The sequence below is a fragment of the Stenella coeruleoalba genome (assembly GCF_951394435.1).
Source record: "Stenella coeruleoalba genome assembly, chromosome: 4".
Taxonomy (NCBI): Eukaryota; Metazoa; Chordata; class Mammalia; order Artiodactyla; family Delphinidae; genus Stenella; species Stenella coeruleoalba.
Window position 1 is genome coordinate 67,809,982 of NC_137149.1, and position 72,089 is coordinate 67,882,070.

The 72,089-nt window shown below is 35.2% G+C and overlaps 2 protein-coding genes across 4 annotated transcripts; one reads left to right on the forward strand and one right to left on the reverse strand.

Annotated features, from left to right (window-relative positions):
* The first annotated feature begins 3,494 nt into the window (after positions 1–3,494).
* GUF1 (GTP binding elongation factor GUF1) lies at positions 3,495–27,231 on the forward strand. Of its 3 annotated transcripts, XM_079919660.1 has the most exons (17): positions 3,495–3,868; positions 5,920–6,031; positions 6,180–6,328; positions 6,611–6,691; positions 7,597–7,674; positions 9,309–9,392; positions 12,750–12,814; positions 13,324–13,527; positions 15,005–15,144; positions 16,262–16,385; positions 16,736–16,868; positions 17,685–17,828; positions 18,764–18,897; positions 21,666–21,767; positions 22,457–22,576; positions 23,879–23,915; positions 24,746–27,231. In XM_079919660.1, the coding sequence occupies exons 1-17, from the start codon at positions 3,704–3,706 to the stop codon at positions 24,881–24,883; spliced, it is 2,010 nt and encodes a 669-aa protein (XP_079775786.1). In that variant the 5' UTR covers positions 3,495–3,703; the 3' UTR covers positions 24,884–27,231. The 3 variants fall into 3 exon arrangements, with proteins under 3 accessions (XP_079775786.1, XP_079775787.1, XP_079775788.1); XM_079919661.1 differs by lacking the exon at positions 23,879–23,915; XM_079919662.1 differs by lacking the exons at positions 22,457–22,576; positions 23,879–23,915; positions 24,746–27,231 and having other exon boundaries at positions 19,184–21,712.
* Positions 27,232–27,364: 133 nt separating this feature from the next.
* On the reverse strand, positions 27,365–52,205 carry GNPDA2 (glucosamine-6-phosphate deaminase 2). Its single transcript, XM_079920583.1, is given in 7 exon segments — positions 27,365–28,299; positions 28,301–28,359; positions 34,750–34,924; positions 40,593–40,777; positions 46,590–46,772; positions 47,832–47,933; positions 52,047–52,205. Coding segments are annotated over 7 exon segments (861 nt in total). The 5' UTR covers positions 52,171–52,205; the 3' UTR covers positions 27,365–28,266.
* Positions 52,206–72,089: the final 19,884 nt, after the last annotated feature.

A 72,089-nucleotide genomic window follows, 5' to 3' on the forward strand; every position in this document is an offset into this window, starting at 1 on the left:
CTTGGATACATAAGGAAATTCCTGAACAATGTCAACACACACCATACAAGCTATTCTGTGACTGCAAAGCTTGTTTTTCTCATTTCACAAAAGGATACCCTAAGATATGGCAAGTGCTTTTCTCAACTATTTTATTTTCTACTCTCTGACCTCAAAAACTCACTCAATACCACTGTTTTTGTTTTATTACCTTTTTATATATGGTTCCAAAACTCTAGCCCTGAACTTTTTCCCAAGCTCCATTTACAACTACCTGTGAGATATTTAATATTTATGCTTCACATTTTGGTAAACAGCAATTACATTCTCCAATCTAGCAGAGTTAGAAAATTTGGATGCCTCCCTCTCTCTCTACATCAAATGAACTCAGTTAATTCTATCTCAAAATGTCCACCAATCACTCCTTCATCCTTATTCGCTCCAGTGACTCCTTCAGGCCCTTACTGTGTCTCACCTAGATTATAACATGGAAGACTCTCCTCTCTCTGCCTCTGTTTCTCTCTCATTACTTCATCCACTTTCCTCTTCAATTCATTTACACACCATTGTCATAGTAGGCTTCCTAAGGAAAACCTGTGTTATTTCCTTACACTCACTTCTGCACGGAATGATAGTGAAACGGTAAGTAGCAAAGACCCTATCCAAGGTCCTTCGGAAACTTGGCTGAAATTGTTCTTTCCATATATAACACCAGCCAATTTTTCTCCTCCTTTCCCCAGATACTTGCTATTTTCTGATATAAAATATTTATAAAGCCTTAATTTATGTGCACAATTTGAAAAACAATATGAAAATCAAAAAAAATAAGTCACAGAAGACTTAAAAAACTAACTGAAACGTGAATTCCAAGCTGTATTTTCCACTGTAGACATGTTGGGGCACCATTTTAGCTGATTAATAGCAACTCTGGAGATCCAGATCCTTTGTTAACATCATGTTAAGTTGCTCTAAGTTTGTGTGTGAACCTGTGATAACTATTGAACTGATATTAAATATTTATTAATGGTATTACTGTTAAAAATGCTCCAACATATCAGTAACTTTGAAACAGAATTTAGAGGTCATAAAAATTATTGTTTATATATATAATTTTTAAATTTATGATTCCCTTTCTTATGGGCTGAATTGATATTTAAAGTTCACATGTTGAAGTCTTAACCCTGAGTACACCTCAAAATGTGAACATATTTAAAGATAAAGTCTTTAAAGAGGTAATTAAGTTAAAGACAGGTCATTAGAGTGGGCCCAAATCCAATATGACTGGTGTCCTTATCAGAAGAGGAGATTAGGACACAGACAGGTATTGAGAGAAGACCATATGGAGACACAGGGAGAAGATGGTCATCTATAAGCCAAGGAGGAAGGCCTCAGAAAAAACCAACACAGCTGACACCTTGATCTCGGACTTCTAGACTCCAGAACGGTGAGAAAAAAAATTTCTGTTTATGCCACCCCCTCTACTGTACTTTGTTCTTGCAGCCCTAGCAAATCAATAGACTCTTCAAATATGTTTAAAAACATAAATACAATAGTTGCAGATTACTGTACTATGCAAGAATGTAACTTCCCTATTATACATTCCCTTGTATGGGGAAATGAGCCTCCATTTATATGTTTTTAATTATATGTGCTCTTCAGAAACCCTTGCCTCAAGTAAAACGCCGAGGTTCTAATCTTGGCCATTTTCCTCTTCTGAGCATTAACTAAATGTCATACCTTTTTACTCATTCACCCTCGCTCAGCAGAGTTTAATGGAGTGGTTAAGGGTGTAGACTCTGGAGCCAGTCCACCTGGGCTCACAGCCCACTTCATCACTAACTCTGTGACTTTAGGCAGTTACTTAAAAAGCCTGGGCCACATTTTTCTCAGATATGTGTACAGTAGAAACAATCATAAGAGTACTTGCATTAGAGGGCTCTGTAAGAATTGAGTTGATATATACAAAGTGTGTAGAATAGTATTGGGAATATAGTAAGTACAATTATGCTAGCAATGATCCCTCTGCTTGATTAGGCTCCAGTTATCTCTTTCAGAAAACCTTTTTATCCTTCAAGGCCCAGAAAAAAAATGATACCTCAACTTTGAAACTTAGAGTGACTCCACTTCCCCTTTCTTCCCAGGTTGAATACTAAATGATCTTGTGTTGTCAAAGGTATTGTAGAGGTTTGAGCTTTGGTTTTTAATCTGAATTCAAATATAGATTTTTTTCCATTTACCTATTACACAATTTCAGACAATTTGCTTAATTTGTCTGAGTCTGCACATCTAGTACATTACATGACAGGCAGGCTCAGTATTTTTCTAATAAATACATATTTCATCTTGGGTCTGGGAGGATAATGTCAACCAAATAAGATATTACAGTATTCCCAAAGTGTGAGACTAATGGAGGTACCAAGATAATTTTAGGCTGAACATAGACATGGCCTTAAGGACACTGAATCATACAGAGAAAACTCTTCTTTCAATTTTACTTCAATACTGCTGATTAGGTCAAGAAGAATTATCTCAGTTTGGTGCTATGTTTTAAAATTCTTTAATGCTTATTCATCCCCATTTTTAATCAAGAGAGATTCTGAGCCTTTATCAGGTAACATTTATTTAGAATTGAATCACATTTAGTATTAATTATACTTATTTTTACTTTGAAATTTAGGACAGGTCACAGTGCTTTTTCCATTTATAGAAAATGATACAAATTTTTCTTTTAAAATAAACTCATTCAAGTATAAAAGGTAAGTTGATTTAAAGAAAAATATCACTTAATAATAGTGGTATGAGGACATGGTGAAAATCGAGGATAATATTAAAATTACTGAAATTTGGGCAACACTAACTTATATGAATTATTAGAAACGATTGTGTTCAATACATTTCAAGGTGGCTATTAAGTTCATTCTGTAAGATGACAGTAGCAATTAGTGATGTATCAAGTATTGTTTTACAGTAGTCCCAAGAAAAAACTAGAAACAGTACAATGGTAAACTCAACACAGCTGCTGCTTTTCTTCTGTACCAGACCCTGGATATTGCATAAAAGCCCACGGGAGATAGTGGGAGACAGACACTAGATGTGGTATACAGGTCTCATTATCTCTTATCATTATCCTCCACCTTAGAGCTCTGCTTGCCCCACAAGGTAAACACTGTTGAAGTGGTAACCCGAAGGTGATAGAGACAGGGCTTTCAGGATGTAATTTTTTTCCTCCTTCACTTCTGGCCCAAACTTTCCTAGGATACATTATTGCAATAAATTTTACTGCCCGTTTCCATTCGGATGCACTTCAATACTAGCGATACCGCAGATAACATGGAGAATACACCTCAGCTTCCAGATTTTAAAAGTTACTCTCGTACTTTACCACTTGGTAGGTTAACCCCCAAGGTTTCGCTAAGAGAACTGCTAACACTGCCCGCGAGAGCTTCCCTCACGTGACCTCCTTAGAGCTCCGCGCGGAGGCACGCTGACGTCAAGACGTCATGCGACGTCCGGACGTCAGCGAGTCGCCGAGCGTCTTGGGCGTCCTGCCGGGGCCTGCAGTTGGGCCGTGGTTCGCAGTTTAAGTCTTCCTCCCTGCTTCCGAAAGCGTGTTTGAATCCTGTCTTTCAGCTCCTAGCGGGGGCGTCTTGGAGGAAACGGAGCCGGGGGTGATGGCGCCGTCGCGTCTCGGGACCCTCTCCTGACGATTCTGTTGCGCGGGGGGATGTGGACGCTTGCGGGTCAGGGCTGCTGGCGCAGACGCGCGCTGGCGGCTTGGGCCACCCGGGCGGCGCGTCGGGGGCTGCCCGGGCCTCGCCCCGCGCCGACCCAGGGAGCTGCAGCCGAGTCCAAGACTCCGGGCAGGAGCTACAGCTCTGCGGACCGCAAGGTGACCGCCTCTGAGTTTCTTGTCAGCCAAGTTTTAAAACTTGGGAGGGGGCTTATTTTGCTACTGTTGTACTTGTTGGGTTTGGATACTTTTTCAGTTTAAACACTTCTAATCCTAATGCCTTCGCCCATTTTATGAAGATAAAAATTATACACCAACATCCATATTAAATTACTTATAAGTAATTTGGGAATTTGGGAATGTGTCGGCCTTCCTAGGACTACCTGTGAACGCAGGCTGCGCTTCTGAGAAGGGCGCGGGCTCCGCTCGGGTTTCTGACTCCATTGCTCACCAGTATGACCTTGGGCAAGTCACGCCCTAACTTTCCTCATTGGTGATATCAGAAGTCTTTTATTGTTTATGCGAGGTGCTGGTCTCAGCATGTATTTAATTTTAAAAGCCTACTGGGGAAGCTGCTCGTTCCATTTTCGTGCAACTTTTTAGCCATGGGACTTGGGCAAGTTACCTGACCTTCCTGTGACTGTTTCTAACGTTGTTGAATGAGATGCTCATAAAACTCCGAATGGCTGTTTGTGAGGCTTGCGCGGTGTAAGGCACAGACCTTTTAGCCCAGTACCTAGACTGTAAGGAGTGCTGGGTATGCCTTAGCTTCTGTTTGTTTTATTATTTCGTTTAGCCTCAGCCCGAGCAGGCTTGTGCAGTTCTGACTATGCCTGTGGTTGGAGGAGGTGGGGCTCCAGCGACTCTTAAAAACTGTACTGTCTGATAACTGTGAAGAGATAACAGTTTAGGCAGTAAAGTAACTGAATGCAAGTTGTGAGTAACTGCGGATAAAAAAGACTATAATTATTCGGTTTTACCCTTTTCTAAAATGCCTGTGGAATGTAAAATGGATTTATGTTGCAATTCCCAGATCTTAAAAATGGTGCAGGACTGTATATCTTTTGAATTGAATGGTGGGGGTGGGAAATCCACGGGGCAAACAAATCAGGTTTAGTTGTTTTGCAGAATTCCTTTCAGGTGTAGTTGCACTCTTATTGTGCGCCTTGTATTGGAGCACTTACAAAAAAAAGGAAACTTAAGCTCATGAGAGTTGTGTATTTCATTGTAATTTCACTTTTTTTTTTGCTGGTTAGGAGATAAAAATTTGGAAAAATGAAATGTTTTGAGTACAAAAAACTGACATCTACTTAAATACCAGTTTTTAGCAATTTACAGTGAGTCTCAGTAAAACAGTAAAGGTGTATGCAACTAAAAACAGAAGTTAACTTTTCAAAATATTTTAAGAATTAAAGTGATAAAAAAAGAGGCTTTTTTTCCTGATGTGGTCATATTTTTTCCTTCTATCTCTCCAAAGAAGTTGTCAAATAACAAAATCATCTAAATTAAACTTCTGAAGGCTCTACTAGGAGCACAGATTTTTAAGTAGACTGTTGATTAAATATGTGATGGGGGCGAAAACTTTTCCTTTTATTCTTTCAGCTTCTCTGTAGCTTTTTTGTTTCAAGAGATTTTGTTAGACCAGGTGCTCCAAGGCAGTGGTAGCATTGGTCTGAGGCCTGTTAGGAACCGGGCCGCACAGCAGGAGGTGAGGTCCAGCAGGGGGGAAGCTTCATCTGCCGCCCCGCATCGCTCCCCATCACTCGCATGGCTGCCTGAACCTCCCCCTGCCCCCCATCCATGGAACAATTGTCTTCCATGAAACCGGTCCCTGGTTCGAAAAAGGTTGGGGACCGCTGCTCTAAGACTGTAGAGGAGTTCTACGTATCTTGTGTTCTCCATTCATGAAAGTACATTCAGTTCCTCATTGGCCCTCGAGTGATGGAAATCACTTATGAGACTTTTATTTAGCTATATGGTCACCTTTGACAGTGAAACCAATGTTTTTGATGGTCCTGTTGTAATCCATTGCTTGTAATACGACTTTAGCCATATGTCTCTTTACTGTCAGAGGAATAATATAAACAATATAAATGCTATAAATGAAATTGTTCTAAGAAGACTAAAAGAACATTCTTTAATTTAGTATACTTGTTTCATATTGTGCACAATTTATACTCATAAATGTAATATGTCTTTCCCCTTTCTAGGAAAAAATTGATATGTCTAGATTCTCTGTTGAAAACACTCGAAATTTCAGTATCATTGCACATGTGGATCATGGCAAAAGTACTTTAGCAGACAGGCTCCTGGAACTAACAGGTATTTTCATTTTATATTCTATACCTAATTAATGGCAATGAATAATTGATAATTTTACCATGCTTTTTAAAAGTTTGGTTTTAATTGTATATGCAGTATTGTCTCTTTTTAAAAGCTCAGAAATATCAATAAACATTTGTATTTATAGGGGCAATTGATAAAACAAAAAATAATAAACAAGTTCTTGATAAATTGCAAGTGGAACGAGAAAGAGGAATCACTGTTAAAGCACAGACAGCGTCTCTCTTCTATGATTATGAAGGAAAGCAGTACCTTTTAAATCTCATCGATACACCGGTAAATTTAATATCAATTTTTTTCTCTATTGTTAAAGTCAGCCTTGTATTAATACTGCAAACAAATCCTTTTTTCAGGTTTTGAACTGAACATTAAACACCTCACTTTGCTTTTTGTTTTCTCAGTGTTCTTATGTTAGTGTCAGTTGTTTCACAAGCACAGGCTAAAAAAGAAACCTATTAACTTTTTATCCAGTGGAGTCAATATATTTACCATAGTGCCCCTCCCTAAGAAACATTTAAACTCCAACACTTAGAGGCATTAATATTTTTTGTTTCTCAGGGCCATGTTGATTTTAGTTATGAAGTATCCAGGTCACTCTCAGCTTGCCAGGGTGTTTTACTTGTGGTGGATGCAAATGAGGTAGGTACTTTAATTTTATATGATGTGATATGCTACTTGGTTGTTCCAGGGTTTTCCTTAAAATGCTTTGGGAAATAGAATTTTTGTGTTTGAAGAAAATAAGATTTATTTTATTACTTAAAGTTATGTTTTGGTCCTGTTAATTTGAAGTTTTATTACACTAAAGTTGTCTGTGAAGTTGACTAGTTCATTCTTTCAAAAATGTTAAGAGAAATTGTTCAAGAGATTTTTGAAGTATGTCATGTTATATATACATCCTGCCAAAAAACCCTCAATTTTAAGCAGTTCTTAATCTGAGGTTTCAATTTTTTAGCAGAACTTGAAAATAAATCTTTATTTTTGAGGTCATTTGGGGTGTTTTTAAGGTAATAATTTGGGAAGTGTTAGGTTTAAAGAAACATGTCAATAACATTACCAAGTTCTCTGGTATAAATATAACCATAATAACATATTGAGATGAGAATATAAGAGCTATGATATACTATTTAAAGTAAGCTTTTGATATGTTTCAGTTTCTCACAGACTCTTCATTCAAAACCCAAAGATTTTTTTGTTGTTGTGTTAAATCTTCCCTGAGCCTGTCAGGGAGAGTCAGTCTCTACCTTACATACATATACTGGGCTTTACAAAATGTGTCACAAGAGTCCTTTGTGAGGCTTAGAGGTCTTTAAGGATCTGTGTTGTACTACTTTGTCTCCAAAGCCTAATACAGTGCCCTCTAAAAAACATTTCATGAACTGAAAGAAATTTTCACAGGGAATGATCCAGATGCATGGAAGTATAGATACCATAGTTTGCCTTGTACCTTTGCTTTTGATGAGGATGTGTGGAATGGTCTTGAATTACAACTTTTGCCATAAATGGTGGAATGATCATCTTAGTGTCTTGTGTCTTGTTATTTCCAGGGTATTCAAGCCCAAACTGTAGCAAACTTCTTTCTTGCTTTTGAAGCACAGCTATCGGTAATTCCAGTCATAAACAAGGTAATTTGTTAGCACAACAGTGCTATTTATTATTTTACTTTGTAAACTATATAAAGGAAAAGTCAAAAATCTGCGTGTAACTTTTGACTCCCCACAAACTTAACTACTAATGGCCTACTGTTGACCAAAGCCTTACCAGTAGCTTAAACAGTCTCTTAATGCATACTTTGTATGTTATATGTAGTTATATGTATTGTATACTATATTCTTACAATAAAGTAAGCTAAAGAAAATAAAATGCTAAGAAAATCATAAGGAGGAGAAAATATATTTACAGTACTCTATTTATCAATACCCTAAGTTTATGTCATCTGTTTATAAGGTGAATCATCTCTCAGTACTTACATCAATATTGTCTTAGGTGATACAAAACACCGTAGATGTTATATGTATTACTGACACCAGACATCAAAAAATTAAAACATAATGTGAAAAAGAACTTCATATTCATTTGCAGGTATAATGATTCACACATTGATAATGAAGCAGAAATACGATTGCTTTATGGTATGATACTGTATGTGATTGCTTCATGGAAACCTAGCATATACACTAATGAATGAATCCTTATAAAGTTTTTATGGCATACAGTATTACAGTCACGTTTATAACAGTATTGGAAACATTGCTACATTTTAAAAAAATATGCTTATATATAATTATAGGCTGATATGCAGTTTCTCCAGTTATGAGAGGCATACTGTATGGTAATGTAATTCTTTGAAAGCAAAGTTATAAAACAGTAAGAAAACCAACACATTATTAATTTTATGTTAAATATCACTCATCTTATGCCTTTGCTAGGGATAGGCTATCCACTCAATACAAGTCTTGCACATGATGTTCTACAAGTGTATTTTTACATATTTATTGAAAAAAAATCTGCACACAAGTGGACCTGTGCTGTTGAAACTCTTGTTATTCAAGGGTCAGTTGTATATTGGTGGGATTTATTTCTTTGAATTGCATATGATAAAATTGCAGCTCAAGCTACTATACCCTGGCATGTAGTTGAGAAGATGGTCTCCCTGACTTACATGGAGTGATGGGGGGCTGTTTCTGTAGTAAAGGGCAGGGCAGGCACAATAGTGTTGGACTAAACCATATAAAGGAAAAGAAAAGGACCTTATGAACTAGGATGAAATAGTGTAACACAGGACACTTAACAGTTAAGTGCTAAATTGAGCAGTGTTGATAAAGCTTACTTTTATATTTTAAAATTAATAAATTAAGAGTCTTAATTAAAAATCTGCATGCCATTCAGTTTTATTTTTTGATATTGAAGTTAGGTTTAAAAGAAGCAAGGTTGCTTATAGGTAAGACAGTTTGTTTTTATAAGTTATATCTAACTTATAAAATCGGTTTACATGGTGTTACTGAACTCTTCTGCCTTGAATAGCTAACTGCCTCAGTTTCATGCTTGCTCTGCTGTCTGCCTATTTTCAGTGGCCATGCTTGTTAAAATTATATTGCCTTTTTCTAGATTATTCTTATTTTAATACTTTTGAAAATAAAATCATAAAGGGGTCAGTTAGCTTAAAAGCAGGTATGCTTTTATCTATCTCCAAATACCACTAATAAATAATACATTTTAATTTAATTATATTAAGACATAATGAATTTTTCTTTTTAAGATAGATCTGCAGAATGCTGATCCTGAAAGCGTTGAAAAACAAATTGAAAAGGTGTTTGATATTCCAAGTGATGAATGTATTAAGGTAAAATACTCTTTTTTTTTTAGAAGACTTGGTTTTACTTTCAAAAATCTCAGGTAATTGGCCTAAGTATATTATTATCTTACAGTTCTACAAAGTTCTTTTTACTGATATTTCATTTGATCTTTGCCAAAAATCCCTATTATATGGTTAGGACAGATAGAAATTACTCTTATGATACAGTTGAAAAGACTAAGAGTCAAAGATTTTATCACTTTCTTAAGGTTATAGACCTAGTTAGCTAATGTGCCAGGACTAAAATGTAGGCCTCCTGCAACTCTTTATAGTATTATTTCTTGTATGCCATTTTGCCTCTATGGAAATATTCTCTTTGAAGAGCAGGGTCAGACTAATTTCAAGGCATATGTACATATCATTCTTGGAAATAGATTTTATTTATATCAAAGTTGATACTATTTTAAATTTGAATTTTTAAATTTACCTTTTAAATGGTGCTTTGGGTGTTAAATAGCCATCACTGAACTGTGCTGTGCTACATGCTTGTGTAGTAAGTCTGTCAGTGCAGTAATACAATGTTTAGCTTCCACTTTCAATCTTGTTTGAGTTTTGAAAAAGCAAGTTTCAGTTGATGAAGTGAGTTTTTTTTTAATTTTAACACATTGGATGATTATATAAACTTGATAATAACGAGAAAAAGAAATAATTTTTTTTCTTGGATATATACGTAGAATTTAATGGTTTTTATTATGAAGAGGGACCTCATTGTAAGGCAGTTCTGAAATTATGGTATCATGACTTGGATTATGTTATATTGAAGTATAATTAACTGTTCAGATTTTAATAAATATTTACCAAATTCATTCATATACTTAATTTGGTGTGTGCCAGCTAGGGATAATAGCAGTGAACAGTACAGGCAAGACCTCTGTCTCGTGTTTATATTCTGCTTGGGGAGGCACTCACTGAATAAGTAAAAAGAGAAGTAAGTATAGTAATTATTGAATGAGACATATGTTATCAAGGAAATACATTAACGGAGTGTATTGTTCCAGGTGGAATTACCATACTTAACAATGAAAAAAGTCTTTTTCTCAGAGAGGAGCTGTGATGCAGAGTAACTTAGGGAATTCTTCTCTGATGAACTGAGACTTGAAGAAATGAAGAGTTGGGAGAAATGCATTTCTGGAAGAGGAAGGAGCAAGTGTAAAGGCTTGGCATGTTTGGCAAGGTTTGGCATGTTTAAGGAACAGAAAGAAGTCAAGTTAGATGAAACGGCTTTGTAGGTTAGGTGGGAATCAAGTCATTCTGGGACTCTTGCTGTGCTAAAGGGTTTAAAATTTTTAAGATAATGAAAGAATTTTAAAGCAAGAGAGGAAAATAAGCTGATCATTCAGGTTGCCTTATAGAGAATGGATTAAAAAAGGGTAAGAGGAGATATGGGGAAACCAGCTTGTAGTAGTAGCCCAGGTGCAAAGTGGTGGTGGCTAAGTATGTGCTGCTGATGTTGAAGAAGTGGGCAAATTTGATGTGTATTTTGTGGATACTGTAGATTTTGCTGGTGTGTTACGTGTAAGGAAGTGAAATAAAGAATCAAGGAGGGTTGGGATTTGAGCAACTGGTTGAATACTGGTATTTGTTAATATGCAGAGGACTCGGGGAGGAACAGACATAGTGGGAAAATGAAAAGCTCTGTTTTGGACATAGTGGGTTTGAAATGTCTGTTAGACATCCAAGTAGAGATATTGCATAAATCTACAATTCTGGCATTTGTGGAGAGGGCTGAGTCGAAGATATTTAAAAGTCTCTAGCATGTATATAGTATTGAGGCCACAGAAATGGATGCCGTTTCCTAGGGAGGAAGTGTAGGTAGAAAAAGAGGTCCTAGAAGCCAGACTACACTACATTATTATCAATTTGTAGGGGGTTTTGAGTAAGAATTTGAGAAGTATTAGAGAGTAGGATTCAGAAGAGGAGGATGCAAGGATTGAGTTTTCAGAGAGGTGAGAATATAGATTGTAACAAGAGAGAAGGCAAAGAGGTTGTGTATACAGGTGCAGATGGATTTGTTTGTTTGGGTAAAGGAGTTTTTGATGTTTTCTGTTTCCTTAAATGAAGTAAGAGGCAACCGTATCTGAGAGTGAATTGGCCATAGGGAAAATGTGTAGATTGAAAAGGAAGGTGGTGTGAATTATCTTAATGAGCGACAATGTGAATTTAGTAAGGGATGTGTCCTGGGACGACCAGGAAATGTTGACTGCACATTGAGATCTGTGGTCATGAACTTACAGAAACCAGCCAGACCAGTTACTTGACTTTTCTCCAGCAATGTTAAGCTGCTCTGATTATAGGCATAGAAAAGGCACATAGTTGGATGCAGTCACAGTTGAGGTTTTACCAACTGCTTAGGATAGAGAATAAAAAGTAGTTAAACAGAGTGATCACAAACAGTTGACCCTTGGAGTCTCAGCTGTGAAAAGAGGCAGGGGGGTGAATGGATAATGAAAATAAAAAGTAGCCTATTCAGTGGATTAGAGGTTGTGATCTTAAAGGATTGTTGCAAAGAATGTACTAGAGTCTAAAGCAGGGTTCTCATTAGGGGGTAGTTTTGCCCCTAGGAAACATTTGGCAATGTCTGAAGTCCTTTTTTGTTGTCACACTGGGGGATGGATGCTACTGGCATCTTGTGGGTAGATGAGAATCCATGGATACTGTTAAGCATCTTACAGTTCATAGAACAGCCCCCCAAACAAAGAATTATCCAGCCCAAAATGTCCTTAGTGTCGAGTTGAGAAACTCTGATCTAGAGGGACTTTAAAGGGTAAGAGGAAGTATTCATGGAATTGGGTTTGAAATAAAGATTTCAGAGATAAGTTCAATTACTGGTAATGACAAAGGTGAGTCAAATGCACATGTGTTTTGAGTCTTTTGACCTGTATTTTCAGTGTGAGAACAATAGTAATAATATGCCCTACAGTTACCTGTATGATATCCACAAATACTGCTTATTCACACAGCAACCTTGAGGTTTAGGTAAAATATGAAAAATCAGTTCATTTATCAGATGAAGAATTTGAAGCTTAAAGAAATGTGTATTGTTTGAAGTCATTTATTACATGTGGAGTGATGATAATAACCCAGATTTTTTTGAACTCTTAGTCCACTGTTCTTTCAATACCATAATCAGAATGCTTTTGTAATTTAATACCAGAGAATCACCTAACTGTAATGGAAGGGCAGTTGTTGATATGTTATATGCTTTGTGCTTCCTTTTACCAAGTTCTTCAAGCAAATTGATAAATTTTAGAGTTCTTTTTCCCTTCTAATTATAAAGCTCAGTCACAAGGATAGAAAAGTGAAGTCTTAACTTATTCAGTGTTTGTTTCACATACATATTTTTAGATTTCTGCTAAACTTGGAACGAATGTTGAAAGTGTTCTTCAGGCAGTCATCAAAAGAATACCCCCGTATGTATTTTGCTCTTTTTATACTATTTGTTTAACAGTACAAGGTCCATCAGTTTGATCTGCTATTTTAGCTTAGTAGCTATGGCAAATGTACTCTTTGCAGTCAGTGAGAATAAATTTTTAATTTATTTTTAGTAACATATAGAAGGCAAATACAGTATAGAAAAATAAAAGAAAAAAGGATGATAGAGATCTCTTAACAATTATTGCAATAGACTTGAATACATTGGTAATTATTGTTTTTTCTTAATCCTGAACAAATATATTTAATCAGTTTCATAAGTAATTTAAAAACAGTCATTTAAAATGTATTTAAAACTTGAGGTCGAATTAAAACTAATATAGGCATTATACCTTATAGAAACGTCCTTTTATTTTAGCTGTCAGTTAATCAACTGTACTAGAATAAATTAAGCATAATATTTGAGTTAAAAAGGTGTTATATTAAGATTTTAATTTATTATTTAAATTTAATTTATTAGTGTTTGTTCTTTACTTATTTTTAATAGTCCTAAAGTGCATCGCAAAAATCCCTTGAGAGCTTTGGTATTTGACTCCACCTTTGACCAGTATAGGGGTGTGATTGCCAATGTAGCATTATTTGATGGAGTGGTTTCCAAAGGAGATAAAATTGTATCTGCGCATACTCAAAAGACGTATGAAGTTAACGAAGTAGGAGTTCTGAATCCTAATGAGCAGCCAACTCACAAACTGTAAGTAATCTGCATTAGTGATTAAAAGACACTTGTATGTGTTTCTGTCACAGCCTTTCTTAACTTGGTGCGCTTAGAATGATCCCAATTTGATAACTTAGGAAAAAAACAAAACCTGATTATTGAATGCAACTACATAGTGAATCCTCTTTGAAAAAGAATCTCATGTGTGAGGGACAGTAGGGATTTGATGTATTTTTTTATTCCTTTTGACTAGCCACAACTAATTTTATATTCTGGTTGCAGACTGGGTCCAACATTGATGTACTTGATGAGACAGTGGAAGAGATAATTCTCTCATCCATATCCATATCCATACTGGGTATCAATTTTTGACATTTAATTTTTTTGTAATTAGATTTTTCAACATAAAATAGTGAAGAAAATTCGATAATTGTTTTCTTTAGTGTGGAATTCATGGTAAAACTTTGATTAACAAGAATTTATGGCGTTTGAGGTTAGCAAGGTAGTGTACATTATAAAACTGAGTTCTGAGTTCACTTATAAAACAAATATTTATTGAGTGCCTATTCCATCAGTACCCCAGATACTAAGATAGATTACCTTGGGCACATAGTTTTCTAAGGTCTTTGTTTCATCATTTGTCAAATTCAGGATATGAACCAGGTGACTATATAGGCCACAATTGATAGTTTAATGTTGTATGTCTAAAACTGCACTATTTTGTCATATTTTTAGGTAATTGAAAGTCATAAAGTCTATTGTAATTTTCTCAAATATTTCTAAAATCTGTCTATATTCTTATTTAAGTATAGTTGATTTACAGTATTATATTAGTTTCAGGCATACAGCGTTATGGTTCAGTATTTTTATAGATTATACATTAAGAGTTATTGCAAGATAATGGCTATAATTCCCTGTGCTATGCAAAGTCTGTCTATATTGTGTCGCATATATATTGACAATTACTGCATCTTTAGTAAAGATTTTTGTACCTCATCCTAAATGGAAATTATCATTTAGGAAGTTTGCTTTAAAAAAAAAAAAAAAAAGCTACAACTCTGAAATCTTGGATTTGCTCTTCCTGCAAGAGGCACATCAAACAGATAATCAGATTTGTTGAGAGTTCACATTTTTTTGCTTGGTTAAAATTGTTCTTTTCTTTTTTAAAGGACATTTGTAATATAATTCACTAATAAAACAAATATTACAAGGAGCGTTTTATGTTTCTGCATTTATCAGTTTCACTGTTGTTTAATATGCAGAGGTGGGCAGAGTCATTAAGAAGGTCCCTAGGCTTATTGTATTGCAGAGGTCCTTGGTAATGGATTGTAAGGCATGGGATGTTCTTTTGCTGACGATTCTTAGAGTTGAGAATTGATATGTAGCACTTAGTTTCAGTTTGATGAGGTTTTGTTTGGAAAGTGTGATCATTTCCTAGAAGAGTAGAGCTGATTGTGAGTGTGCACATGAAACATGAAAACAGTAAATATTTCCATATAATAATTTTATTTAGATATGCAGGACAGGTGGGCTATCTGATTGCTGGGATGAAAGATGTCACTGAAGCACAAGTAGGAGATACATTATATTTACATAAACAACCAGTGGAACCCTTGCCTGGGTTTAAATCAGCGAAGCCAATGGTATTTGCAGGTGAGGAGCGCACATATTCAAAGGATAAGGGCCAGTTTACTCTAAATTGAAATAAAATTTATTAGAAATACTCATTTTAAAGAGCACCTAACTCCTGTTAAAATAACAGTTACTCTGTTTTTCTTAATTTTTTTTTTTGTGGGCGTGCTATTTACATAGCAGTTAATTGCATATGTATGGTGAAACTTTATGTGGGAGATAATTGCCTAAATTTTTTTAGGACTTCTTAAAAATTAACCTTTTAAACAAGCCCTCTGATATATTGGAAGAGCACAGTAATATGAACTTCCTTCTTGTTTCACTAGAGAGTAGGTCATTGTGTTTGAAATACTTTCCTAATTAGGATGTTTTTATTACTAATTATCAGTGGACATTTACTGACTGCCTTCCCCTTAGCTGGCCTTTCTTTAATACTGTATTATACTAGTGTAGGCATGGCAGAAAAGAGTGTCACCTCATGTATGCATAACTTCAGAACCTCTTATTTCTGCATTATATTACATACATTTGAAAAAGGAAGACCTGATTGAAGGTCATCTGGTTGCTCTGTACCGGGTATCCATTCCTTGTTTTCTCGCTTTTGTATTTCTCATTGAGAATTATAAATGTTGTTTAACTCTCCTTGCCCCTGTTAAGACAAAGTCAGTCATCTGGATTTTGAAGAACTTAAGAGGTGAGGACTTGGGTTTGAGGTGAAAGAGAATCTGATGAATCAGTAGTTCTTGTTTTCATTTCTACCTCTGCTTTTTATCTGCTCATAGAATTTCATTTGTGGTTGTGGATGTCTTGCACTTTTGTTTCTTAAAATAAACACAATGTATTTTCCTGATAGGCTTAATTCCCATGGTTCTTTTTTGTTTTCTCTGTATTTTTTGCAAAAGCAAAAACATCACTTTGTGAATCTAGTGGTAAATTCAAAGTTTATGAAACTCGCAAAATACTTTGAAGCCGATTTAACTTAATATTTATAGTTTTCTTAGCAAACCAGTATTTTGGTCAGTGAAATACAGAAAGTAATTTAAAAGCTAAGCGATTAATTTTGAACTTGGCAGCAGTGCATATTAGCTTTTCTAGGCAGCGTTTCACATGTGATAATTAGAAATCATTGTGTCCCCAGGAATGTACCCTATAGACCAATCTGAATATAATAACCTGAAGAGTGCTATAGAAAAACTGACTCTAAATGATTCCAGTGTGACAGTTCATCGGGATAGTAGCCTTGCCCTAGGTGCTGGCTGGAGGTAAGATTCAGTTATGTTGTAGTGTTCCATTTTTATTGAAAAGTAAAGTTTAAATGGTGTATTGCTCTTTAACATTTCTGAAGATAAGTTCATATTAGTGTAAAATGAACTAAACAATGTCTGCCTATTTCTCACTGTGGATTCATATTCTGTGGGTAAGTTTTAAAGCTATTTTACCAATGGAAGATTTTATCTTATTTAATGAATTTATGTTAGCATTTAATTATGATATGATAGACTGAATGACTCTTTTGATTCCACTCCTCCCCCACAAAGTAGCAGTATATTCATCAAAGAAAATACAGCCCGTGGGACATAAACATTTTGGAGTTTGGCTTTTTCTCCCCCAGGTTAGGATTTCTTGGACTTTTGCATATGGAAGTTTTCAACCAGCGACTTGAGCAAGAATATAATGCTTCTGTTATTTTGACAACACCTACTGTTCCATATAAAGCTGTTCTTTCATCAGCAAAATTGATAAAGGTACTGTTGTGAGTCAGCATACAAAGGAAAACTCAATAAATGTATGTGTGTGTGTATGTGTGTGCAGAATACAAGAGAAATATTTTAGTACACCAGTAGCTGAATAGCTATTAAAACTAAATATTTCTTGATTAATAGTAATAAAAGTTGAATTACCTTATGATGGAGAAGTTACTTGAGAACTAATTTATGCAGTATTTTTCTTAACCTGATAAAACATCCACATTATCAATACTAGTCTGTTACTAAGGGTAAAAAGTAGAGTTAGTTCTGAAAATACTGTTCAAAATTCAGCACAAAGATTAAGAGTATAATTTCGGTCATAAGTAATTCATCTTATGAAAAGTAAAGCATTCTGTCCTACGTGGTGGTAGGAAATTTAGATTTCAAGTTAACAGTAGAGACAATATTCTATTCAGTCTAAGTGGCAATCTGTTCATTTTAAACAAATATTAACTGGCATCTGTAAATATTTTCCAACAAAATTAACTTGGGAAACTACTTACAGTGCCTTATAAGGGGCAGATTAAAATGTATTCTTCCATCATATTTTTCTAAGTGGTGTACACAATGTGTTTTAGTAAATGTCAATAACCAGAATATATTAATGATGGTTCTTAATGTTAAAGATTACAGTTGGAGAGTTTTTAATCTAAAGTGTGTTAAGATAATATTCTAACCTTTAAGAATTCTTTTGTGTTTATTCCAACACATTCAGTAACAGTAAATTCTAATATATATTATAAATAACAAATTTTAAAACATTGTAATTATTAAGATTTCTTTTTAACTATTGGTGATTTTTCTTATTTTTAGGAATACAGAGAAAAGGAAATTACAATCATCAATCCTGCACAATTCCCTGATAAGTCAAAAGTAACAGAATATTTGGAGCCGATTGTTTTGGGCACCATTATCACACCAGATGAATATATTGGAAAAATAATGATGCTTTGCCAGGTATAAATGTAATACTGTTTGATACAAAAGTAAACTTTAGTCTTCTCAAACAGTGGTACCCAGCTTAGGTTTTGAATTGTTTCTCTTGGCAGTGCACGTTGAATTTAACAAAAGAAATTTTCATAAAGATCTGTATCTTTATATATTTTACCTATTTATACATGTAGATATACATATATATAATTACAGTATTTTGATTTTTAAATAAAAATATAGAGCCAGAATTTTTGATCATCTGTGTTAGTTTATTGAATTGATATTTTAGCCTAAAGGAAAGGAATTTGATGGCCTTTTAACTTGAGTAAAGTATAATTTCCTTTCGCCTTTTTGAGTATTTGAAATTGAGTATCATTTGAAAGATAATTATAATACTTGAGAGACCTTTGTTTGGAAGGTATTCCTCAGTTTGCTTTAGTTCTTGCCACATTGTAATAAATGATTTAATCCACAAATTTGATATAATCATAGTCCTTAAAAAGTACGTTATTTGAAATATTCTGACATATATTGAAAAGAACTCTCAAATGACTAGTGGACTTGAATTTTAATTGTCTTGTCACAAAAAACTTTAACTTTAGTCACTTAATTTCTCTGGGCCTAAATTTCTTTTATTTGTAAAATAAGAAATTAGAACTTTGACTTTATCTGTAGCTAATTTGATTTATTGTTAAATGAAATACTGTATAATTAAAAAAGACAAAGTAGTTTGATAAAGACAAAGGATTAAAAGCTTTGGTAGCAAATATATTGTAATTGAGATACAAAATGGTTCTTCCTGTATTATAAATATTGGTCAGATGTTTTTACTAGATTAAAAAAATATTCCTTCGTTTTGCCCATTCTTTAAAGTTGATAATTGACATCTTCCTATATCCATTAAATAAACCATTATTTGATTAGGTTATCATTCAATACATTTTTTATTCCCTTTTCAGGCTCGAAGAGCAGTTCAGAAGAATATGATGTATATTGATCAAAATAGAATAATGCTTAAATATCTCTTCCCTTTGAATGAAATTGTGGTGGATTTTTATGATTCTTTGAAATCTCTGTCTTCTGGATATGCTAGGTAAAAATTTAATGGGAAACTCTGATACTTAGACAATTTTTTATGAAATATTGACCAGCAAGTGTTTACTAATACTCCACTTATTTAATCTCAGTGATCTTGAAGATGGTTGAGAATCACACTGTAAGGTTAGAAAAGCTTGGAGCAAGCTTATAGGTGTTACAGAGTACTTGTAATTTGCTTAATGGAAGAATGAATTTCTTTGATTCATCAAACTATTACTCCTTTCTTTTTTTTTTTTTTTTTTTGGCGGTACGTGGGCCTCTCACTGTTGTGGCCTCTCCAGGTGCAGAGCACAGGCTCCGGACGCGCAGGCTCAGTGGCCGTGGCTCACGGGCCCAGCCACTCCGCGGCATGTGGAATCCTCCCGGACCGGGGCACAAACCCGTGTCCCCTGCATCAGCAGGTGGACTCTCAACCACTGCGTCACCAGGGAAGCCCCTATTACTCCTCTCTTAATGGCAAAAATTTTAGTGCCCTGTTCATGAGAGGAGTTGTACTCCTGTATTTCGATTAAAAATTATAATAATTTGAAAAAGCTACTATGACCTCAGTGACACTTTTAAAATGTATTTGTATGTTATGTAATCCTAGGAGCATCTGTGTACATTTGGAAAATAGAAGTACATATTTAGTCTGTAAAAAATGCTAGGTGTGCCCCTGTATTTGTGAACACTTCAGTAACTTGGTCTTCTCAGGAATAAGTGGTCTGCATCATGAAAACCATTATCTTATCCCATAAAAGTACATGGAGGAACAGCCTGGTAAAACTGAAGAAAGAGTATAGCATTGTGGGAGTATTTTTTGTTAAGGCAAATAACTCTAGGTGCCCTTAGTGTCCTAAAATCCTACATTACTAGATAGCATATACTAGGATATAAAGGAAATGTAAAATATAATGGGGAAGTTGATGGAAAAGTGAATGTTCACATCTGTAAAACATGCATGAATGTACATTCATACTTAAAATTAACATTCAAAGAAAGATCCCAACGTTTTGAAGAACATGCTACAGTGACCTGGAAGTTTACTTTGTGAAATGAGCTTTTCAGTGAAGAGAGTCAGCGTAACTCTTGATACAAAGGAATCTTCTTTATTTGTATTGAGAATTTATTTTTTCTAATACGTCAGCGAATTCTTTTCCTATGTCTTCTTTCAGACAAGAGCTTGAGCAAATAGGTAGCAATGTAATTTAAAATAAACTGAATTGAGGCAGCAAGTTGTTAAACAATTACTATAATTAAAAGAATGATTACTAAGTGTTTATAACACTTTTAACAAAAGTCTATGAATTCTAGTTTGCATTTGGGTACGACTTTGAGTTAAGTGGTCTTAAAAATCTTTTAGCTTGGAAAATTAAATATATTTCACATTAAGTGAGAGAACATGGTTTATTGTGAACTATGTAAAAATAATTCCAGCTTCCAAAATTAAGGTAATTCTTATGTTCAAAAATACATGTGGATAATGTTTCACATTCTAAAATATTGAAAGTCTAAGATTTTGGAGCATAGAAAATTATAAAGCTGTAAACAAGGTGGAAAGTCTAGGGACTAAGTCTATGTCTTATCTCCTCTTATTCTGCATAGTACTTAACATGGTACCTTTATATAGTATATGATTAATGATGTTTGTTGAAAAAAGAAAGGATTTTGGCAACACTTTAGACAGTAATCGGGTTTTAGAGAGTATTAGTGTCACTTAGTGACCTTCCTGCTGAAAACCTTTTGAAGCCAAACATTTGCAACTCTAGGCAGCGGTTTGTTTTAAAATTAAGGCAGGGGCTTCCCTGGTGGCGCAGTGGTTGAGAGTCTGCCTGCCGATGCAGGGGACACGGGTTCGTGCCCTGGTCGGGGACGATCCCACATGCTGCGGAGAAGCTAGGCCCGTGAGCCATGGCCGCTGAGCCTGTGCGTCCGGAGCCTGTGCTCTGCACCGGGAGAGGCCACAACAGTGAGAGGCCTGTGTACCGCAAAAATAAATAAAATAAAATAAAATTAAGGCAGGAGGAATACACATGTTCTCGTCCATAATTGCAAAGACATGAAAGCATAATTGAAATTTTCTTTCTCATAAGACATCAGTTTTGTAAGTTAAACCTGTTTTGATTAGCACTTTAAGCTTTGACCATATCGTTAATAGAAATAGTTGACACTTACTAAATGCATATTGTGCTCAGCTAGGCTCTGTTCTTAACACTTTTTATGTACTAGGCTGTTCAAGTGCTTTACATGTATTAACTCATTTCATTCTCAAAAAAGCCCTGTGAAGGTTCACACTGAAGAGCCATATATGAAGTCCAGAAGTCTCATTTATTAATGGCTGCTTAGCACTGTCATAGCATTTATTTAACTGGTAATAGAAAACTAGAAAGAAACCCAACTCATGAGTCTGAGAATGACTCACTAGAATATACTGTTGTCTACAGCCAGCCAGCTGCTAGGAGGGAACATTGGGTAGGTGACATTTTCTTTCAGTGATCCATTTTCTTAGCCTGGCTTCAGTTTTTTCCCCTTCCTTTAGTAGAGCATGTTCCCCTTGATTTTTGTACCTAATTTCATAAATGTAAAAAGATGAGGACGTTTGTTCCTTACCGTGGTCATGTAGATCAATTCATCTGAAATTTATATGTAACATTTTGTTTGAAAGTTAGATCTGTTGGGAGGGATATGGCAGGAGGTAGAAAAAAGGTATTTTGAAAAGAAAAAAAATGTAATCTCTTGGGAAATATAATGTTTATCTATCACTTGGACATTTTTCCTTGTTAGTTTTGACTACGAAGATGCAGGCTACCAGACTGCAGAACTTGTAAAAATGGATATTCTACTGAATGGAAATATTGTAGAAGAGCTAGTAACTGTTGTACACAAGTAAGTTTAATAGAAACTAATCACAGAATGTGAAAGTACCCACTTTTTGACGTTTTCATTTTAATTATTGGTTGCTCATTTTTATTTGACAGCTACATTTTGAAAACTTAATTAAAGGCAATCAAATTTCCATGTACTAGTTTTTCCTTCCATTCTTTTTCCATGCTTCTCTTTCCAAACTGTTAAAAGGAGAACAGAATTACAATAGCCAAAAGTAGTAGTGTCATGGAAAGAAATGTTTCCCTTACCACATGAGACAAAGTAAAAGAAAATGTTTTTTAAACTATGATAAATTTAGAATTGAGAACAAAAAGTTTTTTATTTTCATTAAAACTTTTATAATAATGAAAAATGAAATCCCCTGTATGTTCAAGAAATAGTGGATTGGTTAAAATAAATTATGGGGCACCCATATAATAAATCTATTAAGCCATTAAAATTATATTGTAGAGTAATATTTGGTGATGTAAAAAATGTCTATTAAGTAAAAAAGGGTAGAATATATCATAAACACTATGATCCAAACTGTAAAAAACAATTAAATATAAATATGTATGCAGAAAAATAACTACAAGGATGGATATATGTTTAACAAACATTCTAGAATGTTTTACAGTGGTATTAACTAGAAAGCTACTTTAAATATTCTTATTTAGGATATGTGAATAACTGCATTTTTTCTATCTCAGAGACAAAGCATACTCTGCTGGTAAAGCCATATGTGAACGTCTGAAGGATTCTCTTCCTAGGCAGCTGTTTGAGATAGCAATTCAAGCTGCTCTTGGAAGCAAAATCATTGCAAGAGAAACGTGAGTTGAAATTCATTTTTCAACCAACACTGGTTGGTTTTAGCAGTGATATACATAGAAAATGAAAGAATATTAAAAAACTTAACATTGTCCTAAACTTTATTCCTACTTATAGATACATTAATCTCTTAATTCTACTAAAGTGATGACTATTACTTTGAATTACTTATACGACACTTTTGGGTGATAATTCTTTAGTTATTAATATATATGCTGTGAGGAGTTTTATTTCCATTTATTTTATTCAGTGACCCCACTGAATTTCATAGTTAATGAATTTCTATAAAGTTTTTATGGTTTTATCTCTTTAAGTAGATTATAAACTAATAGGAACTGGAATTAAAAAGGTGTTGGAGGTAATTCTTGCAAGAGACAAAACTAAATTATGATTTTTACTTGAAGCATTTAATATCACTTCCCCAGAGCCAGTCAGGTTGTAAATTGTAAAGGTGAGAGAGGAATGCTGGTATGATGTTAGGCTTCAGGGGTTTGCAGTAGTCTTGGGATAAATTGTAAGCCTCTGTTTGCAGTGAATTTCATTTCCTAACACCATTTTGCTTTAGTTATTTTGTGTTTCATAAATGCCCAGAGATTAGGCAGAGTGAAGTTTATTTATAATAGGGGAACATCCAGGAAAATGCCATTTAAAACAGTTAGCAAATAATCATTCAAACATAAATGTGCTGAGGTAGAGAATACCTTAAAGAAGACTTTTATACCTTCTTATGGAATACAAAAAAGTGGAGCTATTTTCAAATTTTGATCCTCCAAATTTCTCAGATACATTATAGAAATAGATTATTGCTCCTTAAATGACTGTATTAAAATTATTTTGTTTTCCCTGAAATGGGTTTTGTAAAATATATCGTTCTTTATATTCCTAGTCACTCTTGACCCACATTCGGTAGAGTTAGTAATGAGATAATAACCCTTTTAGTTTTTTTGGTAGTGGTAGTAGTAGTAGTATTTTTAGGTTGAGCTGGAAATGACCTTTTATAATTGTTGTAATCAAGCTCATACCGTGCTTAAATTTGACCTCTTCAAGACTGCCCACAAGCCTTGACCATTTTTTATTCTTAACAAAGTTTGTGTTGATATTCATGTTGAATTAATTTTCTATTTTATTCCAAATACATGAAAATAAATACAAGAGCATTTAAGCTATCTAATTATTTGCTTACGGCAATTTTATATAGGCGTGACCTGATCTTAATATGTTTACTGAAGGGGAGATTGATTTTGAAAATAAGTACTTTTAAATAGTATAAGTTATGTACTTATACAGAACTTTCTCGTTTACAGTGTGAAAGCCTATAGGAAAAATGTTTTGGCAAAATGCGTACGTATCTACATGTGTTCTATTTTGTAATATACCTATTTTATAAGTTTAGAATCAGAGGGGGTATAAATACATTGGTTTCCACTGTTGGTTTTTATAATACCTTTTATCTCATCTCCATGTTTTCTTTTTAAATAGGTAAATTTCAGCTTGACTTTAATAATAGCATACTCATTTTGATCACATTTTCCCATCTTATTTTTAAAATTTTCCTTATGTGCAACTATCTAAGAACATTTTTATAATAGTTATGATCAGGATAATGTTTTATTGTTTTAATTTATAAGGACAGATTTTGAAGACAATAACTATGTCTTACAATGGGAGTTGAAACTGAAATTGAAATCCATCTCTCCTGCATTACTTTGCCAAGTTTGCTGTTTCGTCTATTAAAAAAAAAAAGATTATTATGAGAATTAAATGATAAATGCTTTTTCTAAATCCTTAGCATAGGGACTGACACATTTAAGCCTATGTGAGTCTCTGTATTAGACTACAGCTAAATCTAAAATTTCAAGCCCTTGAATCAGTAAGGAGATGGATAACTTTTCCTTGACATGCATAATGTTGTACTGGGTTTCCTTGAGGATCTTCATCTTCTTCCAAAAACAAATAAATAAATAAAGCCTTTATTCTTTTGAGAAGACAGTAAAATTAGGATCTGCTTGGGCGTAACTTTGGAAGTTACCCTTAGGAAGACACTTTGCAGGTGTCTACTTCATGGATAATAATTGTAAAGTTTTTGTAATTGTATTGATGTCTCTTGGTAATTGTAGGATTATTTTTCTGTGGAGTGATTTGGACTTGTAGTTTTTAAAAATGTTTTTCAGTATGGTGGTGATATTACCCGAAAAATGAAACTTTTGAAGAGACAAGCAGAAGGAAAGAAAAAACTAAGGAAAGTTGGCAATGTTGAAGTTCCAAAAGATGCCTTTGTAAAAGTTCTGAAAACACAATCTGATAAATAATTGGTGGGAAAATATAAGGAATTTTCATAAATTAAAAATTGTGTATCTTTTATTTTTTCTTTGTAATTTATAATATGTTGAACACAACAGAATGAAAATTATAAAATTTGTTTGTTACTTTCCAGGTTTTCAGTTTTAAATAACCTCTTGGCTTTTCTTCGAAAGAGAGTCATGGGTGGATAAGAGCATAGATTCTGAAGCCATATTGCCTGGTTTCAAATTTCTGTTCCACCACTCACTAGGCAAAGTGACGTTGGCCAAATTACCCTCTCTTTGTCTGTTTACTCTTTAGTAAAATCAGGATTATACTATTACTTACCTCCATAGGCTGTGAAGATTAAATATGTTTACAATATTCAGAAGACTGCATGACACCTAGTCAGTGCTCAGTGAATCTTAATTTTTCAAGCATATTCTTTACTCACACTAAAAGGCCCCGTACTTAAGATTCTATCTAGTTTCAAGCCCAAGATACAATATTTTCATAATCACCTCAAGTATCAACTTGTTAGATGGATATATTTAGATATATATGAATCTGTTATTCAATATTCAAATAACAGCATCTAGACATGTGCTGTAGTTTTTCATAAAATTTTTACAAATGTTACTTTGAAACTAGACAGTTTCATAGACAGTGCATATAAATTAAAATGATAGGAGCTGTCTTATTCTGAGAATTAAAATGCATTTGTGCAAAGTGATAGATGTTTGATATTAGCAGCAGCTGTTATTAATGACAGTTTAATAATGATTGCCTAGATTTCATAATTGAGGAGACTGAGTAAATAACTTAAGGTCACATAGCCAGTAAACAGTTGTGTTACTTTCAAAGCGTGTCTACTCAAGTCAATAAACAAACCAGAGGGCAGACTGTATTACAGTAAGATAAAATAATTTAGCCATTGATTTTTGTCCTTTACTTTGAATGAATTGAATGAGGTTAATGTCTTCTAGGGATAAGACTATCAGTGATAAATTTTATACAAGGTTGTTATATTATGAGATAATTATAAATTCAGATAGTGGGGATTTACCTAAAATTGTGTATGGGGGTTACATAACCTGTGGCTTATGAGATCTCATGACCAAAGTATCAATATTTTAGAAAATGGCAGTATTTTTGAAACTAGAAAAGCATTTTAATGTCATTTCTAAGACAAGATGTTCTACCATTATTGCCAGGGGAAAGTTACAAGTTGGTACCTGGCACATAGTATGTATGGTGTGTCTACTATTTAGTATTTGTGTCTTATTAGTATGCTTACAGTTTGGATACTTTTTTTTCCCCTTTAACCTCTGACTTTTTAGGAAAGTTTACTTGTAATAGTAGTACAAAAAGTATTTTCCAGATTTTTTAGCGTACTCTTAAGTTCTCTCCCCTGGCCACTTTCCTAAACATGATTGAGAGTTGTGTATCCCCCAGAGGGCCTTATATTACTAAGATTTTTGTGTACGTTAAAATAATGTAAACTATTAGTATTAGAATAGCCACCGTTTATTGAGTTTAATATGTGACAGCCACTGTGCTAAGCTCTATAGACAATTCCCTCATTCAAACTACATGGCAATGGAGGTACAGGCACCATTACCATCCCATTTCACAGGGGAAGAAGCTCACACTTATGTATCAGTATTGTCCAACATCATCACAGCTCTTGACAGCTGGGATTCAAACAGTGGTTTCTTTCTCCAAACCCCAATTCTTAGCTACCATGCTTTATTGCCTCTTGTGGAAATATCTTCAATAGACTTAGTTTTTTGCTTAACTGCAGCTTAGCTCCTGAGTTAGGGAGTTAAAGTAGCAGGAACGCAGTTTGCTGTGGACCTTGAGTATATGGACTTCGAACTTACAGGGCAGTGATGGAAAGGAGATTTTGGACTGTTTCAACAAGCACATTTAAAGCACAGAAATAACAGCTGAACCGTGCACCAATCTTTAGCTTTTTCACTAAACTATATGACCTTCTAAGGTAGTTTGCACTAACCAATACTTTATTACCAGGTGTGGGACTGGGCGATAATACTGATTTCACTTCCTGTTCAAAAACCATGTATAATACTTAAGGCTATTAGAAGTTCATTATCTAGAATTAAGGCAGCATATTTTATCTTAACAGTCCTATTTATTTCTAAATTTGCTATTTAAATGTTTTAAGGAACTTAGCTGTAAATACATTTCAATCACATAGGCAATTAGCAGGTATGTAAGTGATGCTTCTACTAGGTGGACTTACAGAAAGCAATATATGCAGAGAAAAGGAAGCATATTTTACTCCCCAAGGAGCAGAAGTAAGAATTATAGGCAGAGACATTGTCTTTTAATTTAAATCTAATTGCATAATGACAACAAAAAGTAAACGCAAGCTCATAGCTACTGTTAATTGTTAGAATCTTTCAGATGTATGTGTTCAATTTCACTGTTGGAAATAAAATTTAGATAACTTACATTTGTTTATTATAAGCTTTATTTGAGTTAAAGATAGAAAACAATATACTTTTATTTGCAATTTAATAATGCAAGTTGTTATGGCAATCTAAAATAGTTTACAGTAACTTTATATTATACTTCATCATATGATCCTTTTAGACATTATATATATGTAAGGAATAAAGCTAACCATTTATGAAGTTTAATGATAATCAGAAAATTTTCTTCAAAAAAAATAATTTCCTTAAGTCTGTTGCTAGGTATAAAGCTCCTAATTGCTAAAATACTTAAATTAAGTGCGTGAACCCAAGTCGTTAACTAAAAATAAGAGCACATCTGTTTAAAAAAGTGCTACAGAAGGTGGTGCACAAAAAACATGCACTTATACATACTTTCCAAAAGGACGTAAACTGTACTTTTAGGCACTGCAGTCTCTTCAAATTTTCTGTACCAACAATATATAGCAGGACTTTTGATGTCCAGATGCTACTGCAGGAAGATGACTAAGGCAACCACGTGCAGAAAGCTTGTGCAGAGAGAATATTATAAAGATAGCATTCCGGAAGTAAAGGCTTGCAATGATAGTGGTTTGATACCTGAAAGGCTTGGAGTGTCTTCCTGTGATTAAAAAATTAAAATCTAATAATGCCACTGGAGTCATATACATGGTACTTTATGTACAGAATTGTCACCTTTAAAATGACTTAAATTTGTAAACAGGCAGACATTGCATTTCTGTGCTATGTTATAGAGTGACTGTGGCTTCTGTAACAACTAGCTGATCAATTGTGAGAGCCAATTACGTCTAAACCCTAGTATAAAATGGACACGTTGTAAATATGGAATGTTTAACATATAGATATTAGACTTCAAAAATGACAATATTCAAAGATTCCCCAAGTTTTATCATATTGCATAGCTGAAAATTCATCTATGTATAAAAGTGTTCTGTTCATTCAAGCAGAATTTTGATCCAGTCTCCTTCAATTTGCTTCTTTCATACTGTATAGTGGATCCACAAGTTTATTGTGCACATGCATTAAACCTTAAAGAAAAAAAGCACAGTTCTAGTTGTATTTCTTATTTTGAACTATATCTTATTTAGAAAACAAAAGATTTAATATTAAAATACAAGTATACTGGCTCCCATCTAGTACAAAATAGTTAAATTTATTGGAAAAATGCAAATAGAAATGTTTCAGAATGTTTAGTTTTAACTACCTAGCATATATCAATTTAGTTATTTATGAAACCACGGATCTGGAATGGGTACATGTTCTTTGTGAGTAACCAGAAGTAGGGGCAGTTCTTGTCTTTAGAACTTCCTTCAGTATGACAAAATAACAAATTTGAATACTAATTACATCTAAAAGTCTGTTGAGTTTGACCCTCTGCCAGTTAATCTAACAGACTCCAACAAAGGGCTCAGAACTGTTGTTACATCAGTTCTCTAATATATTACCCTATCCATTCATCTGGCAAATTATTTTCTACTATTTTGACATGTGTATTTACAATAGGGGTTGATTACAAGCCACACAGGTTTACTAAAACAATAAGATAACCTAAATATCAATTTCCAAGTAAATTTAAATTTCATCCTATAATTGGTATGCTTGTAAACTGTCCTTAATTTTATTAAAGCTTCTTGGGAGATATATTCCAGTTATTCATGTCTTAATGCACATGTATCGTATTTAGGGAAATAAACTGTCCCAATTAATGAACTAAAGATTTTATATTGTGCAGGTTAAAGAAATCAGTTAAATTTACCAGGTTGTTAAGAACATGGAGGCTGGGGAAAGGGACTCATAATGTGGTTTTCTTAGGAAATGGGATTACTGGATCGAGGAGACAGGGTACTTGTTAGTAAGAAGGTGTACTTTGTCAGAAAGGCTGCAAAAGCACTCTAAAATCCAAACTGTGAAGACCTACTTTTAAGAGATAAGCAAAGGGACATGCAGAGAACACTTAAGTATACGTGTAGTAGAAGAAAAACCAGGAGTGGAACAGTCTTAAAAGGAGAGAGAAATATTCACTCGTGAAATTGAAAGAGAATGCTAATTAACTCAACAGCTCACTTCAGTGTCTAATCAGCACCTCAAACTTGTTAACAACATCCAGACCCATTTTCCCCTTCTAAACCATTTCTTTAAAAATACTGTATATGGTGTTACCCTCTGATGAGCTGCTAAAGCCAGACAACTGAAATTCACTGTTGATTTTTTTCTCTTTCCTTTTTAAATTCAGCAGCAAGACTGGTGGGCACTACTTTCAAAATATTGATATATCCCAAATTAGCTACATTTCTTCATCTCCACAGCACTGCCCTTAGTCGAAGCCACTTTCATCTCTAATCTGATTACCAACTCAGCACCCTACTTTCATCACTTCCCATTGTCCAATTTTTCTAAAAACAGAAGCTAGATTATACCATTTCCCAACTTAAAATTCTCCAATTGCTCTTGTCACTTAGAATATAATTTAGATTGTATTATATTATATTATATATATTATATATATGTATATTATTTAGATTCATTTATCCTTCTGATCTCATGTCCTCCCCACTCTCCCCCTTTTGTGTTACACTCAACCCTGGCATTGTTGCCATTACCTCAGAAAGGCTAAGCTTGGTTATAGTACAGGGTCCTTATATTTGCTGTCTCATTCAGCCTGGAGTGCTCTTCTCCCTGAGCAAAGCATGATTATCTCCTTTTGGCTTTTTGGGTCTCAGCCCAAATGTCACCTTATAATGAATTACTGTTTCACTTTCTTTAGAGCAATTTTCACTCTTAGAAAATGTTTTTCCTACCATGTCTCCAACTAGAATCTGAGGTCCAGGACCTTAAATTTACTGCTCTAAGTCCTGGGTCTATAAAGGTCATGATACATGTTGGGAGCTCAAGAAACATTTACTTTAAAAAATCTGTGAAGATTCAGTGAGATGGTCTCTGGAAGCTTTTTTTAAATTTAAAATGAATCTAGAATATAGTTAAAAAGGAGGCAGGAAAAAAGGAGGGAGCAGAGACCAAGATTCTGTAGTTCAAGGTCCTGAAGACAGAAAAGTATCAAGGGCACTGGCAGAACGGCTAGACATGAAAGGAAAGGATGCTTAACGATTAGGATAAATTTAAAATCTTGGAGGTAGGACTGTGGAGGAACTGAAGTTAAGCCTTCCATGCAGCTGGAGGGACAGAAGGGTCAAAAGGTTAAAATAAGTAATGGGAAGAGTTTGAAGAAAGCAAAACAAGGAGCACAGCTAACCCAGGAAATGAAAGAATTATGTATAAAAAGTACCAAACTAAGCATAAAGGCACTTGATCGGTTCTGCCTCCACCTCAGGTATATGGCAGCCATTTATCCATCTGGCCTTACTTATAAAATGGAGTAACCTCAGCTCAAAAATTTAAAAAAGAAAGCAATGTACTCAACATAGTGCATAAAAGTCTTATAATGATGTTTGGTATATATGTCTGAGATAATGTAATCTCTGATACTTGAATGTTTCTATAGTGACAGTTCCATAAAGTTATATAACCCTCCCTTCCGTGCTTACCAGTGCAGACAAAAAGCCTGTGATAAAAATCCATGAGTATGTGGACAAACCAACAAATACTTCATTCATTAGACTGTTTTATGCAAACTATCTCCGAGGCTGGATTTGAAGCACACTGGTTTATTGGCATTTGTTCTTTGCTCAAAAAATGTTAATACATACGAATATTTTCTCAGGGCTAATAACCCCTCCCCCCCAATACCCTTTTGAAAGGCCACTGATATGCAAGCCCTCATTTGCCTTTTCACTCTTAATTTTGTTTTTAAAGTATAAGCTAGCCCCATTTTATCGGTATACTTTGTTCTCTATTAAGAGGTGTTCTCTATTAAGAGGAACTTTTTCTGCAACTGTGTTAGCTCATCCTTACACCTGTGCTATTATGGCATTCTCTTCAAATCTAAGTGTTACCATCTTCTACAGCTCTCAGTCCCATCAGCTCCATTCAAGTTTTCATCAACTACTATGTAACTATAAAAATCTCTCCCTTAACATCCCTTGGACTTCACAGTGATTTACATAATTTAGCACTTAAACTGAAATGGTATCAACTTCATGTGTCATCCATCTACCTGCCCAACTACCTAGAATTTACCAAGTGTCTGCAGTGTACTAGGTAGGTACCCTTTGAGATGCTCATCTATTGCAATGAACCAAAACTGAAGTCCCTACCGTCATGGAGCTACATTTTATTTTCTCGAATCACTTAGTGAGCCAGTTTTATGAAGAATGCCAACTACTTTCAGGCAGGGATGCTTGTACTTCTCTCGGGTATAACAACACATGAGACAATGTACTTGAAGGCACTGTAACCCATGTTTCTTGGCTGATGACATTAACTGGAAAATATAGTTTACATTTACCAAAAATAAACATTAAAGGGTAATTTTTTAATACTGTAAAAGGTATCTGCTAATGAAAAATATTTACCAAATAATTAGCTCTAAATAGAACCAATCTTATTTAAAATAATATTTAACTGAAAAGTTTAACAACCAGTATGTAAAAAGCAGCAAAATGGAGATTGGAGAGACCCAAGAGAGGGGACAAACAAAGACAATGGTAATCTCAGCCATGTGGTTTAGAAGATATACCTCTTCCAGAGTATCAGCTCTTTGAGGATCATTCTACTTGATATAATTCATCTATCATTCACTTAAAGCTTTGATCATGGAAAGAATACATTAGAGCTTAAAAACACACAACTTAAAACATCAGGATAAACATTAAAAATACAACTCCTGTAAAGTTTTTTAAAAACTAAACACTGGCTGTAACTTGTACATAACATAAAGCTAGTTCCAAACTAAAAATAATTTTGGAAATTTTAGTACTTGCTTTCTGAATAATAAATCAAGAGTTTGCTATGACTAAAGGTAAAAACTGACAATGTTCTACACAAGAATGTGATAAAAATAAATAACTGCTTACTTAACTCATAAACAGAAGTAAATTCTAATGAGTATTGATAAAAATGCATAGACTTTCTGATGTTGCTTGAAGAAGAAAAGTTAAATATAATAGATTTTATAGTTTGGTTCAATCTGAATTCATTCAGCCTCTATCAAGCTATTGGAGCTATTGGAGTAAGGCCTAAAAAGGATAAAACAAAAAGAATGTTCACCATGATGATGATGTCTTGAAAATATATTATCTCAGGACATAAAACATAGGTTTTATTTTTTAAAAAACAAAAAACTAGAATAAAGCAAATTAAAATGTTTTCCTGTGATTTACTTCTATCTTTCAAAAGATATATACTGAAGTAAACTTCCATATGCTAATGATTTTTATTGTTTTAGATGTAGTTAACCTAGACTTCAAGAGCTAAATAATTAGAACCCTTTAAGATTCCTCTTGACACTTTTAAAGGGATGGCAGAAGAAATAGTGATGTGAATGGTATTCGAAGAATTACAGATTATAACTAAGGGATTCATTTCCTTCAGTATATCTTGCAGTGATATAATAATAAGGATATGACAGATACATAAAACTACATTTATAACGTATAAATTTATGAAGTCATTTTACCTAATATCAAAATATCTTACTGTAAGATGAGGTCTATATATATAGCCCAGAACAATACTGCAAATCCATTTTTCTCCATATTGAAGGAGGCATCCTGACAGAGGCTGATGTCCTGAATCTCTTCAGAAATATATAAAGCTCCAATGGAAAATAATTTCTAAGTGACTTTAACATCCGTACTAAGCCTGTTAATTCACCTATAAATGGGATTATAAGAGTACCCATGTCATATAATTGTGAGATTTAAGTAAATCAGCAAGTATAATATGCTTAGAATAGCACCTGGTCATATAACTATTGGCTATTATTAAATGTTTACTTCACTAAAATGTAAAAATTTTCTGATAAAAACTAAGCTGACAAAAATCAGACAAGTATAGGGGTTTATCTGGGGATTACTGGTGCTAGAAAATGGCAATGTTAAATGAATCTCCTCAAAACTGTTATTAAAATATGTGGATAGGGTTTCCCTGGTGGCACAGTGGTTGAGAGTCTGCCTGCCGATGCAGGGAACACGGGTTCGTGCCCCGGTCCGGGAAGATCCCACATGCCGCAGAGCAGCTAGGCCCGTGAGCCATGGCCACGGGGCCTGCGTGTCCGGAGCCTGTGCTCCGCAACGGGAGAGGCCACAACAGTGAGAGGCTCGCATACCACACACACACAAAAAAAATGTGGATAATGAAGATTCCTTCTATTAACTTTTTCAAGGAATCTAATATTTGTGATGAAACCTGGACTACATGGAAATAGATGGGTAAACCTCCATCTAAGAGCTCTTATTCACAACCCATAACTGAGGTATTCCCTGCTTTTATCTGTCAAATTACTAACAAGCTAACAATTTTCAGTTTAATTTGGTATATTTGTGACTTGGTAAAAAACTGGTAATTTAACTGATAAAAATATAAATGACTGGAAGTAATCTAAGTGCTTAACACTAAGGAAACCTTTAACACCTTTTATTAAAGAGATTTAAAACGTATTTTCATTCATATAGTATCAGTAGTACACTTATTACATACTTTGTGAATTACTGAACTATACATATGACTAATTACATAATATTTTCATATCAGCTATATAAATACAGGTGCTTTGTGAAAAGTACCTATTTATACAGCTTGTTTATGTGTGTGTATTTATATGTGGAGTTGACTCAAGCAGGGAATGGCTTCTAAACTGAGTGTATTCAAAATTGTCCTTGAAAATCTCTTAAACACCTATCACAGCAAGTTTATATGGTTATATATATATATATATATATATATATATATATATATATATATATATATGGTATGGTAAAGTTTAAAAATTACTGAACTAGACTGTAGGAAGAAGCAAAAGGAAGCTAAATATGCAGAAGTCTGGGCAAACTCTGCTTACTTGCAGAGTTTATTCCATACTGTTTGACATTTAGCAAAATTTATTGTGAAGATTAAATGAGATAGTGGGCAACCCATCTTATCCCCTGATTTCATTCTAAACATAGCTGAGAGGTTAGGGTGGGACAGGTAAACAACGAAAAAATTAGAAAGGACATATATACATTTCCTTTGGGGCTATTTAATCTTGTATATTCAATATGAAAGTAAAATATTTAATTTTGGATTTCAAGAAACATCTTGTTTACTGGAAATATAGATTGAAGAGGTTTTCTTCAAGAAAAAATATTAGGAAATTACTTTGAAAGCTAGTATTATCTGAAGTGAGACATTTCTAATCCTTAGCACAGTGCCAGTTTTCAATAGGCCACAATGCAGAATGTAACTCCCGAGTCATACTAAGTTTTAATTGTCATCTACAATGGAATATTCTCCCAGTCTGCTTTTGAAATTTCAGTGCTCACCTTTAAAGTATTTCACAGTTTTAACTCTTAATTCTAAAGTAGCATCTTCATCACATACAAAAATAGTTCGGGGATGTTGCTGGAAGGCTGAAACAGTCCACATGTGATTGACTCCTTCTTCTATTGCTTTGTAGAGAGCAAATGCCTTGTGTGCACCTGTTATGAGGATCATTACCTGAAAAATCGTGGACATTACCTGTCAATTCTTAAAACATGTTCCAAATGATTAAGAAGCTCTATTTTTTTTAAACAAAGAATTTAGCACCAATATTTTTCTGAGGGTTAAAATAAAAATAAACAGCTCCATATTTCTTCACAGTTCAAGGTATTTATTTCTGCTCTTTAAGGTAACAGGCAAGCACAAAGTGTATCTCTACTTCTGGCTGAACAAAGTAAAATAGTGTCTTGTAATGGAGTATTATTGAATATACCATAATGCCTATGATTATTAACACATTAAATACTGATGTGCAAGAAGAGACCTGGGAGAATGAAGAAAAAGAAACAAAAGGGATGTTTTGCAAAAGCAGAGTTACAGATCAACAAAGAATTTATGTAACCAGAAATGATATATCAAATTGCTCTAGCCCAGATAAGCAATAGATATTACTTTGGAAAAGCAAAAGACTCTGAAATAAGATATTTTAAAAGTAATCTAGAGAAATGAGCCTAAAGACTGTTTCACTGAACGGGTGCTATCTAAAGCTGTTTTGGAACAAAACTAGATTTAAAGAAGGGTTCAGAATCTACTTAAATGCAGGAACTGTCCTTTAAACACACATAACTGAGACCATCCTTACGTACAGAAAATCCAAGGTCTTTGTCCCAGATCCCTGATAGCCTATGAGATAAGTCAAAGAATGTATGCAAATGTGAGTGAGTGTATACAGGTGTCTGAATGAATCTTTTCTTTAACATTTTTAGCAGTAAATCAATCCTGTTTTTACAAGTTAAACAGTTTATGTAATGTAATAAATCTTTAAACATTTTTCCTCATTATTTTTAAAAAAATGAATGTTAAAGTGGTTGTAATTCTAAAATATCTGTAACAATGTAAAAATTCTGTATTTCACATTTTATAACCAGACCTTCTAAAACAGGGAGGAAATTAAAGATTAATGAACCAGATATTACTGTATTTCTTTTATCCAGATTCATTACTTCTCATTTTGAAGCTATATTTGATTAATATCAAAGCCCATGAATGAAATAAGATATGTATGAATTCTTACTGTTTTTATTGATACTTCTTGTTCTTAAGTATAGAGATCTAGGCTCAGTGAAGAATTAATATGCCTTCACCTATAATTAAAAGCATTTTTTAAAAATTAGCAATGCTTGATATAATAAGGTAAGCACAGCACTGATTAATGGGTCTATTAGTTTTCCTTACTGGAAATTAATATTTTTTTCTTAAGACTGATACGTGTTACAGAGGAGTTTGAAAAAAAAAAAAAAAGAAAATATTCAAGTTCTTTGCTCCATCCTGTCTTCTAATTCAGAATCTTTGGGATTAGGACCCAAGAATCAGGGCCCCTTAAGTGATTAGTATGCAATCTTGGCAGAAGTCCTTATACTAGCACTTGAAAAGGCTTTTTAAAACTATTTTAACACACACTACATTAAATGAGAATATGTAGTGATTGCTGCATGATGGATATTTTCTGAAGTTTAATTTATTTCAGGAGTTTTAAAATGTGATTTGGTGGTTTCAAAGTTAAACACCGAACTTAAGCACCTTTCGTGAATTATTATCTCATTTAACTACCCACATCAACAGCGTGAGATAAATACTATTCTTACTCATATTTCACAGATAAGGAATGAGGCACAGATATTCTGTAACTTGCCCAAGGTCTTGGTAAGGCTACTATATAAACAAGAGGTCTGATTCCAGCATCCATATCCTTAACAACTACAATAAGACATATATAACCTTTAATTGAGAATTAAGAAGAAATATCTGGAAAATCAGAAATTGAAGAAAATCCCTCTTGGAATGTAATTTGACGTTGATAATATGTGATTATTTCTACTCTATCTGCTCCACTATTCTCAAGGAGAGTATTTCTTGTATTGTGAAAAAGCTTAAGAGTAGCCCTATCTGAAACCAAATCTTAAGGATAAGCAGAAAAGAAAAGGGGGCACTTCAGACAGTTATGGGGTGGTCAATAAAAAGCTAGAAATTTGGTAAGGCTGAGCATAGGGAAATGAGATGGCTGAAAACTGAATTTTGCTAATACAGAGCATATTATGCCAAAGAGGCTAGATATCATCTTGTGATGAAGCAGCAAGGAATCAGAGACTCTTCATTACATGCATGAGTAATAACTATGTTTTTGGGAAAAAAAAAATTCAGGCTGTAATAGAGAACAGGAAAGGGAAAGAATGGCGATAGCCACGATTTAGGATGCCTTTGCAATAATCCTTAAAAAACTGATATAGACCAGAAGTAAGGCAGCTCTGATGGATTTATCTCTGTTCGATGGAGGGCTGGATCCTTAATTATCTCTAAGTTAAATGGTGGAATGTGGTGACTGATAAGATGTGAAGAAGCTGAGAATGACACACGTTTCAAGTTCAGATAATTTTCATGGAGGGTGTTGCTATTCACCAAGGGAGGGAGACAATTTTGGTAGAAAGATGAATTTAAATTTTGAACAGTTTAAGTGTAAGGAGTCAATTGGAAATATGAAATCTGCAGCTTCAGAAAAAGAACTGGCTAAAGATATGTACTGGTAGTTATCACTATATTGAGCGTAGTTGACCTTTTTAGAATAGTACTAAATCTACCAAGAACAGGGTTCCAAAGTGTGACTGCTATTGATGTGTTAATTAAAAAAAAAAAAAAACACCACACAAAAAAGGTCACTGCCCAGAAGTATGCATAGTGAATACGCAGTGCTAGGAGATTACCCCCTAGGTAACAACAACATTCAAAAGGCAGATGGAGGAAGAAGAGCCAGGGAAGCATACTGAGAAAGAATGGTCAGAAAGAAAGAAGAGTAATGGTAGAGGTTTATGATGGAAGAAATAGTCCATAGGAATAAATGATGAAAAGAAGCCCAGTAGGATAAGACCTGTAGCAAAGATGATGGTCTTAACAACTAAGAACTTGTCACTGGTGACTTCTGTGACATTCAGTAAGTCAACAAAATCAAAAGAAGATTTTTAAGTTTTACTGGTTTTTCCTTATGTCATCGCAAGAATAAACATTCAAATTATTATAATTATATATAATAAGCAATTCTAAAGATGCTACAGTAATTAAAAACAATTTGTGTCTTTTCTTTTGGAATTACCTTTAAAATATAAAGCATTATCTTTAAATATATCTCAGTAAGAACAAATTTTAATCCTTTGAGGGTAAATGTGGCTTTCATCAAACAGCCGGAAGTCAATAAAAATCAGATCTGGTGGTTCAGGTAGACAGCCAAGCTGTGGATAGAACCAACTTTGTCCAAAATGAATTATAGGCAAAACTATCATTCAAACTATTCTCAACAGTTACTGAATACCTATTATGTGACAGGCAGTGTACTGTGCTAGATATACATGACTCATAAACACTTGGAGATTATAAACTAATGAGGAAGGGTATTAAACAACGAAACATACAGAAACAATTATAAACTGCAAAAAGTGCTATAAACAAAAACTGTGGTAAAAGAATAAAAGAAAGTAATTTTGATTATAAGAATTATGGTCAGAAAATGGAACTCTGAAAGCTGAAAACGGGTGCCATTTTAGCTAAGCAAGGGCTAGAGAAGTAGAACATTTCACAATTAATTAACATCAATGTAAGGCCTCAAAGCAAGGAAGGAGTGAAAACTGAGGGCAGTGACTTGTGTGGTTCATTACCTAGTGGACAATTCCCAAGTCTTAAGAAACCTGTAATAACTTCTGGGTTGTCACTTCCAGGGTCTGTACAGAAGGGCCTCATTATCTGAGTTGCCAAAGTGTGAAGATACTTATTGATGCACTGACCACTTAAAGATTTGTCTCCCATTCAAACCTACTTTCCACTCAACAGTAACATCTGTCCCACACATGGATTTAAATTTTAAATATATTTGCAGTTATTGAAAATGACACTGAAGAACAGCTCACATCACAGTTAAAACCACTGGCAGATGAAAATGTGTACACATGAAGCCCATTAAAATTGAAGATAAAGAAAGTCATTAAGTATAATCATGTGATACTTGTTTCAAAAGAATGCTATGAAAAATCTAGCAAGACAATAGCCAAGACAATGGAAACAACCCAAGTGTCCATCAACAGAGGATTGGTTTAAGAAGATGTGGTGTACGTACACACACACACACACACACACAAACACACACACTGGAATATTACTCAGCCATAAAAAAGATTGACATACTGCCATTTGCAGCAACATGGACGGACCTAAAGAATATCACACTAAGTGAAGTAAGTGATACAGAAAAAAACAATACTATATGCTATCACTTATATGTGGAGTCTAAAAAACAATACAAGTTAATCTACATAAAACAGAAAAAAACTCACAGACATAGAAAACAAACTAATGGCTACCAACGGGAAAGGGGGTAAGTTAGGAGTACGGGACTAAAAGATACAAATTACTATACATAAAACAGATAAGTAACAAGGATTTACTATATAGCACAGGGAACTATTCAATATCTTGTAATAACCTATAATGAAAAATAATCTGAAAAAATATATATATAACTGAATCACTCTGCTGCACACTGGAAACTAACAGTATTGTACATCAACTATAATAAAGCACTAAAGTCCTTGGGAAAACTACTAAATAATAAAAGTTTTGCCATAATTTTCTTTACAGTCATGCTGGGAATGAATACTGTGAGGTGAATAGCATCATATAATTTTGTTGGAAAAGTCAAACAAAAGAAACAAAATCAATGTTTGAATACTGTTAATTCTAAGAATTAGCATAAGAGTTGCACTGTAACTTTAATTTTGTTATATGTAAGAAATCGTTTTGCATAACTTTCATATTTTAGAACTAAGATTGCTCTAATTTTTTTCAATTTATTTACTATGAAATTTCAGTCTTTAAAAGGTCTTTTTTCATAAACCAATTATCGTTAGATGTAAAACTCCATTTTGAATGACAGTTCTATTTGTGCATTCAAGTCTAGATATATTTACATTAAGATCAGTTACTCATTCACCATACCTTGTCTGTACTCTTTCCTCTGAACCTGTCCAATCCTGCTGCCAGAAGGGAATGGAGTTTTGGGTTTCCATATAATTTAACCACTTATAATCATGATCTGACTATAATTTGGTCTGTTATTCTCAGGGCAGGAAATGACAGCCCAATTAAAAACTAAAAAATTTGAGTCTACTGTTCAGAACTCTTGCCTTCTTAAACATACCAAATTTAGAACAGATCCAGCCCTAAAGGGGTTCTTTTTCCACTGGAAACCAACTGAGCTATCCTCCTACAGTCAAGAATCACATTACACTAAATTATCCTAAGCCTCCAAAAGCAGTTTAATGTTAATTATGACTGCATCTTTGTTGCAACAGTCCTTTCACAAGACTATATGATCAGTGTGATTTTAGGACCTCAAACTGTGAAACAAGAAGAGGCAAGTAAAGCAGTACCCCAAAAGAGATGGTGCCTAATTTTTAGTTTCCAGCTCCAAAGACTTAATTTACTTGAATTCTAAACATGGCAATGAGCCTGAAAGAAATTACTGAAAGCCAGACAATTTATACTGCAAATAGGATTAACCCAAAATAGCACTTATTTGACACCACAATTTCTCCAAAGTCTATAGACATCAAAGAAAAAACATCAAAGAACATTTAATTCTTACTTCTCTAGCATCCATCACTGTCCCCACACCAACTGTTAGAGCCATAGTTGGCACTTTTGATAAATCTCCATCAAAATATTTAGCATTTGCCAAAATGGTGTCCATTGCTAGAGTCTTTACTCTTGTCCTTGATACTAAACTGGATCCTGGCTCATTGAAAGCAATATGACCATCTGGACCAATTCCTTTCAAAAGAAATACATATACACACACATATATACATAAGTAAATAAGGTTTCTCAAAGTTCAACATGATTTAAAGACCAAAGAAATAGTTATAAACACGCTTACCTTGTTTTATTTGATAGCTGAATTTCTAATGCTGCAGTAAAAGATTTGTTCCTGTTTTTGATTCAACAAGTATTTCAATGTTTTCCATATGCTTAGCATTGAGCTAGCATGATTCTAACAGCAAAATTAAGTATCACTTTATAATAATACTTTATTAAGCAATTTCACATGCTTCCTCTCAACAACACATATATTTAACAATCTTGTGACATAGTCAGATTAACCATATCTATTTACCTCATCTCCCCCTTTTTCTAAGCTCAAAAGGAAACTTTGATGCTACAGGATAATATATGATTTGTTCAAGGTAAATAATTTAGTAAATACTAAGACAAAACTCAAATCTAAATCTTCTGATTCCTAACCCAGTGGTCTTTATATTCACACTTTAACTTGCTTGGTTCTAGTCTAGATGGGGCAGTTAACTACTGGACCTCCCTGTAGTATAGTTTCCTCACTTATAAAAATGTTTAGATTGGACAAGATATTATCTAAGGCAGTAGTTTTCTTCAAACTTTGACTGCAACCTACTGCAAGAAATACATTTGACACTGCAATCTAGTACACATATAAACAATTAAAACAAGAATTGCATGAAATAATACCCTTACGGGAGCCATTCAAGCTATTTTTGATTACATTTTGTTTCATTAACAAAACGTACAAAGGGAAATGGTGGATGTGACTGACCATATTGATTTCATGCCCTAATAATGTGTGACAACCACAATTTGAAAACTCTGCTTTAAGGAGATCTACTGCCAGCTGAAATATTCTAGGACTGCCTCTAAAATATAGATAAGAATATGACATTTCTTATTTGAAGGAAATTGGAGGTAAATCTTTTCATAAAATCAAGAATCTTTCTATGGCTTAAGTAAATCAAGTTTTATATACATGGACCCTACTTGCTAGTCAGATTTCTGGCAACTTCAATCAAAAAAAAAAAACCCCACAAGTTCTCTGGGTCAAAATACTGGTTATACTTATATTCTGCATATTTAATGATATATAGGTGTATCTTATTGGCTCTTAACACACAATTCTAACAACTTTTTCCCAGGCTACAACAAAGTAAAATATGACAAAGAGTAACCTGGTTTTGAATGAAGAAGGAAGAACTGAAAACCTTAGGAAGCAAATATGAACTACCAAAGCACAATAATCTAGGAATTTTTAACAATATAGGATTTTTAATCTAGTATGTAAAGCCAGACCTATATGTGGTTAATATGTATGGTTTGTTTCCACTATTAAGTATATATATGCTTGTCTATTTTAAATCACAGATACGCATATCTCTCTAGATTTGTAAAACTGTTCTGCTTTTCCTCTTAAGTATACATCTACCTAAATATTTTTATTTATATGTCTCTATGGAGGAAAGGATGGAACCAGGAAAATAAAAGAGTTCCAGAAAAAAATAGAAGGTCCTCAAAGATCAGTATTAGTGGTCTCACCGTTGATTTGGGTCACACAAGTGTACAGCAAAGCTGAAATTATCAGGAATGGTTCATAATGGAGAAGCGTCAATACCTTCCCTTACTATCAGTAACTATCAAAAATTGAGCTTTTCCTGATATAAAATTATATTTTTAAAATGTTCAGAATGTTTTACAAAGCCTTATAAAATTTTCTTAAAAATAATCATGAACTCTAAACACCATGGTTAATTCTTATTCAGTCTTTACGTGTAGACTAAGATATCAACACCTTTTTTTTTTTTAATTTATTTTATTTTTGGCTGTGTTGGGTCTTCATTGCTGTGCACGGGCTTTCTCTAGTTGCGGCGAGCGGGGGCTCTCTTCATTGCGGTGCGCAGGCTTCTCACTGCGGTGGCTTCTCTTGTTGCTGAGCACAGGCTCTAGGTGTGAGGGCTTCAGTAGTTGTGGTGCGCGGGCTCAGTAGTTGTGGCATGCAGGTTCCAGAGCACAGGCTCAGTAGTTGTGGCACACGGGCTTACTTGCTCTGTGGCATCTTCTTGGACCAGGGCTCGAACCCATGTCCCCTGCATTGGCAGGTGGATTCTTAACCACTGCGCCCCAGGGAAGCCCGAGATAATCAACACCTTTATGAAACATCTCTAAAACCTCTGAGTCTGGATTGTGTGTCTTTCCTGTGTCTATAGTTCTATGGGCTAGAAAGTAAACTTCATGAGAGTAGACTTTCTCTTCTTCATAACTGTATCCTTACTATTTAGAACACATGACACACAGGAGGCCCTCAATAAATAATGGTTGAATAAATGAATGGATGGTTGGTATTGTTCAGAATGTTCAGTACAGTTTTTGCCCCCTTCTACCCTGCTCTGCTCCCCTCACAACAGGGGCTAGACCAATCATAACACCCTATATCTCATATTGTTTAGGCAGAACTGTTGTGATCTAAGGACAAATACTTAGGCCAAGCTGAAACAATCAGAATTTCTCTCTGTAAATCTGAAACTTGACCAGGAACACAGAAAGAAAGAAGGCATCTAGAGCTGAGGCATTTGATGACAGCACTGCAGGAGAGGATCAGGTGAGTCCCTGCTTCAGTTCATCTGAGGCTCCTGGTTCTTGTTCTTTTAAAGACTTGTTTTTTCCAACTCTGATGTCAGTTCTGTGAGTTACCCCAGAATTATTCCAATAAATTCACTTTTAGTCTCATTAGTAGACTACATTTACTTGCAAATCAAAGAATCTAATCGTGTAACCAAAGTAAAGGGTTAAAAATTTCCCCAGTGTCTTATTTTTACCTTTTAAACACAAATTATCTTAAGATGATTTTAAAGTTAATAATGCTTTTAGAGTCTATTTATAGATTTCCATGTTTGTGTACTTTATTGCTGGGTATGGATCAGGAATTGCATGATACACCTTATTCTTTCTCCCAACAATTCTGTCATCAGATGAAGAACTTCTGAGTATGTATTTCCTCCTTTCTCCTTTCTATAGAGGGAAGGGAACTCTTGCTCCATTTCCCAGGAGTGAGCAATGGTGGATTAATACTCTGGAGCTCTTCTCTGGTCTTACTATTTCCAAATTCAGAGGGGAGGAGTAGGAAACCCCATTCTGGCCTCAAGCCCAACCTGCAATCTCTAATCCAACTTTACCTTTAATAAAGCTGATATTTTGATCCCATTTGGCTCAGTTCTTAGTGTTTTTATTAACCAAACCCTGGAACAAAAGAAGGGTAAGTGGTAAGACCCAGATACCAAGCCTCATCTTGAATATCCAATGATAACAACCTAGATCAACAAAGGTGAAGAATCAAATGAGATTCTTTCATGAGACAGATCCAATAATAGGGTATCCCAAACAGGGGAAAGTTCAAAGAAAATGTAATAAGCCAACCCTCCGTTCCCTATACACAATTATATGTCCCTTCGATAATAAATATAAACTGTCAGACCCTGGATTAGCCCACGACTACAATGAAGGTGTTAATGGAAGAGGAAAGGAAATCCTGTTAAATTTTTTTGCAAGGGGAGAACTACAGGAAGTTTAAGACAAAAATTGGTTAAAAAACAAAATAAAGTTCTTTTTAGTAGTAAGAGTCAGTGATAAACATAAATAATTATGATTATGCTCCATTAGTTTCAAAGGTAGAACTAAGGTGAGTTATTGTGAGGAAATGCACTGAAAAACTTTAGCTATAAAGAAACAAGAAGTGGCTTAAAGCTATGGGGAAAGAAGAAAGTTTACTATAAATCTCTGAAAAGGGAGATTAAACCTTAAACATTACATTAAGCTAAAATATTTTCCGGAAAGTAGGCAAAAGGACAAAATGGAGTTAAAGAGCTCTTATCAGTTTTTTTTCCCCCAAGTAAATTCTACTTCCTGGCATTGAGACCCCAAGGGATTTGTCACAAGAATCCTTATGTAAGGTCAATAAATTAACAGGAAAAAATAAGTCCTCAAATAAAGAAGTAAAAAAATACTATTTATGTTATCCATTCAGCCATTTTTAATACTGAAGTTTTAATAGTTGCATATCTTTTTGTATAATGGTAAATGAGTGAAAATATTTCTTGATATAACTAAGATAAACAGTTTAGGTATATTATTTTACAGTAATTCTACTTCATTTTGGTAGAGTTTAGAAAATCTAAAGAATGCATGGGTAGCGCACTCCTTAAACATTTTCAAATATCTACTGCCTTGGCCTTGATATTGGTAGGCGCAAACGGTAATTACCTCAGAATTGAGCAATACGGACAAAACTGGAATGCAAATGTTTTCCAGGAATAGTGAAGTAATATTAGCAAGTTTTATTTAAAAAATAGATACTGTCTATTTTGAAAAGCAAACTAGTCTAACTTGGATTCTTGCTCAGATAAAAAAACCATCCTAGACTGTCTATTTAAGAAAGTAATTGATATTAGTTCTGCTAGGTAGAGATAACAATTTCCTCAAAGAGAAAAACTTCAGTCTTGCTGGATACCCTTAGAGGTAAATCAGTAAAAGAGCAGGACATTCAATGAACTAAGGAAAAATTACTTCAGAAACTACATCTCAGAGACAGAGTGGAGTAACACTTAATGGATTACCAACTACATACCAAGCAATGCACAAGGCATTTTATACATGTTATAATGTGGTTAATTCTCATCAATTCTGAAATGGTTAATATAATCTTGTTTTACAAATAACTTAATTATATTGAATTAGTATACTGAACTAGTTTACTGAAATCAATAAATTTCCTAAGATCTTACAGATTGTAAGTGGCCAAAACAGGATGCTAATTTTTGTCTGACGATAAAACCCAATTTTCTCCAAAGGCAACCAAACACCTCTACAATACCTGGCCACCTCAACCATAAATTAACCTTAGTACAGGTCTATTGAAGATCTAATTCATATAGTTTTGAGCAGTCTTCTAATAAATTAATTGTAAGATATACCTGGATCTAATGGATATATCTATCTCTATATATCTAATGTTAATTTAGAGCTTTAGCATGTTTAGTTGAATACTAAAGAATCTGGCAAAAAACAATTTTGGTTTCAGTTTAGATGATGTACTATTCATATGCTCCATACTGATAGCAGAAAACCGTATTGTCATTACAAAGGAAGAGATTCTTTCACCTCTTCAATGGTAGATCATGAACACACAATATACATACACATATGTATGTTTGTGTGTGCACGTATATATATAAATTTCAAGTGGAATTTAGTTAATTAAACATTTACTTTAGAGTTTATTAAGACAACTATACAGCTTAATTCATATTAACTAAAGGCTGATGATAAAAATTTTACATTCTTAACTGATTTCTTAGTGAAATGAAGCAATTTGAATGATCAGTAGAGAAATGTTAAAATCCACCTGTTCCACATGCAGACTTTCAGAGATTTAACGCCGTAATTTGATAAGAAAGCTGGGTTGGGGTTTTAAAGAAACAGTAGAAGAATAAGAGTATCACTGAGGAAAAGAAACATCACTCGTTTTCTAAGATGTGGTAAACTATCAGTTCTAAAGAGGTAATTAGGCAGGGATTAGGACCTATTTCTCAAGCCATAATTTAAACAATCCCCACTTGCAACATTAAGATTATTTTTTGATGAAAATAAAGTAAAATAGAAATCAATAGCTGAATAAATGGGTATTACAGACAGTCACAGATGTTCTTTACATTACACGAAGGTAAGTTTTTTTTTTAAAGCACCTAGTTCAAATATTAATAAATGATTAATGACAAAATGTTTTACGTACCTCCAACAAAAAGATCAATTCCTCCAGCTTCTTTTATTTTCTTTTCAAATGCATCACATTCTGCTTGTAAGTCTGTAGCATTCCCATCAAGGATATGAGCATTATTAGGATCTATATCAATATGCTTAAAAAAGTTATTCCACATATAAGAATGGTAGCTTTCGGGATGATTTCTGGGAAGTCCTAAATACAAAGTTAATAAATAAAAATGTAACTATTTCCAGAAATAAATCTAAAGTTTACTTTTCTGATTAAGCCATAAATGCTATTTAAAATATGTAACATTTCTATACCATATTCAATTTAAAAGCATTTTTATACGGAATATATGCTTATTATGTGCCAGGCATTATTTTAATCACTGTACATGTATGTATTAATTAATGTGTACAATGTCTATGGAAATAACTATTATCAATCTCACTTTATAGATGAACAGAAACACAGAAAAGTAACTTTCCCAGGGTCACAGAGCTCACAAAGGGGCTGGAGCACAGAAGTCTAGTTCATGTGCATGTAATCACTATATTCCCCTTCTCAAATACAAAATTTTAACCAATAAAACTGATTTATGTGTTAAATTCAACATAAATTAAATGGCCACACAACTGAAATCTTGATCTACGTTCTTCCTCTGTTATTCCTATTTACATGCAAGGTATACTAAATTACGACAGTTCTTTGACAATGACTCAGGCTACTGTTAAAAATGTGTACCTATAAAATTTAAATTTTAACACAGAGTTTATATATATCACTGATCTTTCTAGTTAAGCAAGGTCACAATCAATAAATTATAAAAGCTTCAAGCCTACAAATAGCCTTATATTTAAAAAATATTTTACTAATTACTTTTACATACATATTAATTCATTTATCCCCACAACAACACTGGTTTTAACTTTGCCTTAAGAAAAAAAGAAAAAGAGAAAAAGAGAGAATGAGAAATGTGAATGAATTGGCTCAAAGTCGATGGAGCCAGGACTGGTAAGTGGCATAGCTGAAGACGAATGCAAATCTTCTCATTTCCAGTCTCACGGTCCTTCTACTACGTCATGCTGTCATTACAAAAATAGTTTTTTTTATATAAACTCCCAACCCCACTACAAGGTAATACATTATACTCTAGAAATATATTCATATTACATTCAAAACAAATTTAAATAATGTTAATATTCTCAATATATTAATTTTTTAAAAATATAACATGTCCAAATAATATATTCAAATAATATAGCTTACCTACATATTCATCCATGTTAAAGGTCTTCACATATTTAAAAGAAAGGTCTCCATTCTTGTGATATTCTATTAGTTTTTTATAACATCCTAAAGGTGTACTCCCTAAAACAGATAAACATTCCATTTTCTAACATAACTTGAAAATCTAATTTTAAAAAAAGTTTATATTAACCTTATTCTCTTCTTACTTAATAGTATTTTATATTTCTAATTTATTAGGCAAACAATTATTAATTTAAATACACATTCAGTTAACAAATATATGTTGAATTAGTCTCTCTACAAGGTAACCTAAAATTTTAGTAAACTGGAATTTGCTGAATAAAGCTGGGAATCTGTCAACAGAAATTATAGCTTGGAAAATTATTCTTGTGTCGCTGGATATTTGGAATTAATGGTGTATATTCCAGGATTAGAAACTTCTAGAGAGCACATGTGAATTAGAAGAAAAACAAAGGTCCCACCTTTAGAGAAAAAACTATTTAGAGAGGGATTTGTAGCATAAATGCTACATAAATAGGTCAAGTATTGACCATTCAATGAAATCAAAAGTGAAACCAGAGCTGAATTTAAACACTGCCTCTACTTTCAAAATAGAAAGTGGCAAGGATGGAGTGAGGAGGCTTATCCTTTAAGTTTTTAACTGGAGCTCCTGTTTCTCATTTTGTGTTATTTTCAGCATATATCAGCTAAAATGTATAAAGTAAAATGATTTCTAGGAAATGGGATCTTGGCTTTGGATACTTCATCTGAGTTCTTAATGTTATTGTTTTATAAATGTGATTCTTTTATGTTTTATGAAATTAAGATCTGCTTGATAGTGCTCCATGAAACGACACAATAAAGATAAATGAACTTAGCCACTTGAGGATGGCCTCCCTTTGTTTTTTAAATCTGCTGTATTTTTTCATTTTAACTACAAATTCGAAGACTAGATTGACTACATTCTTACAACAAGCAACCTGGCCCACACAGTCTTGGTCAGAGTATTGGTTTCTAGTCCGCCCCCCATCACAAAACAAAATAAAACACCCAAACACAAAATTTCTACTCAAGAGGCAGGGAGAAGTATGGCAGAACTAAGCAGTCTCTGGCAAAAAAAAAAAAACCACCAGAAAAACAAAAAAACAACTAATACAAAAAAAATCCAGAGTAGTAAAAAAACTGACTCTCATTTAAGATGACAGAATAATAGAAGTGGCTAAATATCACACAGACAGGTTCACAGAACAGAAGACTAATAGGTTTTCTTAAAGTTAAGCACACATATTGTTTTAAATTGTCATTAATAATTTAAAATTTATGTGGTCAAACTTTACAATTCTCAAAGAACTACAGCCCACTAACATGAAACCTGGATGAAAGATGGATAAGTATGCTCTTCTTTCTCCTTTTCTAGAAGCATAACAAATTTTCTGTGTGTATCTTTCAGTGTCAAGAGAATAGTTATAGGACTCCCTCCGTAATTTAAGGACATATGAATATAAAAAGAAGTTGTCACAATAGTGATAAAAATCACATTCATTTTCTACTTTTTAATCAAAGTGGCTGAAAAGAAAAAAATCAATGGAAGATATGGTACACGGTGAACTGGTAAAAGAAACTTCATTTTAATATATTTGCTTTGCAATACTCATTTACTAACATAACTAATTTAGCAAGTGCTTACTATGATTCAGATAAAACAAAGATTATGACTGTTTCTACCCTAAAAGAACTCACAGAATACGGATAGACAAGTACAAAGTAACTATAACACAAGGAAAAATATAAATAACCTATAAGAAGTCTGGGGCAGTATAGTGAATCAAAGAAGAAAACACTATAGTCTTGCTTGTGGGAGAAAGGATGAAAGATGGCATTTCAACTGAGTCTTTGAAGAAGTGAAACTCCCACAATCAAAGAATGGGTTAAGTTGTAATTGAAAATAGAAAAAAGATGGGGGAGGAGGTTCAGAGATGACACTTGTATGCCTACCATGTGCTAGATACTATGCTGGTGTTTCATACATTAGCTAATGTAAATCTCACAAGTTTGGGAAATTGGCATTATCTTTCCCATTGTGAAGGTGGAAGAATTGGGGTAAAAAAATTAAGGAATGTGCCAAATATCACACACACGGCAGTGAAGCCAGATATTCAAGAGATTCTCATAAAGTTCTTATTATACAGTATGCTAGCAACATGAATGAAAGTAAAGCCAGCAAATTCAGGTCTTTTCTTTGAACTACAAGCCGTGTAACCTGCCTACCCTGATTCAGTGTAGAGGAATAGTGGGAATAAGTCTGGGAGGCAGGTTGGGCCCACAGCATGCAGGCCCTTAAATATCAAGTTTGTCAACATCACTTCAATAAATATATTACTGAACAGGGCTTCCCTGGTGGTGCAGTGGTTAAGAATCTGCCTGCCGATGCAGGGGACACGGGTTCAAGCCCTGGTCCAGGAAGATCCCACATGCCGCGGAGCAACTAAGCCTGTGCGCCACAACTACTGAGCCTGCGCTCTAGAGCCTGTGAGCCACAACTACTGAAGCCTGTGCGCCTAGAACCCATGCTCTGCAACAACAGAAGCCACCGCAGTGATAAGCCTGCACACCACAACCAAGAGTAGCCCCCGCTCGCCACGACTAGAGAAAGCCCACACACAGCAGCGAAGACCCAACACAGCCAAAAATAAATAAAATTAAAAAAAAAAAATATATACTGAACAGATATTCCCCAGAATTGTGCTTGGTGGGGCGTAATTACAACATAGCATGTTGTTTACAGAAATGTATGTTCAAATTTCAAAAGCATGGGGTGGGGGGAGGTAAGGATGGGGCATGATTAACACTGTCATTGGTCAATGAAGGAGAAAAGTAGAATATGTTAACAAAGGTTTTCCAGAGATATACCCTTGGCAGATGTATTATTAGGCAGTAATACTATCCAAAATAAAGCAGAAGAATTGTATATCAAAATACACAAAAACATGTTTAGCACTGCTGGCGTTTATGGCTCTGAAGCCTTTCTGCTCCCATACTCAAATTACTGCTTATTTCTTCATAATTAAGACAAAGTGATTAAGGCAGCTAGTCTGAGCATGGCCCAGGTTTACAGAAGGCAAACTGATACAGAGGGCATGTTCAACCACTGGGGCTCACATATCAGAACTGTGGGTGCTGAGGGGGCCCATTTCTGGTGTGCACAATTAAAAAAAATTCCTCTTTGCCGTTCTTACCAACACCTACTGCCATGGACCGAAAAACAAAAAGCAAAACAACAAACAAAAAATCAACTTGGTGAGCTAACAGTATCTTTCATGGAAATTATGCAAGTGAAAAACAATTATGATTGTAGCTTTTCTATAGTTGACATGTATGGGGGGAGGAGCAAGAGGAAAAAATACTGTTTAAATAAAACACACTTAAGAGAACCTTAAATTTACATAGTGTTTACAGTATACAAGGGACTTGCTCTTATTTGAGCTTCAAAACAGCACTGTAAGCTATTAATTTCCTTATCTTCCTTAAAAGTAAGGAAAACAAGATTATGGTGTAGAATAAGTGCCCTTCAGTCACCAAGAAAGTAGCAGCTCTGATTCCAGGTCCAATACTCTTTCCTATGTAAGTCAACAATATCAAATAAAGTACCATGTATCAGTGACACTACTTGGTTATTTTTTAAGAAAAACCTTAACCGAGAACTAAATCCAATAAAGTGTATAATTAATGCTTATGTTCATTCTGTCATGAAGACATACCTGTCTTCAATTTTTCACCTGTAATACTTCTAAAATAGAAAATAATCACAGAAATAGCAAAGGGCTAATAAGATAATATGAGGCATATGAGGTAAAATTAAGAGGCAGTAGTACATATTGTAGGTACCTCTTAATGATCAATGAGAAGGCTAATCTCCCAAGAAATTGCATGAATAGTGAAAGCAACATCCCTAAATACAAACAAAAGACTACTAGAAAAAGGTACAAAAAATATCATGACCATGACCTGAGCTTTATTTCCTTTTCAATTCTTGAGTGGTAGGTGAGACAGAATTTTAACAAATAGTAATGAAACTTAGATACCAGATATGTCTGTATCTATACATTTGACTTGATATCCTAATATGTTAAATCAGTGATATGACAAGAAATAAACAGGAAATATATTTTACTAAGAAAAAGCCTTCAATCCCACAACCTTGAGTACCTAATATGGAAAAAAATGGTGCATTACCTGTTGGCAAACCCAGTGTAAAATATCTGTCCTGTCCAGGTCTGAATTGAATGATGCGATTACAGATGTATTTGGCTGCCCATTCACTAGCCAAGTCATAGTTATCAAGAATTACAAGCCTCATTATGGTGATGCACAGCTTCCAGGACAAGAAGTTCAAACCTGAGAAAATTCCATTGTAGAGCACTTTAAGTAATTTACAGTCAAACAGAAGTAAAATACATTGATGACTTTTAAAAGGACAGTACTTGAGAAAGACATGCATGTATACAAATACAATCTGTACTTTTAAAATAGTAATAATGGCTGTTCTCTTTTGGACGAACTTTGAGTTCTGGGCAGTGGGCTAGGTCATTTAAGTACAAATATTAATTCTTACAACAACCTTCTGAAGTACATACAACATCCAGTTATAGATGAGTAGAGGGACTGACACAATTTGACTGAGTTCACACAGTTACTAAGTGACAAAGCTGAAATTTATATCAAGGCAAATTTACCATAAAGACATCACACTGCACTATCTCTACAGGTATACTATATAAAGCAACATAAAACAAATCTAAAGGCAAACAAAGCAGCACTCATTTATTGATTGCAAATTCATGGTAGTAATGATTACTCAGCACCTTTTGGGTTACTTACTAAAATCCAGAACTCTCCCTATGAATGATGTAATAACCAAACCTCCCTTCTGTATAAAAGTGATACCTGCACTTAAAAAAATCTCAATCAATACAGAAAGATAAAAAGAAGTTAAAAAAAAAAACGAGCCAAATCCTGCCACTCCGAAATAATGCTCATTACTATTTGGTATACATCATTCCAGGTATCTATCTAATGCACACATATAAACAGGATGTATAGAAATAATTTCTAACAATGGGATCATACTAGACATGCTATTTTTTTATTTCTAACAATGGGATCATACTAGACATGCTATTTTTAACAAAAAGCATAACGAATTGAATTCTTTCTGCATTAAACAGAAGCAAAAGAAAATAAAGTGAACTAAAGAAACTGCTGATCTCTGGGGGAAAAAATTATTCACAAAAAGCAATTTCAGTTCCTAAAAGTATTCTAAGGTTAAGAAAAAATATTATACAAATATTAAGAGATCAGCATCATTTAAAAACTATATGATTCCATTTTAGACAACGTGGATTGACCTACTACCATGAAAGGTGTGAAAATTACATTCTTACACTTCCTCCCACCCCGATTTCTGTAAGATGTATTATTTTATACTGCCAAGATTTATAACATTTACAATCAATGTGTTCTACAACTATAATTCCCAGATTTTAATTCTTAGTTTTATTATACTTAAATGGATCTGTTACCCACACCAATCTTTTCACAAATGGCTTCAGCAGTCCTGAATTCTGTACCCACAAACCATACATACAGAAGTCAAAATCTTTACATTAGTGGGAGCAGGAGGTCTTATTACAATGAAAACACTGAATCTAAATATGTCCTTAAGAACATGATGATTTAGATTCTGGCATAACAAAAACTTACGATCACCATGATCTAGAGTTATGGCACAATAACAAGAGATAAATATCATTTACAGACAATAATTTACAGTTAAGTCATGAATTCAGTCCAACAGATGGACTTGGCCTCCATTTAAATTCATTAATAATCTAATGGCAGAAACAATTTCAAAGTTACACCAAAGAATCAGAAACATTTCCTGGCTGTTTTAGCCATCAAGAGATATACTTATCTCTAATAAGGATATTCAGCAAAATGACTACTGATAAAAAGAGAAAAAAAAAAAAAAACCCTGTAAGGTGAGGAGGAGGAATGGCATTCGAGCTTTCCAAGTGTCTTCTGTGTTTTGGGGCATGCTATTTCTTTTCTCAGTTCAACACACTTGTGAGGGAGGGCCTATTAAATGCCAAGCACTAAGCTCTGTAGACACAAAAATGACAAAGATAAGGATCCTACTATCAAAGGGCTTAGACTCAATAGTCTCTGGGGAAGAACTTATCCTCATTTTTCAGATAAAGAAAAGTGCAACTCACAAGTTTATTACTTAAGTTATAAAGCTATTAAGTGGTGGAGGGCCTATCTGACTGAAAGATACATGCTTCCCAAAAGTGCCTTATAAGGAAGAATCACTTAGGATGCCTGTTAAAAAGATTCCCCGGACCTTTCCCTGGACATGGTGTTTCAAAAGATATGAAATGGGGTCCACGGAATCTGCACAAATATCACAGGTGATTCTTACAATCAGGATACATTTGGAAAATAACATCATACAAGACGACTGCGTTGCACAGAGGTTCAAGTAAGCCTCTCAGACCAAACACAGGCACGGTTTGCTTTCTTAAACTCTTCCGCGAGTCTACAGTTCAGTTCTAAAAGTCCCAAATGAATCACCTCACCCAGAGAAAAGTAGAATGCCACATGTGTTCAGATTTTTAAATGTGTCTTTTTCCAGTTTTTGCCAATCCTCACACATCTGAATTGCTGCTGCAGTCGACCATTCTCTGACATCTTGACCCGACAGCACTCAAAAAATGACACAGCACCACCTCTGCCCTCATCTTCCTCTGGTGCTGATTCATTTTGGGTGTGCGTCCCTTGGACAAAGAGCTGCCAAACACAAACCTGAACTTTAAAGCTGGATGGGAACTTCTAGACGACTTGGGTTACACAGCTATTTTAGAATCTGTACTAGAATCTGGAATCTAGGCTTACAGAATCCCTGCTCTGCGCTTTTTCCCTGAAACACACTACACCTGACCTCAAAAGATTCCTGAAGCCCGACCAGGAAGGGGGCTCTCAGAGCAGGGTCCAGGTCAGGGTCCCGACGAGAGGCGAGAAGCAGCAGAGAAGGCTGTGGTCCCTGCCCGGAAGGCGAGGGCTGCAAACTCACCTCACCTGCCAGGCCGCTGGGCCCGTCTCTCCTTAAACCCTAACGAATGCAAATGAGGATGACTATTACGAATTTGTAACAAGTGTCAGGAGAAGACTGCCAAAGGGCAGGGGCCAGGAAAGCCCCGTCCCGAAGAGGACGACCAGTCAAGTTGGAGGCTCCCGGGACCCCCATCCGCCCGGCGTCCCCGTCTCCGCATAGAGCCCACCGGTGGGTGCAACAAACAGCCGGGCCCCCGCCCGACTCCCCTTCCAGGCCCTTCCCGTGTACTCACCTGCCGACCCACCGGCTCTTCTGACGCTGGAACAGCGAAAACAACCAGCAGCCAGTCAGCCCAGAGAAACACCAGCCGGCGCGAGGAGCGTAAAGCCTAAGAACCCGGATGTAAATCTAGGCGCCGAGGGGAAGGCGGAGCGGCCTGCGGGTGCTGCGCATGCGCGCTGGTGCTGCGCATGCGCGCGCCTCCGGCTCGCCCCGGGTGAGCTGCAAAGAGGTCTTTGAGTTGCGCGAGACCGGAAGTCTTTACTTAACGTGAGTCTCAAGTTGTTGGGTCATCGCCTCGACGTTGTTCGTTTTTCATCTCTCACAGGTTGAATGGCGGTAGATTCTTTGGGTTTATGAGATTTAGCATGTAGGACTACAGTGCTCATACATAAGCATTACTTTAGTTGCTGCTTATAATAGCAATATGAATTCATGTCTCTCTACCCCAAGCTATTGAATGTCTACTTTGCAAGCACAATGACAACTAAGCGCTTTTTATCAATAAGCTCATCAAAGTTAAATTTAACATGCTGCAGAAAGGCAAATCTTGGAGTGGCTCAATAAGCGTAAACTCTAGAAGGAAACTGATGAGATACGAATTTGTGCTGAGATTCTAGGAAAGGGGTAGAGGAAGCAGAATCTGCTTTGTACTGAGTATCACAGATCTTTGTTCATGAGGTGGATGGAAGGAAGCAGGGCTGGGGAAGTTATTGTTAAGAAAGCAGCAGTCACTCAAAGGAAGGGTCTTGTGGCCTCACCAGGTCCCATTAGAAACACTGTTTAGAGTTCTGGGGTGACAGGCAGACTCAAGTTTCCTTGGACACTGCAAAGTTAAGATAAATGTGTAATGCTACAATCCTAAATTCCTTATCTGAAGTTCTGCACCTGGATTGTAAATCCACCCTGCTTCTCTGGATCAAATGAACCCCCCTGGCTCACATTTTTAAGGCAAGAGTAGAATGTTCCATTCTCAGATAAAACTTCAAACAGCAAAATTTCTCACAAACTGGTACTAGGGGACAGAGTTTTTTGGCACTATAGCTTTGAGTTAGTTTACAAAGACAGTTTCAAATACCACCCCAGTACTATAATTTATCATCTAACAAAAATCTAGTGTGCATCTACTGTAGTCAAAAAGACCTACAAATAATAAAAAGAGCCTTGCAGGGAATATTATTGGAGCATAGAGTGATATTTGTGAAATGTATTCTTTCTCAATGGTTTTACTTCTTCATGTGTTTCTGACACTAGAAAAACAAGTTCTGTCCCTGCTGTAAGTGCTGACGATGGTTAATTCTGCTTTGATTGCACTGTTTCATGTCCTGTCTTCCTTTTCTCTCAAGTTGGTGTTTCTCACCTCTTGCAGCCCATATGCCATGCTTTGTATAAGATTAAAGCAAGAAATTACTGCCATCAAAAGCAAAATATTTAATACTAAACAGAAAAAACTTGTTTTTGACAAGGACAGGGACAAGTATGCTGAGTCACTCATTTTTCCATTCAATAAATATTTAGTGATTATGTGTCAGACACCAACATGAGGAAAACAGACACACAGTCTTTGCTGTCAGTGAACTAAGAGTCTTGTGGGGATACAGACATTACCCAGCAAATCCTAATAAAGGAAAGTAGTCTCAGTCATGAGACTCTAATTGAGACATTCCTTTATGTTTGGGGATGACCTGAGCATAGAAAGAACCTGTGTCTTGTCCTCCAGATAAAGCCCCAAGGAATGATAAGATTAACAGAAAGATCCTCTGAACCAAGGTTTTAGATGAAGAGTTTGGTAGGAAAATTTTAACAGGCTATCACCCAGGGAAGGTGATAGATTTACAGCGGCATAAGAGCAGTACAGTAGAGGTAGTTAGATAGGTGACAGGAAAATATGCCTGATGACAGCCCTGGTCTACTACAGGTCACAAAGAGAAGCATCAAACAGCAGTCATACCCTGTCATCCTGATAGCTGGCACAGAGCTGAAGTTAGCTGATACAGAGCCTGAAATAGTGCTTCAGTCAACATGTATCATGCAAATGGAGGCCGATGGACAAAAGATGTTTCAGCAGACACCAATGGGGATATATACTGAAGACCAAAATGCAGAGGAAGAGATACCTATACATTAAGTGGATGTCAGAGAAGAGAAAATGGCCCCAGAACAGATGCCTCCACCGATGTAGATGCCAGTAGCCTCCCCACCTTAGATGCCATCCTAAGTCAAAGGTGGGGAAGAGGGATAGAAATGACAGAATTTACATTTGAAATGACTAAGGAAACACTAAAACAATTAAATGAACCTGAAAGATAACTTTTGTTTCCTGCTCTCATGAGAATGGGGCTTGAGGGAGAGATTTAAGTAAAAGTTACATTAAAGCTGTATATTATATAGAGATATTACAGAAAAATAAGAAATGGCACATTGGAATTTATGGCCTATGCAATTTCTATATGCTACAAAAGGTTTTAGCAGGGTATACCATGATCAGATTTGTATGTAAAACAAAAATTACCCTGTATGCCTGTAAAGAATAGACTGAAGTTGGGTCAGGAGTAGATCAGGGAAAGCTGGATTTTGCCAGAATGAATACAGAGGGGGAAACTGTAAGCCCAGGAAATAGTTTGCACAAAGGTATGCAGGCAGGAAAGTAAAAGGCATATATATGGAATTCTGAATGACTACCAAGTGGCTAAGATAGGATGTATTTCAAAAACTAGAGAAAATGAATCTGGAAGGCTATGCATACAAGTTGGACTTTATATTGTAAACAGTGGGGAACCACTTAAGCTTTATGAGTGTAGTAAAGACTAGCAGATTGTGTTTTAGGAAGAAGGAAGTAGAATGGGTGGGGATTGTATGATAGCAGCAAAAATCCAGACACAAAAAGACTCTAGGCTCATTTTGTATTTTCCCTGCCCCAGCCATAGTACTAGGCATTTCACTAATCACTGAGAGTTTTTGGTTTTGCTTTGTTTTGTTTTGTTTTTTATCAAGAATGTTAGGTTTTACCAAACACTTCCTGCATCTATTGAAATGATGGTGTGGTTTTCCATTTTAATCTGTTGGTGAATTATGGTGATTGATTTTTGAATATTAAATATACCTTGCATTGCTGAGATAAAGCTGACTTGGGCATGGTTTTTCTTGTCATGGTCATGGACTTTCAGTCAGAAGCAACTAAACATTTGCCTGGATAGTTTTTGACAAATGACTCGTTCCCCAAGAGTGGCTTGAGTACTAGGCAAGAGTTCTGAATTAGACAAAATTAAAAAAGCCTTTCAGTGGCTTCTTCCAAGGTTCTTCTGTCTTAAAGAGAGAGGTAGGGCTTCCCTGGTGGCGCAGTGGTTGAGAGTCCGCCTGCTGATGCAGGGGACACGGGTTCATGCCCCGGTCCAGGAGGATCCCACATGTCGCAGAGCGGCTGGGCCTGTGAGCCATGGCCACTGAGCCTGCGCATCTGGAGCCTGTGCTCCGCAACGGGAGAGGCCACGACAGTGAGAGGCCCGCATACCGCAAAAAACAAACAAACAAACAAAAAAAAAAAAAAAAGAGAGAGAGAGAGGTAAAATAATAATGGCTGTTTTGGGGAATGAGGGTTTGAAAGTGCTCCAGCCCAGTTTTTCTCCCTATAGTACTTGGAATGTAAACTTGTTTTTGTTTTCGTTTTTGTTTTTCCCAAGGCTACCATAGTTCTGGGAGCAGGGGATGGGATATGGGTAAGTTAAAACAAACAAAACTGACCGTTCTTATTGATAGTCCTTCAACTTTCATGAAAAAGCCTCCCAGGTTGCTGAAAGACTTTCAGTAGTCTTCACAGTTTTCAGAAATGTAGATTTTTATAGTTTGTCAGTTTTCTTTTTGTTTTTATGGGGGGATAAATTTTTGGATATCCTTACCCTGCCATTTTTCCTGAAGTCCTCAATTGATTACTTTTTGAGTGAGCGTTGACAGTTTGTCTTTCAAGGATTTTTAAAATTTATATGTTGCCAAAATTATCGGCATAACACTGTAACATTCGTTGTTATCTGTGCAATCCTTAGTGATTTCACTGCTCTCATTTCTGATATTGGTAAATTGTATCTTCATTTTTTTTCTCCCTAATCACCGTGGTAAGATGTTTATTAATTTAATTGATCTCTCAAAGAACCAAATTTTGGATTGATTGGGTTTTGCATTGCTTTCTGTTTTCCATTTCATTGATCTCTACTCTGATCTTTACTATTTCCCAAGGTCTGCTTACTTTGGGTTGAATTTTCACTTCTTTTTCTAGTTTCTTAAGTGGAAGCTAAGATTATTGTTTTGCAACCTTTGTTATGTTCTCATATATACTTGTAGTGCTGTATATTTCCCCTCTTAGAACTGCTTTAGTGGCATCCCACAAATTTTTATATCTTGTCTTTTCATTTTCATTCAGCAGAAAATTCTTTCTAATTTCGTTTTTGATTTCTTTTTGACCCACAGGTTATTTAGAAGTGTATTCTTAGTTTCCAAATATTTGGATATTTTCCAGATAGCTTTCTGTTTTTTATTTTACTTCATTTTTCTTCAAAGAACATCCTTTGTATGACTTAATTTTTTAAAAATATATTAAGATTTTTTGTGGCCCAGCATATGGTATATTTTCAAGTTCATTAGAAAAAAAAATGTGAATTCTATTTTGGGGTGGATTACCCTGTTCAGTAAATTAGGTGAAGTTGGTTGATAGTGTTCAAATTTCCTATATCTTTACTGATTTTATGTTACTAATTTTATGAATTAATGAGAGAGTAGTTTTGAAATTACAGACATTTGTGTATTTTTTGTTGCCATTTTATCAGTGTTTGGTTCATGTCTTCTGATGCTCTGTTATTAGGTACATAAACATTTAGGTTTATTATGTACTCTTGATGAATTAAATACTTTATCATTATGAAAGGATCTTCTTTATCTTGAGTGATATTCTTGGTTCTGTAATCTTCTTTGTCTGATATTAGTATCATCATTCCATTTTTTTGATTAGTGTTTGAATGGAATATATTTTCCATTCTTTTAACTTATTCATATCTTTATGTTTAAAGTTAAAAAAAACAGATTTATTGAGGTATGATTGATATACAAAAACTGCACATATTTAAAGTGTACGAGTTGATGCATTTGGGCATATGCATACACCTGTGAAATCATCATCATAATCTAGGAAATAAACATACCCATCACCTCCAAAAATGTGCATATGTCTCCCTCTTGCCTTTAGTTAACATGAGATCTACCCTCTTAACTAAATTTTAAGAGTGCAGTACAGTATTGTTAATGTAATAGACACTATGTTACACAGCAAATCTCTAGAACTTGTTCATCTTACATAACCGAAACTTTATATACATTGAACAACAAATTCTATTTTCTCCTGCCCCTAGCTTCTGGCAACCAACGATCTATTCTCTGCGTCTATGAGTCTGGCTATTTTAGATACCTCATATACGTAGAATCATGCATTATTTGTCCTTCTATGACTGGCTTAATCAAAGCGTAATGTACTTCTAGTTCATCCATGTTGTCTCATATGGCAGAATTTCCTTCATTTTAAGGCTCAGTGATATTTCATTGTATGTGTATATCACATTTTATTTTTTATCCATTCATCTGTTGATGAATATTCGGATTGTTTCCATAGTTTGAATATTGAGAATAATGCTGTAGTGAACATGGGAGTTAAGGTATCTCTTGGAGATCCTCATTTCAGTTCTTTTGGATATATACCCAGAAGTGAAATTGCTGTATCATATGGTAGTTCTGTTTAGTTTTTTGAGGACTCTGTTTTCCGTAGTGGCTACCAGCAATGTCCAAGGGTTCCAATTTCTCTGTATCCTGACCAATATTTGTTATCTTCTTTGTGGGGGTCAAGGGGATAATAGCCATCCTAACTGGTGTGGCAGGATAGCCACTGTGGTTTTGATATGCATGTCCCTCATAATTAGTGATATTGAGCACTTTTTCATTTTGGTCATTTTTATGTCTTCTTTGGAGAAATATCTATTCAACTCCTTTGCCAATTATTTGAGTCATTTGTCATTTTGCTATTGAGTTGTAGGAGTTCCTTATATATTTTGGATATTAGCCCCTTACCAGATATATGGTCTGAAAATATTTTCCCCCATTCCGTAGGTTGTCTTTTCATTCTGTTGATTGTCACCTTTGCTATGCAGAAGGTTTTTGGTTTGATGTAGTGTTGCTTGTTTATTTTTGCTTTGCTGCCTGTGCTTTTGGTGTTATCGTCAAGAAATCATGGCCAAACCAATGTCAAGAGTCTTTTCCCCATGTTCCTTCTAGGAGTTTTACAATTCAGGTCTTATGTTTAAGTGTTCAATCTTTTTTGAATTGATTTTTGTATCCATTTCATGATTTTGCTTGTGGATATCCAGCTTTCTAAGCACCATTTGTTGAAGAGACAGTTCTTTCTCCATTGTGTACTCTTGGCTCCCTTGTCAAAGATCAGTTAATCACTTATACCTGGGTTTACTTTTGGGTTCTCTATTCTGTTCCATTGGCCTATATGTCTATCTTTATGCCAGTTCCATACTGTTTTAATTACTATAGGTTCACATTATATTTTGAAATTGGGAGATGTGATGCCTCCAGCTTTGTTGTTCTTCCTCAAGATTGCTTTTATTCTTTGGGGTCTTTCTGGCTTAATATCACTTATAGGATTTTTTTTCTAATTCTGTAAAAAATACCATTGGGATTTTGATGGGGATAACATTGAATCTGGAGATTGCTTTGGGTAGTATGGACATTTTAACAATATTAAGTCTTCCAATCCATTAATGTGGGATGTCTTTCCATTTATTTATGTGTTCTTTAATTTCTTTCATCTGTTTTTTGTAGTTTTCAGTGTTTTGTAGTTTTCAGTCTTTCATCTGCTTGATTAAATTTATTCCTAATTACTTTATTCTTTTTGGTACTATTGTGAATGGGATTGTTTTCTTAATTTCCCTATTTGGATAGTTCTTTGTTAGTGTAGAGAAACAAAACTGATTTTTACCTGTTCATTGTATACCCTGAAACTTTACTGAATTCATTTATTAGTCCTAACAGTTTTTTTGTGGAGTCTTTAGAGTTTTCTGCATATAGGATTAGGTCATCTACAAACAGAGATAATTTACTTCTTTCTTTACATTCTGGATGCCCTTTATTTCTTTTTCTTGCCTAATTGCTCTCACTAGGACTTCTAATATTACATTTAAAAGTGGCAAGAGTAGGCATCCTTGCCTTGTTTCTGATCTTAGAAGAAAAGCTTTCAGCTTTTCACCATTTACTATGATGTTAGCTTTGGGCTTACTATATATGGTCTTTGTCATATTGAGGTAAGTAACTTCTATACCTTGTTTGTTGAGAATTTTTATCACAGAGGTGTGTTGAATTTTGTTAAATGCTTTTTCTGTATCTATGATGATAATCGTGATTTTTGTCCTGTATTCTGTTAATGTGGTATATTATTGTTAATTGATTGGAATATGTTGCACCATTCTTTTTTTTTAAACATCTTTATTGGAGTATTATTGCTTTACAATGGTGTGTTAGTTTCTGCTTTATAACGAAGTGAATCAGCTGTACATATACATATATCCCCATATCTCCTCCCTCTTGCATCTCCCTCCCACCCTCCCTATCCCACCCCTCTAGGTGGTCACAAAGCACTGAGCTGTGTTGCACCATTCTTGAATCTCAGGGGTAAATCCCACTTTGTCATAATGTACGATTTCTTAATATGCTGTTGGATTCAGCTTGCTAGTATTTTGTTGAGGATTTTTGCATTTAGTTCATCAGGGGTATTGGCCTGTAGTTTTCTATTTTTCTCTTTTGATTATATGTCTCTAATATTTATTATTTCCCTTCTTCTAATAACTTTGGGTTTGGTTTCTTTTTCTTTTTCTAGCTCTTTGAGGTGTAAAGTTAGGTTGAGCTCTTTTCTTATTTTCTAATGTGGGCATTTATCACTATAAACTTCCTTCTTAGAACTGCTTTTGTTCCATCCTTGTTTGATTTATTTGTTATTCAAGAGAGTGTTGTTTAATTTCAACATATTTGTGAATTTTCCTTCTTCTGTGATTTCTAGTTTCATTCCATTGTGGTCAGAAAAGATATTTGATGTGATTTCAGTCTTCTTAAATTTGTTAAGACATGTTTTGTGACCTAATAAAATACAGGGTATTTTCCATCTCAAACACTGTAGTTTTCATCTCTAAAAGTTCGATGGAAGTTTTTTTTATTGTCCATGTTTCTACTTAATATATTCAATCTTTTCTTTAGCTTCTTGAACACATAGAATATAGTTAAGATAATTTTTTAAGGTCCTTGTCTACTAAGTTTATTATTTGTGTTATTTCTAGTTCTCTTTCAATTGATTGATTTATATGTTTTATTCTAATTGTGGGAACAGGAACTATGTCTGTCTCTATGAGTGGCTCTGACACTGTTTCCTCTGATCTTTTCAGGTGGTTCTCTCAGCCTCAGGTAGTTTCCTTAGCTGTGTTTGCTGATCAGTACTCAACTGAATACTCCAGGGGAACACACTTTAGAGTTCTCTCTGTGTGCATCTTGCTTCTCTGTGGTACTCTGCCTTGCAAACTCTAGCTACCATGGCTTCCCTGGATTCTCATCTCTCAACACAGAGACACCATGGGTCTCTGCCTGCATCTCCTTTCCCTATGCTACAGTGTGGAAACTTTCTCTAGACATTAACCTGGGACAATTGTAGGGCTCACTTTTTTTGTTTCTCATCACTCAGGGTTACCGGTCCTTCATTGCCTGATGTTTTGGGTCTTGAGAGATGTTGTTTCATTCATTTTCTTCTTTTTTTTTTTGGCGGTACGTGGGCCTCTCACTGTTGCGGCCTCTCCCGTTGCGGAGCACAGGCTCCGGACGTGCAGGCTCAGCGGCCATGGCTCACAGGCCCAGCCGCTCCGCGACGTGTGGTATCTTCCCGGACCGGGGCATGAACCTGTGTCCCCTGCATCGGCAGGCGGACTCTCAACCACTGCCCCACCAGGGAAGCCCTTTCATTCATATTTTGTACAGCTTTTTAGTTGTTTAAGTCAGAAGGGTGAATCAGATCCCTCTGACTCTATCTCAGCTGGATTTAAAGAATGGCTGGATCCTCGAAACACAATTTAATGAATTCTTATTACCCAAATTCTGTTTAATTCTGAAAAGTAAATTGCTGTGGCCAGTGAAAAAGCAATACATTTTCTTCTGCTGGTTGTTACAACCTATTTGCTTCCTATAAAAGTGACTATTAAACTTTCAGAGACTTCGTTGAAAAATCATTATCAAGAATCACATATTGCATGTCAAGCATAAAACCTGATAGAAAAAAAAATGTTATGTTCATGGAATCAAGTTCAAATTTCTCAGAAAATAAAAATAAAAAGATGTTATTTAGAAGTTTTATACCAATTAAAATTTAATATCTTTCTTAATACTTTATATTTCATTTTTTTGTCTGACTTTTGTAATATGAAGAAATTAATAAAATTTTCCACTAGCCTGATATAGATGCCCTCAAAACTCCTTTAGTTTACTTCAGTGTGCTGTACATATTTGATCTTTCTCTGTGTGTCCCATTACATGAAAACGTTTGTAACCCCTCACATGAAAAGTGAGTCTAAATCTTGAAAGACCCTTTGCTATAAGTAGCTACTGTAGAGGTGGGGATGGGTGTGAGTGAGCTCATGACTGTTGGTAGGGGGCACCCAGAATGTTTGTGTGTGTGCATAAATGTGTGTTTTAGTTTTCCTTGTTCAGAAGGTATGGTAAAAGCGAAAGGAAGGTCAGATTTGATTTAGAAAGGAGATCATTTTATAGTCATCATTGCATTACTAGACATCTTGTAGCATACTGATTGCAAAAATGGCTTCAATCCTCTATCTCTCCTTAGATCCACACTCTATCTATTGTGACTGTGCTTGGCGGTGACTTATTTTACATGATTGTTATAGCAATTGCTTACTGATACACATCTGTTGTAATGCATTGGAGAAAGAATTCAATAATATGCGGATCCTTCCACACTCAAACGTGTTGGCAAAGCTCTCACAGATGTTGGATATATCTGCTGAGCTGGGCTTCTTGACTCCCAAGCAAAGATGTTGCCTTACCTTTTGCATCATGCAGGAGTGAATGTTTGTCAGATCAGGTACATTGGCTCATGACTCTGGTCTCCATGGGCAAGGCAGGCAGTGAAAGCTGCCTTAAAATTTCATAAGCTTTCATTCATAATTTTAGCCAGATATTTGAATATACGATAAAATGAGGCAAAGCATTCCCAGGGCAAAGTGGAAAATGCTCCTATCATCCATTTTTAAAAGGAAATATGATACATAGTCTGAGAAGGCAAATGGGGGATTTAGATTTTTAATGTAAGTGGGGTTTTGAGTCAGTCATTTGGTTGTAAAGAGAGACTGGGAAACTTGACTTGAAGCTACCTTTGCAGAGCAGGCTCTTTGTTTTAAATTAGATTTTAGGTTTATTTAGGGTTGTTTGGGGTTTGATATACTTGGGGGAGGGGTTAAAGTCACCATGCATAAGACTAACCTTAACTAGGGGTCCCCCAACCTCCAAACACTGAGGTAGAATAAGAGAATACTCTTATAGTTAGAATAAAAGGGGTTGGGCAATTGAGTAAATGAGAAATACACAGGGGTCCTCACACTTAGGAATGAGGGGACAACCTCTTGATAATTGTTAAGGGTGAAACAATAGTCTATGTGTAAAAGGTAGAATGCTAGAATGGATGATTACTGACTTAAATGTTTCATTGAAATCAAATTCTCTTAAGATCTGCCTACTATGGTTTATATCTTATCATATCTGCTTTTATTATAGAAAGTTTCATTATGGGCCATATTGTCATCTATCTGCAAGCCATCACAATTAAGTTTCTGCTCCTTTAAATTAAAACAAGAACTTTTGTTTTCAAAACCCACAAAAAGTAAGTAAAATTTAAGAAATTTATGTCAGCTCTGAGATTTTCAGAGGATTTCTTTAGATAAGAATCATAAAAATGCAGATGGTAAGAATATATAATTGGATTTAGGGAATTTCAATTTTAATAACATAGACTAAAGCACTGTCTCTTGTCTATAATTTAATAAGGAAAATTTTCCTGGGATCATAAACTATGAAATTATAGCCTCAGAGGCTTCTCAATGACAACTAACACTAAGATTAAATAAGAGCTTTAGAATTAAACATCACAGCAGCATTTTATTGAAGATTATATCTTTGTAAATAGTAGCTATAAAACTAAATCAATGGATTATGAAATTTTTACCACTAGAAGTTAAGGAGAAGAGTTTATGGCAAGCTAAATCAATAATTTAAGATTGTAGACTAAAGAAATTAGTGGCAATATTTTTTAGCTGATAAAAGTATTTGTACCATATAATGAAATGCTAAATCTTCATACAGAAGTTTTCAAATGGAATGTAAACTTATGTAATAATTAAAGTAAGTCCTAAATAATCTCCATGAGGATAGGGACCTTGTAGGTCTTGTCCACAGCTGTGGACTCAGCACCCAGCCTAGCACCTGGCCCATAGCGAGTGTGTGATGTTCACCGTGTTGCACTAAATATTTCGATTTAAAGTTGGAGCTGCTATGCTACACTTAGACACTAGAGGGCATGATGGAACCTGGTATAGGACAGGCTGTGCTGATTTTCTTATAAACTGTGGTTTTTGTTTTTTCCAGTTGTTCTTTGTGAATAGCAGGTCACTCTGGCTGACCTTCTATAGCATAGCAGTAACATATAGTAAGGACTATTAAAAAGCTGAAATTTACTGAAATTTATATTTACTCCTATATAAAACTTAATAACTACTTTCATTTATAATATTAAGAGATTTACCAGAGAACTGAAAAAGAAAAACACAAAATAGAGTGATGTAAAATTTTAGGATTTTTTAAAAATAGCAACTCTTCCATGTAAACTGGAACTCTATCTCAGATCACTGCCATAGAAATCAGGCTTTTATTTGCATAGCATGCTCTTTACATTGCATTTTTGCCCATTTTTGTGAGTAGTGAACTGAAGCAAATTAGTAAAAGAAAATTAACCTTGTTAAAGAAAATGTATTCTTCAGCATATAAAATAGTGATGATAAGCAAGGGGTGGAATTGGAACAGTAGCCCCCAATATTTTATATGTTGGGGAGATGGAGGGAGGTTTATTGAGCATCCTGGACGCTTGGCAGGTGGCTGTGCTGGTTCTATAAAGATCCAAGGCACAGACACTTCCTGACAGTTGTATATTACAATTGTATAGCCATTATAGATCACTCTTACCCTCCTGTTTTCCAGCTCTCTCCCATGGGCTTGCACTGCCCTCATAAAAAAATAAAGAGCCTAATAGATAGCCAAAAAAAAAAAAAAAAAAATCACTTGTCTCTAATGAATTCCCTATATATTTATCTTACTTGGCAATGGTCACCATGCCAACGTGGCTAAAATTGATAGGCATTCTTCATCTTCTTATTTGATCTCTGGGAAGCATTTAGTACCATTGGCCTCTCTTCCATCTTAAAATATTGCTCTCTCCTCTTTTCTTTTTACTTTCATGGACTTTCTTTTTCAGTCTGTCAAATGGGCTTCTCTTTCCAAGATTCCCTCTTTGACCCTCTCTGTAATCACACTGTGTCTGGACACTTTTGCTCTGTGACTTCAGTTATATTGTCCCAAACTTATATAACCCTAGCTTAGCTCTCAATCTTGAGCTCAAACCCCTATGAATCTGAGCTCTGGGCTTTCCAGCTAGAAATTCAAATGTGTTCAAAGATATCACCTCACTCCCTACCCCAAACCTGTTTCTCTCGCATTGCTTCGTCCATGAATGACAATACCATCCAGACAATCGTCTAAGCCAGGTGTCTAAGCAATCCTTTAGAGTTCTGCTTCTTTCTCAGCTTCCACAGCTAATTAGATCCTCTGGGAGACACTATTGGTTGTCTCTCCAACATTCCAACCTTCTCTTCACTGTTGTTAGAACCTACCTCCCACTATAGAGGCTGAAAGAGCCAGATTTTGTTCTCTCAACTTTCCTTGCATTGAAGACATGGGCATTTGGCCCACTCTGATTAATGGGATTCTAGGAAAGACTTTCCTCTCTGATTAAAAAACAAAGAGATGCCTGTACAATGGAGGTCTCCCCTTCTTTCCTGTTGTGGGCATTGCTGTTTGAGGATCCAATGCTCAAGGCTGCTGCTTGAGACCATGAAAAAGAGAAAAACTACGTGGAGAAGTCAACCTGGAGTTCTGACGGGCGTGTGGCAACTGTGCCTGACTCCGTTCTTCTTATGTAAGAAAGTGACTCCCAATTACTTTCGTACTTACACTTGAAATTTTCTGACTTAATGTTGTAAAGATACAGCTTGAAGGCCAATTGATTTTAGCTCCTAAATATCTCTTGAATCTGCTTCCTTCTTTCAGTCCCTTGGTTAACCCCTCTGTTGGGCCTTTTTCATTCGTGCGGGGATTGCTGCAACAACAGCCTGACTGATGTAACTTCTTCCACTCTTGTTTCTTCTTCTCCAGGACCACTTTCCCTCTGATAGCAGAGGGATTTTAATTTCAAACTTCAAGTCAAATCACACCTCTTCCCTTGTTACAAAATTTTCAGTGGTTCCTCTTCAATAGTAGTTAAGTAATCAGGCAGTTGCTAAGCTTCAGCTACTACTTCAGCTGCTAGATCGACTTCCCACATTTCCATAAATGTGGTTGGTAAGGAAACAGTGAGCTTAAGTGGATTGAGATGTTTATCACTCATGAGACATCAGGCAGCAGGAGCTTCCCCTTTGCTCTCCCCTCATGTCACGGGGGCGATGCAGAGTGGATCCTGGTGGACCTTGGAAACATACTGGATGTAGGTCACAGCTGAGCTTAGGAAACCAGTTTTTTTTCTTTTTTAGGATTTATTTATTTATTTAATTAATTTATTTTTGGCCTCATCATTGCAGCGCATGGGTCTTAGTTGCAGCGTGTGGGCTCTTCATTGTGGTGCGTGGGCTTCTCTCTCTAGTTGTGGCGTGCGGGCTCCAGGGTGCGTGGGCTCTGTAGTTGTGGCACGTGGGCTCCAGGGCGCGTGGGCTCTGTAGTTGTGGCGCGTGGGTTCCAGACTGCATAGGCTCTGTAGTTTGCAGCACACAGACTCCCTAGTTGAGGCGTGCAAGCTCAGTCGTTGTGGCGCGCCGGCTTAGTTGCCCCGCGGTATGTGAGACCTTGATTCCCTGACCAGGAATTGAACCCACGTCCCCTGCATTATAAGGCAGATTCTTTACCACTAGACCACCAGGGAAGTCCCAGGAAACCAGTTTTATAAGGGGGTTGCAAGCTGCAAGCCAATCTGTCTATTCTTTGCTTCCAAAGGAGACATTACCTTAAGTATCTTGATCAGGAAACAAATCTGTCCTTAAACCTGGAGAGAGACACTCTTTTAATCTCCGAGGATGTTTATTGTATAAACATCCCTGAAAAGATAACCTGAGACATGCAGAAATGCGATGGAGAATTGCTCCCAACAAATAGGAACTAGGTTTGAGAATCAAACAGATCTGGAATTAAGTTCATATGTTTATATCTATTAAATTAGATGGCTTCCAGATTCATTTCTCCAGCCCCAGAGTCTTTTCCTTAGACTCTAGTCCTATATATCCAACTTCCTACTTGACAATGTCTAGTTGGTTTGAACGTCTGATAAGGATATCAATCATACAATATCCAAGTCTAAGCTCCTGGTATTTACCACCAAACCTCTTCCTCCCAAATATTAATGGCAATTTACCTTTCTCCAGCTTCAAATCTTGCTGTCATTCTTGTCTCCTCTCTTTCCCTTACACCCCCATATTCAATCCATCTGCAAATCCTGTTGGCTCTACTTTCAAATATATTGAGAATCTGACAACTTGCCACTCTTCTACTGTTATCACACTTGTACAAAGCACTACCTCCTGCTGTCTGAATTATTGAAAACATCTTCTAACCAGTCTCCCTGCTTCCTCTTTTCAGGTTGTTCTCAGCATAGTAGCCAAAGCGATCCTGTTAAAACCTACCCTTCTACGATCAAAACCCCATTTTCCTATCTGGAACAAACACCAAAGACCTGACTATGAACTACAAGGTCCTGTGTGATCTGCCCCCTCCACCATTATATCCAGATCTCATCTTCTGCTCTTCCCTTCTCTCCCTCAGCTCCAGCCACATCAACCCCCATCTCAGGACCTTTCTACTTGCTATTTGTTCTTCCTTACATGCCTTCCCCTTAGATATCTGCTCACCCAACTCCATCACTATTTTTAAGCAATTACTCAAACGTTGCCTTCTCTCGTGTATTCTCAGCCTACTTGATAAATACATCTGGATGCCTAACAAGCATGTCAAACTTACCATGTTCAACAAGAGGGCCTTCCTGAACATCTTACTTAAAATTTCAATCTCCACCACCTTCTTTTTCACTTCCGTGTTTCATTTATCTCTATCTGCTAAACTGTGTGTGTGTGTGTGTGTGTGTGTGTGTGTGTGTGTGTATAAAATATACTTAATTTTTATTTTCTTTGTTTTCTGTTTCCCTCCCTAGAGTATAATTTTCTTGACGGTAGGTATTTTTATCTGCTGTCTTCACTACTGTAATCTCAGCATCTGGAACACGCCTCTCACACAGTAGGTGCTCAATAATTATTTGTTAACTGAATGAGTTTTGGCTTTATCCCTTATTTTCCGCAGGCTTTGGAAAAGTTAGTTAAACTAAGCCTTATCTTTCTCATCAGTAAAAAGGGAAAAACAATAGCACTACCTTGTTGGATTATTGTGAGGGTTAAATGGTATAATGTGCATAAAAAATTTAACATGCATAGTGCCTGGCACACAGTAGGCAGTCTGATTCCCTGGGGCTGGAGGTACCTCACCATCCCCCTTCCAGTTTGTATTAGCCATGAATCCTCATAGCATTCTGTGTCTTACATTGTACATTAATTGTTGAAGTTATTGTCTAATCCTTGTTTGTCTGCTTAGCTTGGTGTTTGACTTATAGTAGGAACTGAGGGGAAAAAAAGTAATTTGGTAGGTTACAATTTGCTTTAAATACATTATCTAATTTGATCCTTAGAACTAACCTGCGTGGGGAATAGACTGGTAAAATCATAAGAAAAAACTGAGGTTTAGCGGGATTCACAGCATTGCCAGATCTTATCTGGTGATGATTTTGTTGTTGTTGTTTAGATAAAATGAGTCTCACATTTTCTAAATGGTACTGAAATGAAAGCGTTTTTGAAACAGAAGCAATCCATATACCCATGAACATTATGTGAGTTCTTCAGTTCCCAATTGTGTTGGACCTTCCCAGGCTTAATTTAAACATATTTTTACCATTTTGATGAAATTGTGTTAGAAGTGAGATATCACCTTTATTCTCCTCATTCTCTTGTGCTTCACTTATATACCTATTATTGGTAGATCAAACAAAAAATGCCTAATTTTGTTAAGTAGTTTGTTCTTAAAGAAGAGATCAACTCACAACACAAACAACTCTTGTCTTCTCAAAAATAAAATATAGCTTATTATTATGTGCTATTTGAGGATTTAAAAATATATTTTGCTTCTAAATTATGTCTGAATGACATTAATTAAAATAGCTGTATAATCAGTATTTAAATATTCATTAAGTCTTTGCTAATATCTTTTCTAGTAATTGTTTTGACAAAGTAATTTATAGAAAACATCACTATCTTATCAATTGAAAATTATCATTTTACAAATAAAGATAGTTTGGGAGGACTGATAGAGGATTGCAATTGGAAAGATATTTAACAAGGAGGGAGCAGTTTCTTGGCATCTGGGGAAAGCTGGAATGATTTTTC

Coding starts and splice junctions, on each gene's coding strand:
- GUF1 (XM_079919660.1), top strand. CDS start 3,704: ATGTGGACGCTTGCGGGTCAGGGCTGCTGGCGCAGACGCGCGCTGGCG. Junction 12,815..13,323: donor GTCATCAAAAGAATACCCCC/GTATGTATTTTG, acceptor TATTTTTAATAG/TCCTAAAGTGCATCGCAAAA. Junction 15,145..16,261: donor GAAGCCAATGGTATTTGCAG/GTGAGGAGCGCA, acceptor TTGTGTCCCCAG/GAATGTACCCTATAGACCAA.